At 38.9% G+C, this 72,089-nt stretch overlaps 2 protein-coding genes across 2 annotated transcripts; one reads left to right on the forward strand and one right to left on the reverse strand.

The window, feature by feature from the left end:
• Positions 1-2,929: 2,929 nt before the first annotated feature.
• LOC137938602 (cell division control protein 48 homolog D) lies at positions 2,930-10,791 on the reverse strand. Its single transcript, XM_068783562.1, has 9 exons — positions 10,550-10,791; positions 10,268-10,433; positions 9,535-9,763; positions 7,851-8,617; positions 7,542-7,763; positions 7,381-7,452; positions 7,011-7,292; positions 6,381-6,740; positions 2,930-3,395 (listed from the first exon to the last, which is right to left on the reverse strand). Exons 1-9 carry the CDS (start codon positions 10,576-10,578, stop codon positions 3,087-3,089), a joined length of 2,436 nt encoding a protein of 811 aa, XP_068639663.1. The 5' UTR covers positions 10,579-10,791; the 3' UTR covers positions 2,930-3,086.
• A 10,631-nt stretch (positions 10,792-21,422) lies between these two features.
• On the forward strand, positions 21,423-58,733 carry LOC137939115 (putative ribosomal large subunit pseudouridine synthase SVR1, chloroplastic). Its single transcript, XM_068784306.1, has 10 exons — positions 21,423-21,937; positions 22,333-22,412; positions 23,233-23,333; positions 23,615-23,687; positions 24,196-24,289; positions 24,387-24,435; positions 24,734-24,884; positions 25,017-25,073; positions 53,471-53,526; positions 58,322-58,733. Exons 1-10 carry the CDS (start codon positions 21,463-21,465, stop codon positions 58,389-58,391), a joined length of 1,206 nt encoding a protein of 401 aa, XP_068640407.1. The 5' UTR covers positions 21,423-21,462; the 3' UTR covers positions 58,392-58,733.
• Positions 58,734-72,089: the final 13,356 nt, after the last annotated feature.

Below are 72,089 nucleotides of genomic sequence, written 5' to 3' on the forward strand. Positions count from 1 at the left end.
CCTGCTTTGATAATAGAAGTAGTTGCTACCTTCTCTTCTCTCCTGAATTCCAACACATGTTGTTGCAAGTTCTTTTACACTAGGTGCTGCTCATGTGATTTATTTTATTTAGCTGGTAAATTAACATGTGTTTAAATTCCGACATGATGAAAATTCATCTACGTGCCTCTGCTATTTTGTTGCCTGGTTTTTATTTTTTTGAATTCCAGCATAAAGTAGTTTCAATTTTTGTTTCTATCAAGCTGGTGAATTAGCATAATTTTGGGTTTATTGATTCTCTAGTCATGTTTCTGTTGCTAGTTAATGTCCATTTTGATAAGCTATTGAATTGGCTTGTTCTGGTTGGAGATGGCAGATACCCATGGTGTTTCTAACAACAGCTACAAACACATCTACAATTAGTTTATCACTGTGCTTGTTTATGAAGTGAACAAGTAGAATGATGTCGATGCTACTATAATAGTTTTGTCTTCTTCGAGCATTGTCTTTGCCGCCAAGAATTGAAGATCACAAAATTGGATTCCCACTAAAGAATCCAGGTTTATATCCTCATGTCACTGGATCAGCATCCGGTGTCGCCTGAGAGTTTCATTGCTCAGTATCAAGACTTGTTTTAGTTCTGGAATTATATCATAGTTTATTATTCAGATACTAGCTTATTACTTGGTGCACAACTTCCTTACTCAATGCTGGACTCGCTATAGATTATCTCCTGTATCCTTATTGCTACGAAGGATTTTCACTATTTACTGGTTATCCGCTATTATATAATCGCATATTTGGTATGTGTTATTTGGGCATTGGCTCATTTCGACAACTGTTATTTTGTCTCTTTGATTGAGATTATTATTAAAGAAGAAATCTTCAGTTGTTTGCTTTGGGTTCATTATTTGTTGACTATTGTTGGCATTGGTTATTCTGATGAGGATTTGCATTTCTTAGGAAAATAAAGCACACAATGACCCCAGTTTATTATCTTCTGGTGATTCCCCATTATCCTATTATTATTTGGCAGACTTTCTCCTACTGTCTTTTATTTGACTCTCACTTACCCCTTTGACCGACCCTTTTGGAGGTTGCTTTGGTTGGTCCTTTTATTTATATGGGTGTTTCAAGTCCTTTAAGACTTTTTATTAGTACCTTTGGGTCTTTTTGTCGTCTTGTGAATGACAACCATTACCCACTTTAGTAATTATTATCACTATATTTGGTCGAAATCATTTGAGGTTAGTTTCGATTTATATTTTATCACCCATTTCTACCCTTTGAGTGTTTGTGCCCGGTGTTGGGACATCAATGTGAATGAGCTTATTACTACAACTATTTTATTTGGTTCAAACTGGGATCATTACGAATACCTCCCAACTTGAGGGGGAGTGTTGAAAGATATGATGTAATTAGGGTGGCATTAAGGTAATTAGTTTACATTTTCTGTCTCTTATTCACTCTTACTAGGGTGAAGGGTATTCTTATAATATTAGTATTTTTTATATCTATAAATACAACTCAAGGGGTAGAGTTTCCTAGATCGATGTAAGACCCGGAGGAACATCTTTTGAAGAATAAAAATATGTGTCCTTAAAAAAGGTAATATCCCTAGAGACAAGTACCTTTCGAAGAAAAGAATTATAGCAGACATAACATTTTTTGGGTACGAGAGTAACCCAGGAAATACACTTAAGAGACTTAGGGTCAACTTACTCTTTTGGGGAGATGTGACAAGAACAAAACATGTGCATCCAAAGACCTTCAAGGGAAGGGAGACATGCTCTTCATCAAGAAATAACAATGAATATGGAAATTTATGATTAAGCACAGTAGAGGGCAGCCAATTAATAAGAAAGCAGGTGATAAATATGGTGTGGGGCCACTAAAAATAGGGCATATGCATAGAATAAAGCAGGCCACGGGCTACCTCTAGGAGATGTATGTTTTTCCTTTCGGCTACACCATTTTGTTGTGGGGTGTAAGCACATGATGTGTGATGGATAATGCCATGATCTTGACATTTATAAATAAAGTTCAAGGGGAAGGTTAAGTATTCCACTACAACCATTATTCTCCCTTCTCTTCTTTACGTATCTCTCTCTCTCTCTTTGTCATTCTCGTTCTTACCTCTTTCTTCATTCACCCCACTTCACTTCTCCTCTTCTCCTCATTTTGTCTCTCTTATACTCTAAGTTGTTGATCTCACTATTATGGAATCCTGAAATCAAAATAAATGGATTAGATTATGTCTGGATATTGAAAATGTTCACATATATCTAGATATCCAAAATTCAAATACCCGAAACTATCTGAATCCAAAAAATCATAACAAAATGAAAACAACTTTGGGGAGAAAGGTCTAGATCATCCCTGGCCTATAGGATTGATGGAGAAGAGAGAGAAGAGAAAAAAAATATATGTAAAAGAGTACCAAGAGATTGGTCACTCAAATTATCTAACTTAAATCCCAAAAATAATTTAAAAAAAAAAGTTACATGAAGAAAGTAGAAGATAAAAAAAAATAAAAAACAAAAAAAACAAAAAAAAAATCCATTAACGAAGACAAAGAGTGTCATATTGAATGTTGTTTGAGAGACAGCGGGAGAACAAGAGAGCGATGAGTGATGTTTGAGAGAGTGGTGGATGAAGAGAGGAACTTCGTTATTGCTCAGAGATTTTGAGGATGGAAAAAGCCCTTCTACTAATTATTTTGATTGGACTCTTAACGTATGAAAGTAGGGAAAAGAAAAACCCTTTGTTTCTCCAAGGTAAGATGATGATGCAACCTTTAGTTGAAACCTGTCTTTAAAAAGCGTTTCAGATGAAAGCGCGAAACACCTGTGAGATTCTTTCGGCATATGTTTTTATGGGTTCTGTCATGTGAAAGCTTGTGTCTCGAATGGCGAGATTCATCATCTTTCAGCTTTACCCACCACAAAAGTTCAAGCCACCAGCACTAAGTTCACATGAGGAATAAATAAGGGTGAATAACGTATATTCTGGCGATCCTATCAAGCCTTTTTGCACATAGATACGCTTTTTTGTTGCACATTGTTGATACTAAAGCGCAATAGAATGTCTACTGAAGTGACTACTCTTTAACTGTACAAATCATCGTCTTCAGCTCCACCAGCTGTGGATGCAAATGGATCAGCAGCAGCAGCAGCAGCAGAACCTCCTGGAGTCTCGGACCTTTCAGAAAACCGAAACTCAGAGCCAAATCCTCTCGACTGCTGCAAGGTCTGTGCAAATGCCTGATATTTGCGAATGTCAGCATCGCTGACACTCCGCCGTGCATACTTCATGGACTCTTCAAAGTGACCGGGTTTTATCTCTGCAACTTCCTCGGCATCATCTTCCTCCATAGCCTCAGGGTTCTCGTTCCTTCTCCTTTCCCTCTCAATATCCTGTAAGATAGAAGAAACAAACCTAGAGTTTCAGAGGATGCATTGCATCTTATGGCATTGAATGACCAATGACATTAGCACGAAATGGGCAACATTGGTATTTTTCAGATGACAGTTTGCCACCAAGAGAAAATAACTAGGCATGAAAAACAATAAAATAAAGCACTAATCAGTGTGTCAAAAAAAGTATGATTCAATGCAGTGGGAGCAATACTGAATACGATGTAAACAACTATAAACCATAGGTACCAAGAAAACTTTCCTTCATGGACATACGTGCTACTCACAAATAGAGGCATTGGCTCTAAAGCGGTGCTGTTTTAAGGTGCCCACGTTTGGCACTTGATCTTTGTTGATGAGCAATTATGGAAGAGTATAACTCTCATATAAATAAATCTCAAATAAGGAAAATTAATATGGTGACGTCTAACAAGAATCTCATAGGAAAAAACCTAACAAGAGTGTCTCAACTCAAAGGTGTTTTAGATACTTTAATTCTCTATAATTAGGAATACAATTCTAAAATGTAATTGGGACTTGGGTAATTTAATTTCATTATGATCCCATGTATTTCCACCATGATAAATAGAAGCTCAATGTACTCAAATTACACAAGCCAATAAATTATTTCTCTTTTCCAAAAATTCTACATGAGTTGACTTAGTCAATGCATAAGATAATGCAATCCTTTTTTTTTATCTATAATCTAAAGGTTTAAATTTATATTCTATTTTTTCTGAGCAATGTTTTTCATATCCCAATACCTGTTTTCCTTGGAGTTCACACCTTTATAAGACACTTTTCATATCACAAATTATATATTGATTGAAAAGTTCTATTTTCAAATGCAAAAAGAATTTAGGCAATTGAAATTTTCTACAAAGAGAAATTGATATTTGAAGCAATAAAGGTCAAGTAACAGAAAAGGTTCGAGCGACAAAAAAAAATTATTGTAAGACACTTTATGCCATCAAGAACGAGACTTCATACAGAAAATTATATGTCAAAAAAACTGTTGTATGACTCTAGTTTCTGACCCAACAAACTGTTTCTCAATCTAATGTTTCTAGAGAGAGAGATACCAAATATTCAAAGGTCATGCTGAAAATATGTTGCTTGTGGAAATCCGAATTTTAAATCTCTTCCTCAAAGATAAGTTTATGTGTTTCAAATCTAGTTGAATTTCCTTCGAGTACATAAATTCTAAGCTTGAAAGTTCATTTTTCTTAATTGCATGCCTCATCAATTTACAAGCATGCACATCGTAGTCCTTCTCTAACAAAATCTTGTATTGCATATACCATATAGCAGCCATGCAAACCAATGTTTTTATGACTCTCCAACCATTACATTCAATTAGTATGTTAGAAATTCACTCCTATATGGATGAAAATTCTTTTAAAATTCCTTCCTCAATAAACCTTTTTTGCTAGACAAAATTAACTTGTCTCTCACATGAAACCCTAAATTAGGGTTTGAGGTTGTTTTCAAAAGAGAAACAAGAGAGAAGAAGGGTCTATTTCTCTTTTTTTTATTGGAGTTCCTATTTTATTTTATTGACTTGTTGTCATTGACTCTTAGCCTAAGTTCTCTTACACAACTCTCTTTATTGCCCTTAAGTGTCCTTGAGCTTCCCTTAGAACTTTCTATTTTTTGGTCGATTATGGTAAACGTTTTGCTCTCACTTAATATTACTTCATCCTTTTAAGAAAATTCCAAAAGGTAAGATAGAAATTTGATCTTCAAACTTATTTGATCCCTTTTTTTGTGTCAAGATTAGTCACACTCATTCATCATTAAATTGATGAGCACCTCCTTTTTTCTAAGTATGAGTGATACATTGTTGCCTCCTTCCATTTGAAGAATAAATTCTATTATCTTTATGTTCCTCTAATATTTCTTCAATTTATTTCATATTATCATCACTTCGAAACAATGCCTATAGACCTACTACCTATAAAGTATAGAATTGCACCCAATATCCAACACAAGTCAAAAAGTCTTTTTATTCACCCAACAGGTGATTTTGTTTTTTGAGCTACCTAAAAAGTTGGGCCTTTTTCATCTTTGAAATTGAACAAAGTTTTTTTTAGAGTTTCGACCATTTTTATGTGACCAAAATATTCAAATAAGGAGGAGAACAAAAGAGTCTCTTTTTGCATCCATGAAAAGTTTTTCAGCTAAAGAAAATTGAAGACCCGAAATCTTTTTTCTTGTAAACTAAAGTTACAAGCTCCAGCTTGAGGGAGGTGTTTTAAAAAACATTATGGAAGAGTCTCACGTGACTCTCATATGAAGAAGTCCCAAAGAAAGAGAATTAATATTGTAACATCTAACAGGAATCTCATAGGAAAAGTCTCACCGGAGTGTCTCAGTTCAAAGATGTTTCAGTTATTTTAGTTCTCTTTAATTGTTGTTTAGTTTAATTATAATTAAGAGTACTATTTTGAGTGTAAGTGGGACTTGGGTGATTTAATTTCATTATGTTCCTATGTATTTCTTCCATTATAACTAGAGGCCCAATTTAATTTCATTATGATATCCCCTGTGTTTCCTCTATTATAAATAGAGGCCTAATATACTTAAATTACACTAGTCAATAAATTATTAATTTTTTTAGAAATTCTACAATCCTATTTTTTTTTTTTAAACTTCACCTTTAATCAAGGTTTTCAAACCCCCACCCAACCCTTAACCAAAGTGCCTAGAGTCTAAGCTGGTTAATTTCATTGAATAACGGACCCATATAATAGTTTTAAAAAAATATATCTTCAGCATTATTACCCTAAAAGAGCGTTCACATAGAAGGAAACAGACAATTTCAAGGATTCTCTGAAAAACAAATTTCTAGATTCAATGATCCAGCAAGGCTACTGGTTCCCAGCGATCCAGATCAACTGGCTAGTCCAGTTCACAAATTGTGCACATTACCTCTAGTCACAGAAAACTGAAAAATGAAAGTAGAAAAGGAATTGCAAAATTTACCTTTTCGATATTCTCTCTTATGGCATACTTGCAAGCACGTTGGCAGATTTCTGTGATATCTGCACCACTAAAGCCTTGAGTATACTTGGCCAGAGCTCTCAAATCAACATCTTTTGAAACAGGAGACTTCCTCACGCATGCTTTGAAGATCTGATAACGGGAGTTCTCATCAGGCAGAGGAATGTAGATCAACTGATCTAAACGTCCTGGCCTTAGCAAAGCTGGGTCAAGTATATCCGGCCTGTTAGTGGCCCCAATAATGAAAACTGTCTTTTTGGCTGACATTCCATCCATCTCAGTAAGAAGCTGATTCAAAACCCGGTCAGCAGCACCACCAGCATCTCCCACACTGCTCCCTCTCTGCAGAGACAGAAATCTAGGATAAGAAGAAAGCATTGAAAGAAAGGAACTATTTTTTCAAGATACATGACAAGACAGTTCTTCCACAAAGTTACTGAAGATTGACCCATAATGAAAATATGACTGGGGAAAGAACATAAACAACTGAACTTTAGGAACCAATTTACAGGTGCCACTCAATTATTATCATACCCTCTTTTTGGTTACCAATACAACCAGAACCGATGAACAAAAGGCGAATTACTTTTGAGAAACTTAAGAGAAGAATACCTGGGTTGCAATAGAGTCTAGCTCATCAAAGAAAAGAACACATGGTGCAGATTGGCGAGCCTTGTCAAAGATTTCTCGCACATTGGCTTCACTTTCTCCAAACCACATAGTGAGAAGCTCAGGACCCTTGACACTGATGAAGTTGGCCTGGCACTCATTTGCAATTGCTTTCGCCAGTAGGGTTTTCCCACATCCTGGTGGGCCATAGAACAATACTCCTTTAGAGGGTGACATACCAAACTTCTCAAACTTTTCTGGATGCTCCACAGGATATTGCACAGTCTACAGAAAATAAAAAGAAGATAATTGTCAGATAGTGCATTCAGAAATGGAGAGTTAGAGAATAGCATAAAAGGGAGAAAAATCCAACCTCTTGAAGCTCTCTCTTGACATTTTCAAGTCCACCAACGTCATCCCAACTGACATTGGGTACTTCAACTACCTGCACATCAAACAAGCAAGCAGTGAGACTGTTAACTGATGAAATCCTCATAAAAGTTCTACCACATTCTGCATATCAAAAGGACTTACAGTTTCGCGAAGGGCAGATGGATTGCTGGTGCCAAGTGCGGTCTTAAAGTGCTCATCAGTTACAGCCATAGAATTAAGTATCTCAACATCAATAGTTTCATCTTCTAAGTCAATCACATCCATTTTTTCTCTGATGCACTGGAGGGCAGCCTCAGTACAAAGAGCTGCAAGATCAGCTCCCACATACCCATGAGTGTCCTTTGCAATTCTCTCAAGATCAACCTGCCCAAGTAAATATTTTTTGAACATAAGAAAAATAAAATATAATAAAATCATTCCACTAGTACCATTTCATATCCATCTACTCACATCTTCATAGAGTTTCATGTTTTTGGTGTGAATGCGGAGCACCTCAAGACGACCAACCTCATCTGGCACCCCTATATCAATCTCCCTGTCAAACCTTCCAAACCTTCTAAGAGCTGGATCAATGCTGTTTGGCCTGTTCGTGGCCCCAATAACAATAACATGGGCCCGTGACTTTAATCCGTCCATTAGTGTCAAGAGCTGAGAAACAATGCGTCTCTCCACTTCTCCATGGGTTTTCTCTCTCTTTGGAGCTATGGAATCAATCTCATCAATAAATATAATCGAAGGAGCATTCTTCTCTGCTTCTTCAAAAGCCTTCCTAAGATTGCTTTCACTTTCTCCTGCCAATTTGCTCATAATCTCAGGGCCATTTATACAGAAGAAAAATGCTCCTGTTTCATTCGCTACAGCCCGAGCAATAAGTGTCTTGCCAGACCCAGGGGGACCATAGAGAAGAATTCCCTTTGGAGGTTTGACACCAATAGATTTAAAAAGTTGGGGATGCCTAAGGGGAAGCTCAACTAGTTCTCGGATCTGGGCCATCTGCTTCCTGACTCCACCAACATCGTCATAGCCCACATCATCCAACCGATCCTCATCCTCCCTTTTTACAGGCTCCCCCTCACAGAAGATCTCAGTGTCAGGAGAGACCACACAATACTCTGGAGGATCTGTCTCAATGATTTTGAACTCGACACTTCTCATTCCGCCTCGAACAAGGAAGAGATCATCTTTCCTCACAGGTCGGTAGGCCTCAAGAAAATATGCTGCATGCATTGTCCAAGACAAAGCATCAAAATATTACAAACAAAAATACTCATTTACTCGTTTCAAAAAAAAAAAAAAAAACTCATTTACTGAGAGTAATACAGAGATATTTGACACAACAGATACCACTATAAAAGAAAGTGTTCTATAACTGACTCATATTCAGAATTCAACTCAGTCATTCAAATGCCAAATGAGATAAATACATACTAACATGCAACAGTTCTAAAAAGTTCTCTCTATGGAAAAAGGAGTAAAATGAAATAAGAAACTTTTACATATCAACTGAACCACTATAAGTTATAGTAGGCATGGAAAACAAAAACAGAGAAAACCTTTATTGATTGAACCAAAATATCAGAGATTACTAGCTATGGTTATACTAGTATCCTAGCCCACATTATCACAACTTCTAGACCATGATATAACCCCAGCTAGTATAAAAACTTTTAGCCCACAAAACTTACACTTCTCTTATGCCACAAATTGGTTTACCTCCTAAATGATTTTATAAAAAATTTAAAAAAAAATGCCTACACTCAAGATGTAGAAATATTAAATTGCTCAAGGAGCCCTGCAGCGTTCACTGAGATTTGCATAATCCTATCACCTCTCATAAGGTTTCATGTCAGTTATATGGGCTATAGAACTCAGTCTACTACGAATATAATAATATAGATCTAAATAGAGAAAAAAATCGCAAGAAGTACTTGATTGATACTCCACAGGTCCAAAAGTGGGTGAGGATTTACTACAAATGATAGCAAAGATGTATTTCAAAATCCAGCAAAAGAAGCAAATAAATTGCCAACACCAAAAGGCACAAATTATCCTAACATTTCCCAGAGATAAGCAAAAGCAAAGCATGTAAGTAGCAACCCAGCTTAATCATAGTGCAGAGATGGAAAAAACTTACGTTTTAAAAATGCATCAAACAAGTTCCCAGTAACTCCTTCAATGGTGTCATCCACTGGGAGTATGTGCACCCGCTTCCCATACTTCACATCTGGGCATTGATGCACAGAGACTACATCGCCAAGCCTGACCCGAAGATTTGATCTTACCACTTTATTCATTCTGATTTTTGGTTCATCACAAGTATCATCAGCAAGAGCAATACATATTGTGTCCCGTCTTTTCTTGCCCTGAGCACGCAACAAAATCAACGTATTCAACATAGAATTCGTTAGCATTTCTCGTCAATGACCTCAAACATGGCAGACTTCAAATAATGGTAGAAGATTACCATTCTCTATACCAGTAGTAACCGACACAAAACCAGGAGCAAAATCTAACAAAGACTCTTCAATATATAAACCACATGAAGAGGAAGAGAAAAGGTTAAATTTTCACAACATAAAAAATTTGAGAGCGAAAAAGATACAGGAGCACATAAACTGACCCATAGTTGAGAATAGTCTACAAGTCTTTCTCATTGAATACCCATTATAAAAGATATATCAGAAGAAACCCTAAAACTGCAAAACGCGAGCACATAATGGACCCATAAAAAACATCCGGTTCCCAAAACAAACGCTCTGAGCTCCCAAATCATGCCCGAGCCAGATCAAGATATCAACAAAGCCCCAAAATCCCATTTCTGTAAGCTGATTTCATTAAAACAAACAAGTGTATAAACTTTGAGTCACCTTTATGAGAATTGTGTCTCCCCGGAAAAGCTGTAACTTCTCCATGGTCTCGGGGTTCAAGGCAACCACAGAATTGTCGTCATTGACCGCCTCGTCGACGACCAATCGATTTGCCGCTTTCTTCCTCTCAAGAATTGCGGTACTGAAGTCCCGCTTCGTCCCTTTCCTGATATTCACAGAACCCATCAAAATCGACGATTTCTATCAACTTCCAAAACAAATTGTAAAGCTTTCTCTTATCGATCTAAAAAAATCGAAAAAGAAAAGATAAAATTCACTTACGAATCGGAGGACTCAGCTTTGTTGGTCATGAAGATCTAATGAGTTAGACACTATTGCAGAAAGTATGAGATGAGAATCACAAGATTGCAGAACCAAGAACAAAGGAGATCCGAAAGGTAGATGGGTATTCGCAGCAGTGGCAGAGAGATATATACTTTTCCAGGAAATATGAGTTTCTTGTTGGAGAAGAAAAAGACTTTCCGTTGTTTTCACTGTAGTAGCTGCAATCGAACATGGGAGGTATTTGTAACAGTTTAACAAGGAAAGTAAATTCTGACAGAGAAAAGAGAGCTAAGCAGAAAATTGAGACCCTCAGAATATTCTAGAACCTCCGTCCATTGATTTATGCACTCCGGGGTGGGTACAGATGGGTTGGATTTCTTGAAACTCAAGTCTGAACCTGCACCTTGACCTTAAAATCCGAATTTAAAAAAATTAGATATAGTTAAAAAACAAAACCTCATCTCCACGCCGTTATCGTCTTCTTCAACCCCGTCCATGTCTCCGTTCTCATCCCGGTCCCCCTATCCCCATCTCTCTTCCCCGACCGATCCTCAACCTATTACATAACAGGTAAAAATTAAAACAACCTATTCATCATACACCATATATACCTAAAATAAAAAATAACTTGTTTAAATTAAATTTAGAAAGCCTTCCATGATACATTAAAAAATCAATAACTTATAAGAATTATAAAAAATTCTTAAAAATACAAAAATGAGAACTACATTGATAAAATTAAAATTAAATAATCTTAATATACACCTATTGATACACCATATATACCTGTATAGAATAAAAATAACATGTTCAAATTAAAATAATTACATTCCATGATCCATTAACAAATTTATAAACCAGTAAAAATTATAAAAAAAATATTTAAAAAAACTACCAATTATCATGAAAAAATCAAAATTAATATAATCTTAATATATACCATACGCATGGATTGAATTACTACTAGCATGTCCAAATCGAACTTATATGCATAAAAATATAAGTCGTTAGTTGAAATAATTAAAAATCCATCACATTTGTGGCAATTTACCAAGACTAGAACATCAAGTAACATAATCATCTTATAACATCAAATAAAAGCCTCATTGTCCCCACTGAAATCCCACAATATTAAACTGTTTACAAATTACAGCATACATTAGCTTAATAGTCATATCGTCACAATTCATAATAATAGTGGAACTTATAATAAAATGTTACGATTCACGATCATTCTCCAATTAGATCTACTAAGACAAGAAACATAAGCTTTTGCAAAAAAAAAAAAAAAAGTTAATCAATATTTAAAAATAATTATTAAATTTTAAAATATAAATATGAAGTTACCATCAAAATCAAATCATTTTTTATCATCATCACCCTGTAGATCAACCAAGACAAATGTAGGAACACAAGTTTTTAAAAAAATAAATAAATAAGTTTAATTAATATTTTAAAAGAAACAAATAACTATTAAGTAAAATCATAAATACATGATTCAACTTACCATTGAATTCAGCTCCAACCCAATCTTGCATACACATCAAAGCCTCTATAGTAACTAGACATAGAGTAATACAATAAGCACTAATCACACTATCACTTGTGTCAAAAGTTGTGAAGTGTGTCAACTGAGCAAACACTAGAGGACCCCATACTCTCCTTGGCTTGAACTTAAAGTGTTGGTCCCTTTTCTTTGATTCACACAAACGTATGGGGACCTTTGAGTGTCTTGAATATTTCTCGATTTAAGTACTTTATTACCTTTATTAATGATTTTACTCGTGCCATATGGATATTTCTTTTTAAATGGACAACTGAAATTTCATCAATCTTTAAATCCTTTCATACTATGGTGGTCACTCAATTTGGTCAAAAAATTAAAGTATGTCATTCTGATAATGCCAAAGAATATCTCTCAAGTGACCTTGACTGCTTTTGTCAAGAAAATGACATTATATAGTAGACGTCTTGTACCTACACTTATCAACAGAATGGTGTCGCGAAATGGAAGAACCGTCAACTACTAGAGGTAGCTCGTGACCTATTATATATACCTATTATACTAGAGGTAGCTCGCGTATTATATTCTACTGGCCACATGCCACATTTACATCATGTTTTCTTATAAATAGGCTACCCTCTTTCATTCTCGATCATAAATCCCCATACTCATTACTGTTTCTACATGATGATCTTTTTTCACTTCCATTAAAAGTCTTCAGGTATACATGTTTTGTTCAAGTTACCTCACCAAAGCGAAGTAAACTTGATCTGAACTCTGTCAAGTGTATCTTCTTAGGATACACTCACAGGTAGAAGGGTTATGTTTGCTACAATCTCACTTTCCAAAGGTTACTTGTGACTAGAGATGTGACTTTTTTTGAAGACTCTTCATACTACTCCGAAAATATCCCTCCCAGTCTCTCCTTTGTACAAGCATCTCCCCTACTGGTTGTGGCTTGTGTTGCGGAAATTATTCAACCCCCTGAAGCATTGGTCGATACCATACCTATGGAATTTATAGATCCCATCGAGGTAAGTCCATCTCCTCCTGTTACATTTGAACCTCAATATGATACTTGACCTATTGCCTTAAGGAAATAACCCAAAACTTACACTAGGCCTTCTACTTCTCATCCTATATCTAACTTTGTGTCTCACCATCATTTATCTTCTTCATGTTGTCATTTTTTTGCATCTATCTCCTCCATTTCTATCCCGCAATTCTATCTGGAGGCTTTGAGATATCCAGGGTGGAAGCAACAATGGAAGAAGAAATGTAGGCACTATATGAAAATCAGATATGTGCTCTAGTTCCTCATCCTTCAGGCAAGAAACCCATCAATTATAAGTGAGTATATATGATTAAACATAATTTGGATGGGTCCGTTGCTTGCCTTAAAGCTCGCCTCTTTGACAAAGGCTATACTCAATGCTATTGGATCGCTTATGAAGAAATATTTTCTCCAGTGGCCAAATTGAACTCGGTATGTATCTTATTATCCCTTGTTGCTAATTCTTCCTGGACAGTTTATGAGCTTGATGTGAAGAATGCTTTCCTCAATGGGGATATTAAAGAAGAAATCTATATGTAGCAATCACCTAGATTTGTGGTTGATGGGGAGTCGATATGTCGATTGAAGAAATCCCTCTATGGTTCAAAACAGTCTCCTCACACATGGTTTGATAAATTTAGCCAAGCATTGATATGGGTTGGATTTCACCAATGTTCCGTAGATCACTCTGTATTTCATAAAGACACTCTTAAAGGGAAAGTACTTCTGACATTATATGTTGATGATATTGTTCTAACCAACAATGATTTTGAGGCCATTCAAAAAACCAAAAAAAAAAAAGTGAAGAGTTCCAAACAAAAGATCTTGGACTACTTAAATACTTTATGGGTATTAAGGTGTTACAGTCTATTAGAAGATAAACTCAAGCCCACACGACCAAGGAAGGCCCACATATCTAAGATTATTATAAGATGGGCCACACAACCAAAGAAGGTCTACAAGATGGGATCAAACCCATAAGAAGTAGGACCCACAATGATTACCATGAGCTGGCATCCTTATCACATCAGTTGGAAGATCAAGAAGGACACACAAAAGTATCTTTATCTTAGGGTCATGACCAAGAAGAGTTTTAGTTTGATTTATGTTTGTCTTTTATCTATATTGAGTTATTTAATTATGTTAGGACTTATCTTTAAGTATTAGAGTTTGGGTGTAATTGGGACAAGGGTAATTTTATTGTAATTGGACTCTACTACCTTTCTCTATTATAAATAGAGGTTCATGTACTCTGATTTCAACAAGTTATTGATGTCAATGAAGTATTTCACTTTTCCATAAATTCAACATGGTATCAGAGCAGGTTCTGTGAGTTGACTTGGTCAACTCATGGAGGTAATGTGATCATTTTCTTTAAACCCTAAACCCTAAGTCTAGGTTCGTAGTTATTTTTTTCAGTCCCTACGCCTATAGGTTTCTTTGAGTTTTTTTACCTCTATACCGAGTTTTTCATATTGAAAATTATATATAGAGGGAAATATATTTGAGTCTACTTTCCAAAGAAAAATTATTTTTTTCAATCAGAGTTATAAACTAAGAGATATCGATATTTGAATGTGTGAAGGTCAGATTGCAAAAAGGTTTGAGCAGCAGCAGAAATCTTCAAATTCCAACGTATTTTTTTGCTACCAAGAAATAAACTTTATATGGAGAAATATATATCAAAATAAATATATGTAAGTATATTCTTTTACCTATTCAACCAATTTTTTATCTGAGTTATCTACAAAGAGAAATCGATATTTGAAGTAGCAAAGGTCAGATTCAAAAAAAGGTTCGAGCGGCAGCAGAAAGCCTCAACTTTCAAGGTATTTTATGCTATCAAGAAAGAGACTTTATATGGAGAATTATATATAAAAAGAAAGATACATAAGTGTATTTTCTTACCTATTCAACCAATTCTCGGTATGAGTTTTTTATAAGGAGATATTGATCATGAAAGAGTCAATGGTCATTCTGGAAAAATAGGAGAAACAATACATAGTTCGACCAGATTACAAAGACTGAAACCTATCAGATTATTTATCTTTTGATAATTATATTTTATGAAGAGATGTTATACTTGGATGAAAGGTATTTAAGTCTAGTTTCAGACGAAGAAAATTTAATGTCAATCTGATCTATATTTAAAGATATTTTTGCCTTGGAAGAATAAAAGGTCATGCTGAAAATCTGAATTTAAACAGATTGTTTTGTGTCACTGTTTGAGTTGATATATCAGAAAAATATATCAATTCTCCCTGATTTGAGGGCTTATTTATACATCTCTTTTATTTGGGATTATTGCTATATCTATGATATTTGGTTCAAGCTGGGATCACTGCCACTACCTCCCAGCTTGAGGGAGAGAAGTAGAAGAAGTACAAGAAAGAAGTATTTTATTTCATAGGTTGTGGATAAGTTTATGTGACCAAAATATTCAAGAAAAGGGGAGCACAAAAGATGAAGCTTGTGCATCTAAGAAAAAATATTTATATCAGGTTATGATTATCTCATGGGTCCTTCTACAAGGTTTATTATTTTGGTTCATGTTATATGTGTTGGAAGATGATCATATTATATTCAGCTGCAACTATTATGTCTCTTTGTGGGACATTATTATTGAAGAAGAGGCGACCTCATGTCATCATTTATTTTACCCCGTCAAAAAGATCAAAATTATTTGTGGTTGGGAGTCCATGATGGAGGAACTTCATCCCCGTCAAAAAGATCAAAATTATTTGTGGTTGGAAGTCCATGACGGAGGAACTTCATCCCTGTCAAAAAGATCAAAATTATTTGTGGTTGGAAGTCCATGACAGAGGAACTTATTATTACATCTATGTTACCCCCCCCTGTAATGGCTTTTATGTCTGCTACCACTTGAGAGTCGTTGTCCTGTGGAGGGACATGGTGGTGGACACTTCAGAGCAATGCCGATAGACACACTACCGATAGAAGACGAAGTGTGCCCTACATCCAGCATTAGGACTGGAGTATGAAGCAATGACTTACCGACTAGGAGTGATTTTTACTCTCACTTATATAATGTTGTAGGGCCTCAATGAAGGATGCAACAACTTGAGGGGGAGTGTTGGAAGATAAGTTCAATCCCACACGACCAAGGAAGGTCCACATATCTAAGATTATTATAAGATGGGCCACACGACCAAGGAAGGTTTACAAGATGGGCCCAAACCCATTAGAAGTAGGACCCACAATGATTACCATGAGCTGGCATCCTTATCACATCAGCTGGAAGATCAAGGACTCACAAAAGTATCTTTATCTTAGGGTCACGACCAAGAAGAGTTTTAGTTTGAGTTATGTTTGTCTTTTATCTATATTAAGTTATTTAATTATGTTAGGACTTATCTTTAATTGTTATAGTTTGGGTGTAATTGGGACAATGGTAGTTTTATTGTCATTGGACTCTACTACCTTTCTCTATTATAAATAGAGGTCCATGTACTTTGATTACAACAAGATATTGATGTCAATGAAGTATTTCACTTTTCCATAAATTCAATACAGTCTAAGCATGAGATTATACTATCTTAAAGGAAATATATCTTTGATCTACTAAAGGAGACAAGAATGATGGGGTGTAGATCAGTAGAAACCCCCATGAATTCAAATACAAAATTATTTGTAGGCACAGGAGAATATGTGGATATCGGGAAATACCAAAGACTTTTGGGAAAACTTATTTATCTTTGTGTAACACGGCCGCATATATAGTATGCAATAAGTGTGATAAGTCAATACATGCATAAACCGCAACTTATTCATTGGCAAGCATTGGAAAGAATATTACAATACTTGAAAGGAACTCCTGGAAGAGGGTTTCTTATAAGAACCACAATAACTTCAAAATAGAAAGGTTCTCAGATGCAGACTGGGTCGGATCCCCATATGACAAAAAATGTACTTCGGGGTATTGTACAATGGTTGGAGGAAACTTGGTTACATGGGGAAGCAAGAAGTAGAATATAGTTGCAAGGTCCAGTGCAAAAGCATAATACAGGGCCATGACACACAGTCAGTGAGTTTCTATGGATCAAGTCCCTTCTCACTGAACTGGGATTCTATAAAGGAGTTTTTATTATAATAATCAAGCGGTAATTCATATCACCTCAAATTTGGTCTTCCATGAAAGGACAAGACACATTGAGGTGAACTGCCACTTTATATGAGAAAAAAATCTAAGCCTACATATTATCCCTTAGACATATCTCTTCACAAGGACAAGTTGCCAACATCCACATGAAGCTAGCCACTCACAAAATTTTGTCCCTCCTCCCCCAACCTGAGGGAGTGTTAGAAGATGGGTTCAAGTCCACACCATGTCCGAAAGGGGTGGCATGATTGTAAATAAGGTGTCATCTCATAAGGATGACACAAGGGTGTAATTAGTCAAGGTAAACATGTCTACTTATATATTTTCTCATGTAAAGCTTGTAGCACTAAGGGCATTGTAGGTATTTAAATTCCTTTAAAAAACTATGAATAGAAGCCCTTGGCTAAAGGTAGAGCATCAAACTCTCTCATCTTCTCATAATTCGTGAAAGACTCTCTCCCTTAGCCTAAAGGCTTTCTTTCTCTCTTTTTTCCCTTCTCTCTTCTCTACCCAAGGTCTCTCTTTACTCTTCTCTTTTCATCTCTTCTTTTTTCCTTCTCTTCTCCCTCCCTTTGTTTGCTCAAGGTTCCAAGCATGGGGTCCTAGATTGAAGGGTAGGGGGTGGTATGCTGCTTACAAATGCTTACAAAAATCTTTTTGTATGGTCTGAAGCAATCTTTTGCAGGCTTGGTTTGACAAGTTTAGTGAAGCTATGCTTCGATTTGGGTTCACAATGTGCTTTGTGGATGATTATGTATTTGTCGACCATACTAATAAAGGTGTGGTGCTACTTACTATTTATGTGAATGATATTATTTTGATAGGTAGTGATACCGATAGCATTAGTCAAGTCAACCACAAGATATGCAATGAATTCAAGACAAAGGATTTGGGACTCCTGAGTACTTCCTTGGTATTGAAGTTCTACAGTTCAGACATGACATTATTTTATCACAAAGGAAATATAAGTTTGACTTGCACAAAGAGATGCCCCTATGGAGACAAATACAAAATTATGTCTTTGTTCTGGAGAAGATGTTGATGTGAGCAAGTACTAGAAACAAGTTGGGAAACTGATTTATCTCACCATGACTAAACCAAATATTTCTTTTACAATTAGTGTGGTCAATCAATATATGCATAAACCTTAGATTTCTCATTGGCAGGCATAGAAAAGAATTCTTAGGTACTTGAAAAAAGCACTAGGACAAGGGCTTCTATATAAGTGCCATGGTCATTTCAATATTGAAAGTTTTATCGATTTAGATTGTGCTAGATCTCCAGATGATAGAAAATCCACTTCAGGGTGTTGTACTCTAGTTGGAGGCAAGCTTGTTACTTGGAAGAGTAAAAAATAAAATGTAATTGCAAGATCCAATGCAAAATCAGAATATAGAGTCATGACATATGCGATAAGTGAGCTCTTATAGATTAAATCCCTTATGGCAGAGTTGGGATTCAACAAAGAAGGTCCAACAAAACTGTACTGTGACAATCAAGTTGCAATTCACATTGCCTCCAATTTGGTCTTTCATGAGAGAACTAAGCATATCAAAGTGGATTGTTACTTTGTGAGAAAAAAAGTTACAAGCAGGTATTATACGTCTTAAACATGTCTCATCTCACAGATAACTTGTTGATATCCTAACAAAATTAGTTAGCTCAAAATTTATCTCCACTACATGCACCAAGCTGGGGATATATGATGTCTTCTCACCACTAACTTGAGGGAGAGTGTTAGAAGATATAAACAACCTTGGGTGTCATTAATGTAATTATTTTATGATCTTTTGCCTTTTATTCACTCCTACTAAGGTGAAGTGTATACTTATAATTATATTATTATTGGCATCTGTAAATAAATCTTGAGGGGAAGGATTAGGATCCCAAGTTCACAACCCTAATCCTCCTCTCTTTCTCTCCAAAGTTCTCTCTCTCTTTCTCTCTTCCTCCTTAGTCGTCACCTTCTTCTCTTCTCTCTTCTCCTCCTCTCCTCCTCTCCTCCTCTCTGTCTTCCTTCTCTCTTTCATTATCTTACAGTTGAAAACCTTAGTGTTATGGAATCCTAAAAATCAACAAGTAGGAGCATAGAAAATTTATCAAGTTTGGGAATTAGCTCCCCCTTAATCCATGCACGTTAGGTTTTCAAGTTTATTTTAGTTTTGTGATTGATTAGGTCTTTTTTCCCCCTTGTTGTCATAGGGAAAAAGATAAGTGTGTAGAGAAAAGAGATTGGCTTTGAAAATTTCATAAAATTTTGTTGTATTACAAAACATGAATTAGAGAAAGTGGTCTGACTACAACATATACAATGTATGTGCAAAATGAGTCAACTCAGTCAACTAGCTTAATCCTAGTTCTCAGGTGGTGGCAGTGAAGCGAAGCGGCTCAGGATGGTCAGACCAAGGAGTGTAGTTGAAGTTGGCCTTCCCATTGCTCATGTTAACTGACCTTTAATTCTACTTGTGTAGCCATTAGCTTGTCCAGAGCCACCTTCAGATCTTCCATGGCTTCCTTTACCTGGTGGAAATATCGTTCGGATAAGGAAGAGGCATTGTCAGTACACTACCTCTTAACGAACTTGTATTATTGGGCTTGCAACTGTTTCAGACTGAGCTTGTCACCAGATCCCATTTCTTGAGTAGGTACCTTCCATTGACTTCTGCACTTAGCGAAACCAAAATTTTCAACCTTGATTTCACCAATTAATATCTTCTTCATCAGGTTGACACACTCATCCTCAGAAAGTTCCACTTTGAAGTAATAGAGGATGGTGGTGATCTATGTTGCAAAATGAATTTGAAATTAAGGACTTGGAAATGATTGTTGAATAATAATGAATGATTGGAAAATCAAGTGGTACAAGTTTAACACAAAATCAAGTACAATCAAAGATTTAAGAACAAAAAGATTGTACTTAGCTCTTATAAATGCAACACAATCAAGTGATGAATTTGAAAATTAAAGCACAAAATTCTTGCTAGGATAGGAAATATGACCTAACAATCAAAGATAATCAATTCTAGCACGGATAAAATCTAAGACAAGTAGAAATTTAAAAATAAAGTTATAGCATACTCAGCTTTTCTAGGAAACATGATAGATTTAGCTTAAGATTGTTAATCAGTCCTTTTTAAATCTTCCTTGTTCTTTTAGTTTGAAATTTTGTGAAAAAAATTCTTATAAAAGAGATCCAATGTTCCATTGGGTCTAGAAAAGGACTTTTTTATTATTTTTGTAAAATCCATTAAATGTTTAACCAACAATTGTAAACAAATACTTAAATTTTTTGGCTTGAGCTACTGAAGACAATGATAGACCACTAACTTGACTTAGACAAAACAAAACTCAAAATCAAGTCTTGTAGCTTTTTGGACCATCAACATTCAAGTACTCTTGGCACTATTTGAATACTGGGGAGGCTATTCAAACAAAATGGCTTTGTACCTTTCTCTTGAGGCACTACTCTTATGGACTAAGGACTATTCAAATAGTATGACTTATGTTTCTCTCTACTAATGTATTATTTAAACACTTGAACTACCACGCATTCCAAAAGCTATACAATTTGAATGCTCGATATACTGGTTGAATAGTCAGTGTTGCAAAAACATGAACTAGATTTAAAAATCTGTCCAAAACTTACTCAAGGCGTGTAGTTAGATCCAATTGTTTGTTATGATCAAAATCAAGTAGAATAAAGTTCTTGAAACCGACATGATGTCTTTGTAGCTTGGTAGACATTTTGATCACAATATATTATAGTAGTTCATGAACAATTTAGATGGAATTAGGGGATTGTAATCCCATCATCCAAGTCTATGTATTGGTGGTGGTTGCTGCCAGGACTCGAATAATTCAATAATGAACGAACGATGTAGAAAAAGAAAAAACCATTTTTGGCCACCAACAAAAACTGATTAATTTTTTTTTTTTTTTTTAGTCATTACTCTCCAAGAATGAAATGAACCCTTTTGTTGATTGTAACTCGTTCGGCTAGTTGGTCCAGTCAGTTTTTTTTTTAAACTGAAAATAATTTAGTTTTTACTTTAGAAAAAATATATTTGTTTACATTTTGTTTTTAGAAAAATCTAAATCTGTGTTAAAACGTCAGCAGTAAGATTCCTATCGCCGTGGCGCCTGCTGTTCAATACTTCCCGTTCTGTTTAAAACTTTAAAACAACAGAAAAATCTACCGGGAGCCGGTTCTCACCCACCAATCTCCACTGCAAATGGCCGCTGCAGCTGCCACCGTGGCGGCAACCTCTCTCTCGCTTTCGTCTCTGCACATCTCATCCACTCTGAAATCCTCTCGCAGCCTCCAGCGAGTCTCCCTTGTTCGTGCCTCAGCTTCTCCTCCTCTCACTTCTTCTCCGCATCGAGAATTCAACATCTCCTTCGGCGCCGGAACGAATAAACAGAACCTAAACTCCTCATCCGACAATGCAAGATTTCCGGGACGTCTTCTCATTCCATGGATCGTCCGCGACGAGGATGGTAATTTCAAGCTTTCATCAACGCCTCCCGCGCGGTTCATCCACGAAATGGCCATTACGAAGCCCGCTAAAACTTCCGCGAAGAAGAATAAGGAGTCCAAGGGGGTACACAGTTCTTCTGAGCCTAAGCACTCAAAGGCTGCACGAAGATTTTATAACGAAAATTTCAGGGAGCCGCAGCGGCTCAGTAAGGTTCTCGCCGCTGCAGGAGGTGAGAGGAAATATACTTTTTGAAAAAAAATGTTGGTTGTTTTGTTCACATGTCAAATTGAGGATGAGGAGAATGTAAAAGTCCATTCCTGGGTGATCTGTAGAATGTGCTTTTTATTTATATTTTAATTTCAAATCTGAAAAGTTATATCATGCCAGTTCATTCTACTTAAATTTTCTCCATAGAAAAGTGAAGTAACACTTTTAGGGGCTTTATTCACTTCCTTTCCTGGCTAAAACGAGAGAGTGAATTCCCTTGCTGAAGTGAATTTCTTCCTCTCTTTTCCTGTGCTCTTACTATTTTCGAGAAATTCTCTAGAGAGTGGATTCTTTATCCTACATATTTATAGAGAAGGTTTATGAGGTTACTTGTGTATTGCTTTTCAAAAATTTCAGTGGCATCAAGAAGGAGTAGCGAGGAGCTTATATTCGATGGTCAGGTGACTGTTAATGGGTCCATATGTAAGGCTCCTCAGGTAATGGGTAAATCCTCTTGTGTCTATTAATCAGATTCAATTTGATTCTTTTGTTTTCAATATTAAGGTATCCTGTTTCTTTGTCATATTTGCGTTTGTCATTTTTTCTTTGCCTTTCATATATTTTTATTCACTTTGTTTTCTGAATGCCTGGTCTCCATCTGCACTAAGGGGAATCTAGTGATTTTAAGAGCATAATTTCTATGACCCCAAACACCTGATCTATGCATTTTGCCAGCATATGAACAATACAAGTATGGCCTAGTGATAGTCCCACAATTGGTGGCATGGTCTAAAAGCTCTCTGACCATGTCATACCAAAACCTAGCTGGTAGAAAACAATCTTTTTCATCAAATGTTTAGATTTATCTCATTGGTTCAATTTGTGGGGTATCCTGTCTATCATAGCAACCCTTCAGCTGGATTTCTCTATGACTCTGGCACCCTTCAGTGTCTACCACCCTGTGTCTAATCATTCATGTACACAAGGAATGGATCATGAGTAACTCTTTACCTTTTTCTGCACTCAGAGTGAACTTCATATTATTTAAAAATAGACAAGACTATCTTAATATGCATAGCTTTAAAGTGTAAGCTATAGCTTTGTTCCATGTTTTGTTTGGTTTAACATTTGGTATTATTCTAAATGCCGAACCAGATACTCCAATGCCTCTGTGAGATGTCTGCAATGAATGTTTATTATTTGAATATAATCACCTCTGGTCTACATTATGTTTTATCATTTAGAGTATAAGAAGAAGATTCCATGTACTGGGGAATATTTTTATAAAACTACAGTTCTACCAATGATGATATGCAGACTCGAGTTGATCTTTGCAAGGATATAATATACGTTAAAGGGAGTCGCCTACCTAAGAAGCTGCCTCCAAAGCTGTATTTTGCCCTGAATAAGCCGAAAGGGTTGGCTCCAGTCTCCTATCCTTGACTCTTTAGCTTCACATTTCAGCATTTCCTTGAACACAGTTTTGATTTACACCCACACCCACACCCACACCCACATACACCCACACTCTCTGTCTTCCTCACACACACACATACACATACATACACACACAAACATCTTTACTTCTTTGTATTCTTCCACCTCTACTTTGCCTTCCATCTTTTGTTTGCCAGCCTTTCTTTTACGTTATCTTTGTCTGTTTTCTTTAATGGAGCTCTTGATCTTATTGAAACCTTAGGTACATCTGTTCAAGTGGGGAGAAAGAGTCTAAGTGTGTAACTTCCTTATTTGATGACTATTGGAAGACTTGGGTATGAGTGCTTTTGAATCTCTGTCGTTTTAGATTTTTCATTTTTTTCCACAAGAATAGTCTTGGTAGGGATTTCTAGAAAATTTATTATTTATTACATTTATTTAAGAGGTTTGTGGAGACAGCACTGACATATAGAACTTCCAATGCTTCTTTCTCGTGAAGTGTATCACATAAACATGTGTTTATTGGTGCACCCCTGACACTATAACACTCTTATTCTCTGAAATGACAAAAAAAGCAGATGAACCTGATGCAAAATTCAAGTAGAATTTTTTTGGGTGATTTCATACTAAGTGCTTATTGTACTTATTTATGGTCAATTATGAGGTAGTCAGAACTGTGGATTCAACTTGTCATACTTCAGATCAATCACTTTACCTTTGATAAATACAAAGAAAGAATACAGATGACAGACCAAAGGGAGGAGCAGATTTGATTTTTTTGATTATTTTGAGTACTTGCATTCAATATACCTTGCTGGTAACATTATAAGGTTTTCTTTTCAGAATAAAACAAATCGAGGTTTGCCAAAGCCTCGGTTGTTCACTGTTGGTCGGCTTGACGTTGCCACAACCGGCTTGATCATAGTTACAAATGATGGTATCATTTGTTTACGCATTGATTTCCCTTTTTGTTCTGAAGAGTCTGGTTTGAGGGAAAATTTGTGTTATTCATTTTCTAAGCTTATTCATGGCAGGGGATTTTGCTCAAAGAGTTGCACATCCTTCCTCTGGACTGTCGAAGGAGTAATTCCCTGCCTTTTGTGCTTTATTCATACAATGTTAGGTTACTGGAAGTATACTAAATTTGAAAAGTTCATTAGGTTTCCAAATAAAGTTTCCTACTACTCATTGACTAGTCAAAGATTAAATGTGATACAAAACTGTTGGCTAACAATATTTTTGTTTTTTTTCTTTCTGTGGATGTAAATTCTTGACAACTGTAAAGTTTATTCAAGGCCAGTGGTTGTGTTACAACTCTGGTGTTTTATTTTTTCACAAATATGTGTATTTACTCTGGAGTTACTCAAATTTAAATTTTCAGATACATTGCAGCCATTGAAGGTAGTGTCAGCAAACGGCAGTTGACTGCTGTTAGTGAGGGTGTTGAAATTGATGGGGTCCACTGCATGCCAGAAACTGTGGAACTGCTGCCAGCACAACCAGATATATCAAGGCCTCGACTTCGTATCGTGGTATTCCACTTTGTCCTTAATTCTAACAAAAATACCAGGAATTTATTTTTTTCATTTTTTGTATGGATGAATAGAACTTGGATATTCTATTGTTTGCTTAAGTGAAACTATGGTTACATTTATTTGGTTCAGGTTCAAGAAGGGAGAAATCATGAAGTACGTGAACTAGTAAAAAATGCAGGACTTCAGGTTTGCTGTGCTTGCCTTGTAGGCTTGACTTGTTTTAATATTCCACTGGTTGTGTGTATTGACTTGTTTTAAAAGGAGTCTACTTCGGAAGAAATTAAGAAGTTTTTCCTTGGCACCATAACTTGTGAGATTGAATTCTCTACACTTATCTAACTTGTGTATTTGTTAGCCTTCTCGTCTAACTACAAGCTTGAGGAATTGGAAAATAATGAAGCTATCAACCCATGAAAGTTGATAGTGAGCTAATGATGCGATCGGAAGAGAGGGACCTGCGCATAAGATTGAGCTTCCTCTTCCCACGAGGGGCACGGGGCATTCTTCTGACTGCAAAACCTCCCTCCTCCTCGTCCATCTCTTCAGGAGGGACACGACCTAGATCACGGAAGAGATCACTCAGCCTCAGAGAAACAACAGTAGAAGCAAAAGCAGGCTCAGCAAGCAGCGGATGAAGAAGACCTGGGTTGGCAAACCGTCATCAGCCGAATGTCCCGACGAAGAATACGGCTAAACGATGATCCTAATTTCGAATTTAAAAATGGGAACGCTTCGATTTCCCTCAGGCGAATGAGAGAGAAGATTGGCGAAATCATTCGCATTCTCACCAGATCTGGCCCGAAAAAATCCTTTATTTCCATCCCAATCCAAGCAGCGAATGCCTTTGTCGCCACCTTTGACAAGATTCAGGCTGACAAAATTGGCAGAGGATTCAGGCGATCCCTTCTCACGGGAGACCTGGAATTTCAAGTCCACACCCAATATCACAGAGGACAGATCGAATGTGTCATCACTCAGCATCAAGGAGCTCTGGTCATGGGTATGCTTTTCCTCCTACAAAACTCCGGTTATGGACTTGGCCGAGAAACCTTGCATAAACCAAAACTCCCCCCTCCACCTGACTACACTCCAGAAAATACTCAAAACCACCCACTTACATTCCCTCCCCCCCCAAGCCAAGCCATGCCTGAAGGAGTGCATCGGATGTCCCAAGCGACAATCATCTCTGTCCACACAAACCGCAACTCTGGCCAGCATCCCAGTGGAGTTATGATGCAAGCACACCATCGAGTGCCTCACGAGCATTTTCGGTGAGCTCCTCTGGGCAGAAGAACAACTCACGACTCTTGAGTTGGAGAAACTCTTCCTCCGGCCAAACACCCCGGTAAGTGGTACTCAATATGTGAATCTCATCTCCGGCAACACCTCCCTGCCATGATCCCTAACTTGATAGGTTCCAAACTAAGTCCAACTCAGTCCGGGTTAACTCAACCAAACTCTGAGTTAACTCTGATCTGAACCGAACCTGAGTCACACAAGGACCAAGCAACCAGGGTGACTCCGGAATCTGCAGGGACAACTGTCCCAAACCAAAATTCGAAATTCAAAAATTCGCATATCTTGAAACTCCCTGCTGCAGTACTCTCAGACCTGAACCTACCTACCACAACACCCATCTGGCCGCTGTCAAATCACACCTCGAAATTACTTCACACCTCGGGCAGATCGCCCATCATCCTTCCTTTAGCCTCGGCCAAACAACCTGCCCCGAAGCAATCAACTTTCGTTCAATCTTCCACTTTACCTCCAATTGTCAGACCAGCCTCCATCTTGTCGCCCACTTTGGTCAGATCACCTGACATATCCCCCCCGGAAAGTGCACCCATACCAACTGTCTTCACATCGCCCCCCTTCAGTTCGTCACCCGTCAGGCCCCCCTTTAGTTCGCCGACTGTCAGTCGACCTAACAGCGTACACTCCCCAAAAAATCAAACCTGCAATCTCAAATCCCGTACCACACCTCTGACACCATACTTACACGTCCACCCAAACACGTCTCCCCCTCGAAAAGCGCACTCATACCAACTGTCTTCACATCACCCCCCTTCAGTTTGCTGCCTGTCAGTCGATCTGACAGCGCACACTCCCCAGAAAATCAAACCTACACTCTCAAATCCCGTACCGCATCTACTCTGACACCATACTCACACGACCACCCAAACATGTTACCTCTTCTCCCGTCTTCACCTATCGAGTCTCCCCACGTAAGCCCATCGCCTGTCAGAAGCACTGCCCAAATTCAAGAAAGCCTTTTTACCACATCTCCCTCAAAATCCTCCCCAAATTGTTGCTCTCAATCCCGAGACATTTCTCGGGCCCCGCCAACCATTGCCACTCCTATGCATATTCCTTCAGCCACCACACCAGCCCCGATGCGTACCTTGAACCCCATTCCTTCTTCTTCCTCGACTTTTGCGTTACCCTCCCTGATTCCAAGAAATTTCCTTTCCTAGACAAATCACGCCCCCCATGCTCTATTCAGATCCTTACCTCTTCCATCTTATTTCTTGTCACGTGCCCCCCGAAAAGCCAAATCTCCATTTCTCCTCCCCTACCATCATCTCACTCTCACCCTAGTCTTGTCAATGGATGGGAGCTATCACTCGCTGCCCCTGCCACCTCGAACCACTGAAGCACCAACTCCCCAAAAAATCATCTCAATGCGTCCTATAGGAACCCCACCCACCCCTCTGTCTCCTATTAAAATAAACGAATGGTCCATGTTTGGATCATTCTACGAAGCTGATCAATGGGGCTCAAACCCCTAAGACTCTCCCAACCTCATTGAATGGCACGGTTTTCTCACCCCGCCAATCAAAGCTTTGCCAAATTGTATAAATAGCCTCCCTCCCCTCATTCTTTGTCCTACCCCCTCAGCAACTATCAGACCAAAGTCCCACGACCCAATGGAATCTTCAAGTTCCAAAGGAAAAGCTCCCGTCTCCTCCCTAAGCCCCAATGGCAAAGCCCCCACCTCGCCCTCAAGCTTTAAAGGCAAAAACTCCACCCCCCCTTCAACTGTCCCATCCTCCCACAAAAAAAAATCTAAGAAACCTCCTATCACTCTGTTTGCTCACACTTACTCCAGAAGGAGGAAGACGAACAAAGGAAAAAAAAAGAGCCCGCCACCCCCCACCTAACTGGCCAACTTCGCTCAAATTGCTCAGACTGATGCCCAAATGGACTTCATCCGATTCGTCAAAGAGCAAGAGCAAGAGTTTCCTTCGCAGGAGTTCGAGGAAATTACCAAATTAGCGTGGGAATTCTGCAAATATTTCCACGACAATCTCTTATGCCCGGAGGAGGATATCTCCCCACCCGCCCCAAAATGATTGTTCTTTCTTGGAACGTCAGAGGAATCGGATTGCGCTCGAAACGTGCTATCATCAAAGCATCCCTTTTTGAATATAAGCCTAGCATTGTAATTTTGGTTGAAACCAAACTACAGTCTTTTGATAATTTTATTGCCCAAGAATTATGGTATGATCCTACCCTGAATGGGCAAAAGTTGATGCTGTTGGGCATTCTGGAGGTATTTTTGTCCTCTGGAACCCGAACTCTGTTGAAGCCGTTATTTCTCATCCTAGTCTTTTTTCCATTGGAATTCAATTCTGAGACCTTTCACTGGGGATTTCTTGGGCTCTGGCTGGTATCTATGGGCCAACCCGCTTCTGCTATTGTGCATCGTTTTGGGAAGAAATCCTCCTTGCCCAACTCTGGGATCTGCCCTGGCTCCTGGCTGGGGGTTTCAACGCCATCCTCCAATGCTCCGAAAAAATCCCTCCTGCCATTCGAACCACCTCCAATATGCGAGCCTTCTTGGACCTCGTGAGCAGTCTGGAACTTTCCGAAATACCTCTCTCAGGAAAAAAATTCACGTGGTCAAATGGCCAGAACCCCCCTGTCTTCTCCAAATTAGATCGTTTTCTTGCCAATAATGAATGGCTCCAAAATTTTCCTTACTCTACTGGCCAAGTTCTTAATAAAATTGGGTTTGATCACTGGCCAATCCAAATCAATACCCATCCTCTTGCTTGGGGTAGATCTCTGTTTTGATTCGAGAATTCGTGGATCCTCTCCGATTGTTTCACCTCCAATGTTGCTGGATGGTGGCAAGAGCTCTGTCAACACCCTAACCCGGGCTGGACGCTCCCTTTGAAACTCAAAGCTCTGAACTCAAAAATCCGCCAATGGTCCCTCATCCAGCGCGCTGCTGCTGTTTCTCAGAAAAATTTGATCTGCCGCCGTTTATCTGAGTTGGATCTCCTCGAAGAGCAAAGGTCCCTTTCTTCCCTTGATGTGTCTCTTAGAAATAATTTAAATCTTGAACTGTAAAATATTTTGCGAAATGATACCATGTACTGGAAGCAGCAAACTAGATTTCGTTGGCTGACCGAGGGGGATGGAAATACTAAATTTTTCCATGCTGTAGCCTCGGCCAGAAGGAGGGTTAACCATATCACCTCTCTCCGTCAGGGGGACCAGGTGACCACGGATAGCCCTGCTATGGCTAACATTCTTGTGAAGTTCTTCACAGATCTTTACTCTGAGGAGTGCTTCAACCATCCTACCCTTTACCAACTTGATTATAAGCACATTTCTTGTTTGGATGCGGACTTTTTGGAACGGCCGTTCAGTATTGAGGAAATTGAAGTTGCTTCTCTTGGCCTACCGAAAGATAAAGCTCTTGGTCCAGACGACTTCAACGGTGAGTTCTATCAAAAATTCTGGGAGGTCATAAAAAATGATGTTTTTGCTTTTGTTTGAAATTTTCATCAAGTTGGCATCACTCACAAGGCTGTGGGTGCTTCTTTCATAGCCCTTATTCCAAAAAAAGCTAACTCTCCCTTGCCTCAAGATTTTCGGCCCATTAGTCTCACCACAAGTTTTTACAAAATCGTTGGACGAATTCTTGCCAATCGTCTGAGGTTCCTCCTTCCCAAAATCTTCAGCCCTAGTCAAAGTGCCTTTATACGTGGCCGAATTATCCTTGATTTTGCCATGGCAGCACATGAACTACTGGATTCCTTCAAAAATTCGAAAAAGCCCAGATTTGTCTTGAAACTCGATTTTGAAAAAGCATTTGATCGTGTGAACTGGAAACTTGTTGACCAGCTTTTTGATAAGATGGGATTTGGGACACGTTGGAAATTTTGGATGAGGAGCTGCATTTCGAATGTATCATATTCTGTGTTAGTTAATGGTAAACCTTGTGGGTATTTTAATGCCACAAGAGGTATTCGGCAAGGGGACCCTTTGTCTCCGTTCATCTTCACTCTCATTGCTGAACATCTTGCTTCTATGGTCCGTCTTGCAAAAAATTCTGAGCGGCTGAAATCCATCTCGGATGATCCAACTCAAGATATCTCCCTGCTTCAATTTGCCGATGATACTATTCTCTTTGGGGAAGGTACTTTAGTAGAAATTTCTCATATTAAAGCCTTGTTAAATTTATTTGAACTCTCCTCTGGTCAGAAAGTTAGCTAGTTAAAATCTTCACTCACTGGCTTTAATATTGATCCTACTGTGTTAAATTCCATGGCTCATTACTTGGGATGTAAAATTGCTACGCCTCCCTGTTCATATCTGGGGTTGCCTTTATCATCTACGTTGCCCTCCAAAAGCTCTTGGCATCCGGTTATTGACCGTTTGGAAGGACGTCTGGTGACTTGGAGAGGAAGATTTTTATCCAAGGCTGGTAAACTTGTTCTCATTAAGTCCTGTATGCATGGAATTCCTTCCTATTTCCTTTCCCTTTATCGATGCCTTGCCTCTGTTTGCCAAAGAATTGAATTGCTCAAAAGAAAATTCCTGTGGGGAGGACCAAATGGGGAAAGGAAATACTCTCTGGTGAAATGGGCTGAGGTATGTAAAACAAAATCTCTTGGTGGGCTTGGTGTTCGGGATACTATCATTACAAATTCAGCATTGATACTTGAATGGATTTGGAAGTTTAACTTATTTCCTGAATTAATTTGGAGGAAATTGGTTGCGGCAAAAGCAAATAAACTGTTAGGTTGGTGGACTGAGGGTGGGCGATGTAATAGGTTGTCTCCTGTATGGAAAAAAATTGTAAAGTTATTACCTGCTTTCAAATCTGCTGTAAAATGTTACTTTGGCACGGGATTTGTGACAAGATTTTGGACCGATTGGTGGACCGGCGCACACAGTTTCAGCAACAGCCACACCTTGATTTCAAATCTGGCAAGAAATATTGAAGCTTCTATTTCGGACCTGTGAACTGATTCAGGAGGGTGGAACCTAAATCTCCGAAGATCACTTTCTGATACTGAGGCCTTGGTAGATTCTGACCTCATTACCATGCTCTCTTCGGTAAGTCTAAAAAATTCGCCAGATACTCTTATTTGGATGCCCAACACGAAAGGTAATTTTTCAACTTCCACTGCTTATTACTTCCTAAGCTGTCCCAACCATCCACAAATCAACCATCCAGTTGCCATTGCATGGACTCTGCATGCTCCCCCACGTGTTAAATTTTTTATTTGGACTGCATGTTGGAACAAAGTCCTTACTTCGGACACCCTAATTCGAAGAGGTGCCCATGTCCCAGACCCTCTTTGCCTCTTTTGCCAAACTTCTTCGGAGACAACCACCCGCATCCTTTTACATTACGAGTATGCCTATTTTTTGTGGACCAGCCTGCTAAACAAAATCAGTTTCCAATTCTGTTCCTCTCAAAATCTCCCCTCAACCATCCTCTCAATTACAAATACTAGCCTTCCAAAACTCGGGAAATTATTAATATCTTGTTGTGTGGGGCATCTTATTTGGGCATTATGGAAAGAAAGGAATAATCGAAAATTCAATCTAAAGTCTATTTCTAGAGAAACAATGGTTGAAAAAATTACTTGTCAAGTTACTACGTGGATCTTATTGCTTAAGAAATTCCGTGATTTTCGAGGATCGAACTTTCGGGAGAATTGGCGAATAATTGCTGGAATGTCCTATCCTGCTCACCCCCCTAATATGGCGATTTGGTCCCCTCCCCCTATTGGCCATTTTAAATTGAACTTTGATGGCAGCGCGTATGGATGTTCGGGCCCTGCAGGTTTCGGTGGTGTTGTTCATGATGAAAATGGAGTTCTTCTCTTTTCCTATGGTGGGCCAATTGGAAATTCGGACTCTACAACTGCTGAATTATTCGGATTATTTAATGGACTTCGTATTTTCAAAAGTCGTCTTTCTGGGCCCCTTTGTATTGAAGGTGACTCCAAAATTGTTATCAATTGGTGCGCAAAGAATGAGCGTCCTCTTGGGCGGCATTGGACATGTTTTACGATATATATAATTTAACTTCTACTTTAAATTGTAAATGGAATTATATTCCTAGATCTGCTAATCATTTAGCTGATGCTCAGGCTAAATTAGACGTCTCTCTCCAATACCTTGTTGTGGAAGGAGGCCTTGTTTAGCAAGGTATTGTAATCTTCATCTTTCTTAATACACCTTACACATCTTATTTCAAAAAAAAAAAAAAACTACAAGCTTGAGGATTCCTGTTGTTCATTTTAACCCATGGGAAAGTGAAATATCAAGTTCATCAAATGAAGTGATACTGTGGTTCTCTGGAGGCCATTTTTGTAACCTTCTGAAGCTTCTCCACGTTTTGCCTTTAGATAGCCCTTTGAATTCTGGGATGAGAATTTGGAAGGTGGTTCTCACATGAAAGTAGTAATGCATTGTCTGAGGAGCATTTCTTTGTGCCTCATAGGATTTAGTCCACTCTTCTGATCTTTTCTAGTAATCTAGAACTTTCATGACCAGTAGTGTTGGTCAAACTTTATTGTGAACATTATTCTGAAGGTGATTATAAAGGTTGGCTGGATGAGTATTGCAGAAGAATAATGATTTGTGTCTTGTGAAAGTGTACCTCGATTTTTGAACATTTAGATGTGGAGGTTGATCTAGGTATCAATTTCAAAGTTGGTTAAAAATGACAAGATCAATTTCCAGCTCTGATTGAAAAGTTTGTATGTACATCTCAAGGTACATATGTCATTGCTTTTTCAGAAAACAAGTTTCTTACATGATGATACCCTCAGTGTTAACATAGCTCTTCATATCTTGGGCCTTTAGTTCACCATTCAAGCTTCTCATTGTGTCAAGAGCTGCTACTTCATGACATGTCCAAAAGAGCATCCTGTCTACCTCTTTTTTCTTTTTCTTTTTAAATGTTTTTAAAAGCTAGTAATTGAGTTAAAGAAGAGAAGAAATAAAGAGAGGAAATAATGAGAAGAACTGCCGTAAGATGAAGCAGGCTTCATTAGCTATTCAGCATGACCCCTATTCAGGTTTTATTAACACTCGAGTGAATAAAACAGAAAAAACAAAAAAGGCCCTCATTACATGCGTCAGTTAAAGGCTCCTTCCTATGACCATATAACTCTTTAAAATAGACTAGCACCTACTAATGATGAAGTAACTACCCTTGAGAAAGCCTTTTATTGTGTGATTTTGGGTGGAAAACATAGTAGTGAATAAAAGTGAGAAAGAAACGACACCTACTAAAGCATCAACACTTAATATCCATTCTACTCCTACCAGATCTAACACCCCAAGAGGTTGTAGAGGGGGTGGACTAGGTCGTGGTTGTGGCTGTGGTGATGGGGGTGATTTGGGAGAAGTAATCATTTTTCAGACAAATGTTGTGATAAATTTGGAAAACCAGCATGGGCAAACTCTAGTTCTGCTACAAATGAGAAAGTTTCAAACAACGAAACTCAAGGAGAAATTCAATAGTTACTTCAGTGCTTAAGTCAATTGACATCCACACATCATCCTTCACGAATCAGGACACTGGATCTTCGTCCAAAGCAAGTGCCACGATGGTAAATTCAGGTATGATTGCATTACATCCGTCCTCTACTCCATCCCGGATCATTGGTTCTGGAGCGTCCACACATATGTTAGGTAGGCCTACTTTGTTTTCATTAGTTCTTCCTTCACAAACTTACCGCATTGTCACCTTGGTGGATGGGTCCTATTCCAAGTCCTTAGTGAGGGAGTAGTCCGAACCACTCTACATATATCCTTGTCAAATGTCTTATTTGTTCATAAATTTCTGGTTAACCTTGTCTATTAGTAGCATTACTAAATCTTTGAACTATTCTATAACCTTTTACGCTACTTCGTGTGTTTTTCAAGATTTGCGAACAAAGAAAACGATTGGTTCCAAGCATAAGAAAGGTGGGATCTATTTGCTGGAGGACGTGAAGGTTCCAAAAGCTCTGGCTTTATCAACACATACTTTACCGTATTTGTAGCATTTGTGCTTGGGGCATTCATCTACAGCTACGCTTTGCCACTTTCTTCTTTCTATGTTGTCGGATTTGTCTTTCGAATGTGAATCATGTCAGATTGGAAAGCATCATAGCATTTTCTAGTTAGTTCGAGTTACAGTATTAGTCCTTTTGAATTGGTTCATTCAAATGTATAGGGCTCATGTAGAGTCCCATGTATTTTTTATTTTAAATATTGTGTCCTTTATGGATGACTTTAGTAGAGTGACCTGGGAGTAATTCCTTCAGGAGAAATCTCAAGTTTTTTTATGTATTTACCAAGTTTTTCAATGAAATAAAAACCCAATTTGGAACATCTATCCGCATCTTTCGTACTAATAATGGTTTAAAACTTAATGGAAAATTCAAATCATTTTGTGAATTGCCTTGTATTATACATCAAATTGTATATGCCTACACCTCTCAACAAAATGGGGTGGCTGAATGCAAAAATAAGCATCTATTCCAGGTCACGTGTACTTTGTTATTTCAGACGAATGTTCCATGTTGTTTTGGGGTGATGCGGTTCCTACCTCTTCTTAATTAATCGTTTGTTATCCTTTGTTCTATAGGGAGAGTCCCTATTGTGGTCCCTGTAGAACTTAGGATGCCATGAGAAGAACTTTAGATCAACGAGGAAGAAGAAGAAGAAGAGAGGAGAGGAGAAGAAGAAGAAGAATGTAGGAGAGAGTTTGGATTAAGGGAAGAAGGGTTTGTGTCAAATAAGAAAGAGGAAGGCTGGATGAATTTGTGGAAGAAGAGGAAAGGGCTTCAATGCTCTACCTTTTAGCCAATGCCTTTATTTATAGTTTTACAATGCCCTTAGGGCTACAACTTGATAAAACAAAAGACATAAAAGGAACACATATTTACACCTCTATGCCATCTTTATGGAAAGTACCATATTTTACACATATGCCACTCCTTTGATGTGTGGGCTTGAGCCCATCTTCCAACACTCCCCCTCAAGCTGAAAGAGAAAAGACATCATAAATACCCATCTTGCCACATATAAAAGATAGGATTTTAGATGTAACGGGTTTAGTGAGAATATCAACTACTTGCTCTTGAGATGAAATATGTTTGAGGGAGATTATTCTTGCTTGAAACTTCTCTCGTATAAAGTGACAATCCACCTCAATATGTTTAGTTCTTTCATGGAAGATTGGATTTGAAGTATTATGAATGGCTGCTTGGTTATCACAATGTAGACCCATGGAACCTCTTTTATAAAATCCTAATTCGGTAAGAAGGGTCCTAATCCATAAGAGTTCATATCTCTGTATTTTGCTTCGACGCTAGATCTTGCAACCACATTTTGCTTCTTACTTTTCCATGTAACCAAGTTCCCTCCAACAAGAGTTCAATATCCCGATGTAGATTTCCTATCATTAGGTGATCCAACCCAATTTGCATCTGAGAAACCTTCTATGTTTAAGTGCCCATGTTTTTTATACAACAATCCTCTTCCTGGAACTCCTTTTAGGCATCTTAATATTCTCTCTAAGGCCTGCTTGTGGGTAATTTGCAGTTTGTGCTTGAATTGACTCACCATACTTACAATATATGATATGTTCAGCCTAGTTACCATGAGATAGATCAATTTTGCCTCGAGTCTTTGATATTTGTCAATATCAATATCTTCTCCAGTCGTGGAACACAATTTTACATTTGTATCCATAGGTGTGTCAACTGGTTGACAACCCTTCATTCATGTTTCTTCAAGGAGATCCAAAAGATATTTCCGCTGAGACAATATTATCCCATGCTTGGATTGAAGAACTTCTATGCCCAAAAAATATTTAAGCATACCAAGATCTTTAGTTTTGAATTCCTGACTTATCATATTCTTCACTTCTTGTATGCTCTGAGCATCATCACTGGTTAATATAATATCATCAACCATTTAATAAAAAAAAGATAATATCATCAACATATACAACCAATAATACTTTCCCTTTGACAATATCTTTAAAATATACTGAATGATTGACCGAGCACCGATGAAAACCAAACCGTAGAAGAGCTTGACTAAATTTATCAAACCAAGCCCGCAGGGAGTGTTTAAGCCCATATAAAGTTTTTTTAACCGGCATACTGACTCCCCCTCAACCACATAACCAGGTGGTTGAACCATATAAATTTTCTCACGTATATCACCATTTAAAAAGACGTTTTTGACATCCCATTGATATACAAACCATGATGAGTTAGCAGCAATAGTTAAGATGATACGTACCGAATTCAATTTGGCATTAGGAGAGAAGGGCTCCTCATAATCTATCCCATAACACTGAGTATAACCTTTTGTAACGAGTTGAGCTTTAAGACGAGCAACCGATCCATCCGGGTTATGTTTCACCAAAAACACCCATCTACAACCGACCAGTCTTTTATCTTTCAGAAGTGATGCTAAGGACCAGGTTTGATTTTCATATAAGGTGTGCATTCATAGCCGCCTTCCATCCTGGATGCTTTAGGGCCTCCTGGTACGACTATAGAATGGAAGTAGAAGAAAGAGAAGCAAGGAACTGAAAGCATTCGGAAGACAAGTGAAATATCCAAAGTAGTACAGGATCGGCGTTCATTTCTTAAAGCAATAGGTCTAGTATCAAATTCAGGCCCAAACATAGGAGGAGAAGGACTTACATCTAGTGGATCCGACAACTCCACAAGTGAAGGTACGGCCGGTGTGTTAGGGGGTGGATTAATATCAACATTGAAAGGCACAAGCGGACACGGAGTGGTAGAAGGAAATGTCCATCCTGAAGGAGCATCATGGAAGGAGTAGGAGGTGTTCTCAAAGAACGTCACATCCCGAGAAACGAGCATCCTCCGAAGGGTAGGATTGTAACAGACATAACCTTTTTGGGTGTGAGAGTACCCAAAAAAATACACCTCATAGACCGAGGATCAAGTTTATTTTTTTGTGGGGAAGTAACATGAACAAAACATGTACATCCAAACACTTTAAGAGGAAGAGAAAATGGATCTTCACCATGAAATAAAACAGAGTAAGGAGTTTTATTATGAAGAACCGATGAAGGTAATCTAATAATAAGAAAACATGCCGTAAGTATAAATGAGGCCAATAAAAATGGGTACCTTTATGGAGTAGAGGAGGCCCCGAACAACTTCTAGAAGGCGACGATTCTTCCTTTCAACAACACCATTTTGTTGAGGGGTATAGACACATGATGTTTGATGGATAAGCCCATTATGCTCACAAAATGATTTGAATTCATTAGACAAACATTCCTTAATCTGACCTAAGGATTTGAATTTTCTTCCCAAATTGTGTTAATACCATAGCATGAAAATTTTTAAACAGATGAAGAATTTCTGAATGTTCTTTAAATAAATATAAACAAGTCACTCGGGTAAAATAATCAACAAAAGTGACAAAATATTTAACTTGAGACACATAAAGGTCGCCATACATCAGAATGTATTAACTCAAAAGGAGCAACACTTGTAGTTGTAAGACAAAGAGAATATGTACTCCTAATGTGTTTACTTAATTGACAAACTTCACAACTGAAAGTAGAAAGTACTTTTAAAGATGAAAGCAAAGAACAAAGTGAAGAGGTAGATAGATGAACAAGCTGGTTGTGCCAAAGTAGGGCCTCGGATGTAGTGGATGATAGGGCAGCTAATTGTGGAAGAGTGAAGTAGTACAAGCCTCCCTTTTCATTGTTGCCACCAATCACCCGCTTCATAGTGAGATCTTGAAATATACAAGAAGACGGTGAGAAGGTGACAGAGCAATTCAAATGTTTTTTTTAATTGACTAACAAAAAGCAAATTTAAAGGAAATTGAGGGACAAACAAAGCATCTTGAAGAGGAATAGACGAGATAAGAGAGGAGGAACCTTTGCCAAGGACCTTGGTTTGGGTACCATTAGCAATAGTAACGAATTTCTGAGGAAGACAAGGAGATAATGACTAAAAAAAGTGTTTGTTACCTGACAGATGTTCGGAGGCCCCGGAGTCGATGATCCAAGAGGAAGAGGAAGAAAGCATACCTGAGGCAATAGTGGTAGCAACAATAGATAATGGAGGAATGGAGGATTCCATTAAGGACTTCATCTTCTGAAATGCAACATAGTCTTCAGCAGTGAGAGTCACATTTCCGGAGTGGGAGTCAGCCTTTTCTTCACGTTTCTCAACATTAACAAAGATTGGGTTAGCCGTGGCCCAATCAGGCTTGCCATGAAGTTTCCAGCATGTTTTCACAAGGTGGTTCTGACCACCATAGTAAGTGCAAAGTCAAGGCTCAGTACGGGAATTATTCGGACCTGTTCGACCACCTCTATTTTCTGCCCCCTCTAATATTTCTGCACCGTCCTCGGTATGAGGATGATGTGCCCCGATTGCCGGAGAACGTAGCCGATGGAGCATCAATAGGAGGGGAGGGATTAGGGATCCGTAGTAACGTAGCACTAATGTCATCGAAGGATGGAAGAGCGGAGGAACTTAGAAGCTGGGTCTTTGCAACCTCTAGGTAAGGCTTAATATTTGACAAGCAAATAGCTGCTGCCAAGGCCTCTTGTTGTTGTTCTTGAACAACAATGTCATTGGAGTATGACTGAGCTATTTTCCATTCTTGGAGAAGGCCCCGAAATCGGGCCAAAAACTCATGAATGTTTTCTCCGTTTTTAGTATGCAACATACTTTGTAAGACATCATATACTCTTTGTAAGGAGGCAGTACTCGAGTAGAGCTTAGCACAAGTGTCCCAAATGTCCTTGGCTGTTTCCAAGTGGACCACATTGTTAGCTACATGCTCTTCCATGCTATTGATGAGTCAACTGATAACTATGTTATCATTTTTAACCCACTTGTGGTAGACTTCATTTTCTTCATCAATCGGAGGAGGGATTTTGATAACATCACTTAGAAGGTCACGAGTAATGAGAACCCTCCGTACTGATTGTGATCAACTAAGGTAATTGGAGAGACCTCTTAGTGGAATCGTAGTAATGCGGAGTATATCACTCTTATTACTGGTGGGTCCACTCTCCATGATGAGGGCATGGGCCTTCTTCAAATAACAATTACTCAATGTAATTTGAAGAAAATGTGGACCAAATAAGTCACCAACAATAGAGGGAAAAGGAGAAAATAATTTCTTCATGAGAGTAAGCACCAAATTATCAATAAATTTGTGCTTTTGGCAAGTAAGAATAAGATCTAGCCATCACTCAATTCCTCTTATATTCTTAAAGGAAAAACAAAGAGGAGAAGGTAGATGCAACTGCTTAGGCCTTAATCCAAACTCTAACACAAACTGAGAGCAAAAAATATTTAGAGAAAATTTAGAGGCAAATCAAGACACTCAGAAACAAATTTATCTTTAGCTCATGGGAATACGTCAACGTAAAAAAAAAAAAAATGCAATAGTTGAAGTTCAAGAACAACAAAAATAATAGGGATAAGTGAGTGCTGGAATTTCATCAAATATATAACGGTCATCCAACAACATAACTCAATTCCATGAGCAACATCAAGTGGGAGAATTTATAGCAACATGTGTTGAAATTCCACCTCAAATAAAATTGATCCAAATTATATAAAGGTAACTGAATCTCAAAACATCAATCTTGATAAAACACAAGTAGTAACTGATCTTGATCAAACTTGTAATTGATCTACAAGCAGATCTAGATTATAACATCATTAGTCATAAAAATAAAATTTTACAACATATGAAGATTATCTTGACTTGATGTGATTCAAAGTTCAAGAAGAAGAAAAAAAAAAGTAAAGGAGTATGTAAATAAGAAGAAGAAAAAACGTAAAGAAGAAGAGAATTAACTTATCTCTTCATGGTTGAACTCCTTTTTTTACGAACTTCTTGGACAAATTTCATAACTACTTCATCAAGTGGGATCCTAAACTCCTTGCTCTGATACCATGTAGAATTTAGGGTTCCATGAGTAGAACTTTAGATAAACGAGGAAAAAGAAGAAGAAGAGAGAAATGAGAGGAGAAGAAGAAGAATGTAGAAGGAGAGAGTTTGGATTAAGGGAAGAAGGGTTTGCGTCAAATAAGAAAGAGGAAGGTTGGATGAATTTGTGGAAGAAGAGGAGAGGGCTTCAATGCTCTACCTCTTAGCCAATGCCTTTATTTATAGTTTCACAATGCCCTTAGGGCTACAACTTGATAAAACAAAAGACATAAAAGGAACACATATTTACACCTCTATGCCATCTTTATGGAAAGTACCATATTTTACCCATATGCTACTCCTTTGACGTGTGGGCTTCTTGACTTGAGCTTGTGGGCTTGAGCCCATCTTCCAACAGTCCCAAAATCTCAAAACAAGGTATTTGATGTCTGTTCATGAGTTATCAAGTCCACTTGTTTTGTTAAATGTCTTGGTACTAATAATCATAAATTGTCCCTAAGGTCCATTAAATGTGTTTTTTGGGTTATTCTCATTGTCAAAAGGGATATACGTGCTATAATCTTCTTACAAGAATAATCTAGTCGGCCAATAACATAGGATGGCTCCTCCACACGACTAATTGCATATCTTTTGATATTCCAATTCTCTAGTTTGCGGATGATACTATTTGCTTCGGGGTTGGTACTATGGATCAGATCAGAAAATTGCGTGCCGTGTTGGGATTATTTGAATTGGCTTCTGATCAGAACATAAACTGTGGAAAAACCACTCTCCTTGGCTATCACATTGATCCAGTTGGGCTTCGGGATATGGCAGACTATCTGGGATGCTCTGTGGGAAATATGCCAGCTACATATCTTGGGCTCCCACTTTTTGATTCTCGGCTTTTGGTGTCACTATGGTCCCCCCTCATTGAGAAATTTGAAAAGAGGTTAGCCACTTGGAGGGGAAAAATTTTATCAACAGCGGGGCGTCTCACTCTCCTCAAGTCTTGTCTGGTGGGGCTGCCAAATTATCTGTTATCATTCATGCACTATCTGGCCTCCGTTTGCTCCAAAATTGATGCCATCCGTTGACGATTTCTATGGAGAGGTTCAGAAGATAACTTCAGATACCATCTGGTAAGTTGGAAGGATATTTGCATACCTCATAATAGGGGAGGATTGTGCATTCGGCCTACAAGAGAAATGAACAAAGGTCTTATGCTCAAATGAATTTGGAATTTCAACAACAAGCAAAACAATTTATGGAAGAATATGGTGAAATTCTACTTCAGTTTTTGGGTGCATGGTGGAGAGAGGGTGGCGCTGCTCGCCTTCTATCCCTGATATGGAAATTAGTTTCCAAGCTCCTTCCAGTATCCAGAGATGCTACCTCGTTTCACACGGGCAATGGAAGGACCCTTCTCTTCTGGTCGGACGAATGGTGTGGCCCCCGATTTCTCTCGGAGGACTTCCCGGGGCTGCTGTATAGGGTGGCAAGTGACTCTCTTGCTCTGTGGCTGATTCATGGAGTGATCACTAGTGGAGTATCCCATTCCGTCAGGGATTAAATGATGAGGAGTCGTTGGCTTTTTGTTCTCTCCTTACTAAACTCAGCAGTACTATTATCCGGGAGCACTCAGTTGATAAGCTGATTTGGAAGCCCAGTAATAATGGCCGATTCACTGTCACTTCGTCTTACTCTCATATCAGAAAGCAAGACTACAATACTCATGAGCACAAGGCGAATCTGGCTTGGAAACTGTCTGCGCCAAACAAAATCAAATTCTTCGTGTGGTCAGCCATCAGAGAACAAATTCTTACTTCAGACAACCTTCATAGAAGAGGCTTCACTGCACCCAATCTTTCTTGTCCCCTTTGCGGTGAGTGCGAAGAGACAGTCCAGCATGTCCTCTTACACTGTGGATTTTCGTGGCAAGTTTGAATGAAGATCTTTCAGAAAATCGGGCTCCAACTGGGGCTACATCAGGACCTGTTTGGCACCTTTGAGATGGTTCGAGGGATTCTCCTTCCTCGGCTAGGCAAGTTAATTCTTTTGGCCTATCTTGCGCATGTTCCATGGTGCATTTGGCTCGAGCGGAACGACTGGAGATTCAACTCCAAAGCTAGCACCCTAGACAACACGACTTCTCATACCGTTGGCCTCATCTCGAGCTGGCTTCATACAAAGAAGGATTTTGCCACTCTATTGGGGGTTTCCCTTCGGGAAAATTGGAATTTGATCGCTCACTTGTTTGGCCCCAGTAGAGTTCCAAGAATGGCTATCTGGGATCCTCCCCCTTGCGATTGTATAAAACTGAATTTTGATGGTAGTGCTATTGGATGTCCCGGTCCAGCAGGAGCAAGTGGTGTGTTTAGAGGTCACAATGGAGACCATATTCTTTCTTATGCTGGTTCGATGGGCATTGCTGATTCTAATACTGCTGAAGTTAATGCTCTGCTGTTCGGCCTCCAAATCTTCAGGGATCGTCTCTATGGCAAGTTAATCATTGAAGGCGACTCGAAGACGGTTATTAGTTGGTGTTCCAAGGACAACCTCCCCCCTTGGCGCCACTAGCCCATCGCTGATAGTATTGCTGACATTGTATCTTCTACGCATTGTAATTGGAATCTCATTCTTAGATCAGCCAACTCTTTGGCTGATAAATTGGCAAAATTCGGAACTTCCCAACAATCTCTCATTGTTTGGGAAGGCTTCCCTCCCTTGTAATATGCTCTATTGAGCTTTTGCCTTAATTAAAATCAGCATCATTTCAAAAAAAAAAAAAAAAAAAACTTATATTTTTGCGGATGTCACTTTTTTTGAAAATATTGTTGGCCCAGGTAGATTCTCAAGATGTGGAGGTGAATTGAGTTTTTGCAATTTTAAAATAAGTGTGCCAATTTGAAATTTAAAGCAAATGCAATATATAATGTGTCCACACCACAAATAACACAAAGATGTTTTGTTTTTGATGTTTCCCTAGTGGTATTCACCGCCCAATAACCCTTGAAAAATTTCACTAATTTGATCTATTATCTGGAATTTACACAAAAGAGATTCCAACTCTCTTTTAAGCCAAATGTCTACTCAAATACACGATTACAATAACCTAGCTACCAGTTGCCAGTTTCCTTTAAGATTGGAGTTGCTGAAACTTCTGAACTCTTTTTGGGTCAATAGCCAAATTTTTACGTGGCCCGTAATGCTGTCAATCAATATTTCAGAAGGGGAAGATTTAAAATTGAATTTTCTTCTGTTTCTTTCCTTCCATAATCCCCATAGGATTTGCCCTATGCAATATGAGAGAAGCATCTTTCCAAGCTTTGGGAGACTAACACTGGTGATTGAGAGGATAGTGGATGACAGATTTTGTGAGGCGCAGTACTGAAACCCAATTTTATTTAAGAGGGTGGTCAGATAGTATGGGCATAATGGCAAGATAACAGTATATGATTGGCAGTTTCTGGAGCATTTTGGCAAAAAGTTACGGGGGTTCCATGCCGAATGAAAGAATCTGAGGTGAGGATTTATTTCTACAAGTGCTCTAGATAATTTTTTTTGCACGTGGCAGGGCAAGTAGGTTCCAGGCGGAGGCCGCAGATGATTTTACATCTTGATGGAATGTGATACAAGGAGAAATTGGAGAGAAATGGGATTTTTGCAAAGTCTCTAGCTCCTTTTCTCTCAAAAATTGACTTTGGAATGGATTTCAAGTATTGAAAGCTTTGAATATGGTAGGTTTGAAAATAAATGCTCAATAACTGTGCTAAGGCATGTTTGAGGGGGTATTTATAGCTTCTCCAAACCAAACTAGCAGTAAATGTTCGTTTGCAAAAAAATGATGACTTAATGATCGATCAATGGAAAGTAATGATCGATCAATCGTGTAACAATTATATTTTTGTCAGACTTTAGGTTGATTAATCGGCTAATGCTTGTGTGTCAGATAAGAAATTTTAAGCTGATTGATCAATCCACCTTGACTATCGATCATGCATTGGTCCTCCTAGCCATGCAAAACTATGTATGATTGATCAATGACTTGTGTTTGATCAATCATGCATTGTGTCCCTCATTGGCATACTTTCGTATGATCAATCAATGTTGTAGGTATGATTGATCATGCTTTATAATTTTTTTTTTTTTGGTACACCGCTCAAACACAGTGACTTTTTTTTGTTTTTTTTGAAATAGTGTTGAATTATATTAAAGGCTCAAAAGAGCAAACTTATAACTGGGAAGGGGGGGGGGGGGGGGGGGGGGGGGGGAGGGGGCGTCTCAAAGAATGAGAGATTGCTGGGATGTTCCAAATTTAGATAGCCTATTAGCCAAGAAATTGGCTGACCTAGGAATGTGATTCCACGTACAAGAAATATAATATACAATGTTTGCTATGGAAGAAACGATGTGCCAATGTCGCCACAGGGGGGAGGCCGTGCAATAGCACCAACTAATGACAACTTTAGAATCCCCTTCAATCACCTAAGGCCGTGTGGTTTGATGGTATTCTCTTTACAACCAGGAGCGTCATGTCGCGACTTCGAATCACGCCACGCCCTCTCAAAAAAAAACAAAAGAATCCCCTTCAATCATCAGCTTTCAGTGAAGACGGTCCTTGAAAATTTCCAGCCCATGGAGAAGGGCAGTCACTTCCGCGGTGTTGGATTCGGCAATACAAACTGGCCTCGCATATGAAAGAATAGTTTCTCCTCTGTGATTTCTGAAGACTCCACCCCCACCGGCTGGTCCTGGGCACCCCAAAACACTTCCATCAAAATTTAACTTACGCAATCACTAGTGGGAGGCTCCCATTCGGCCATGGCCGACACCTTTTGAGGACCCGCCATATGAGCCAAAAGATTCCAATTCTAGTGAAGGGATATTCCCGCTTCAGGGGCAAATTCCTTCCTGGTATGCAACCGACTGGAGATCATTCCCACTACGCAAGAGAGTGCTTCAGCCAAAGACACCACAGAATATGGGCAAGGCATACAGAGAGAAGCAGTTTGCCAATTCTTCGCAAATGTGTCCTCAATACCATCTGGAAGGTGCCGAAAAGGTCTTGATGAAGGCCCACCTGAATACCAATTTTTTGGAAAATCGCCATCATACTTGCCATGAGTACCTGCAGTGGTGGAGAATATGCTGAACAAACTCCTCGCAAACACCATAGAGAGGGCAAGTGTTTTCAGGAACGGTAAAGCCCCTCTTTTGAAGGTTATTTGTTGTGAGGATTTGTTCCTTAATGGCTGTCCATATGAAAAAAATTATCTTGTTAGGGCACTGACAGCTTCCATGCAATATTTGCATTGTGCTCAGGTCTGTTGGGGTCGTCTTCTCTGATATGGGAATAAGCTGAGGCCACTGAGAAGATACCATTAATGCTAGGCTTCCAGATTAATTTATCGTGCACCCGATCCTGAATGACTGTGTTGTTGAGGCTGGAAAGAAGCGATCGGAATGCACTGGCTTCATCATCATTCAAACCATGGCGAAAGAGGAGGCTCCAAGACTAATTACTCCATGAGTCGGTCACCGAGTAAGATAGATCCATAGTGATCCTTGCTAGCCCCGGATAATCCTCAAACAATGGTGGGGGACCGCACCACTCGTCTGTCCAGAAGCGAAGGGTCCTGTTACCAGGATAGAAGGAGGTCACTGCCTTGAATGTGGGAAGTAATTTGTAAACACATTTCCAAATCGGGGATAAGCGGCGGGAGGCACCCCCCTCTCTCCACCAGTGGCCTGGGAATTGAAGGTAAAATCTCACCATGTTCCTCCACAAACTATTGTGTTTGGAATTGAGGTTCCAAATCCACTTAAAAAGGAAAAAACTATTCATGTCCTTCGTAGGTCACCTCTGATCTGGGGTTGACAAATCTCTTTCCAACTGACCAAATGGTACTTGAAGGTGTCTTTAGTACCTCTCTAGAGAAAGCGTCGACGAATAGCATCAATCTTTGAGCACAACGAAGCCGGGCGATGAGTGAAGGATAGGAGGTAATTGGGCAGTCCCGCCAAGCATGATTTTAGCAGGGTAAGTCCTCCTATTGTGGATAGTAGCTTGCCCTGCCAAGTGGCAAGTCTTCACTCGAATTTCTCTGTGAGGGGGGACCAAAGTGCAGCTGTGGGGCGTGTGTCAAATAGTGGTAGGCCCATGCGCAACCCAAGAATTCTGCCATATCTCGAAGCACTGGGCCGTCAATATAGTATCCAAGAATAATTGTTTTCTTCCAGTTGATGCTCTGACCCGAAGTCAACTCAAATAAGCCAAAAACTGCCCTTAGCTTCTTGATTTGGTCCATGGTGCCCACACCAAAGTAGATGGTGTCATCCATAAACTGAAGAATCGGAATATCAAAAGCCTCTGAGTCAGCTGTGGGGAGAAGCCACCCAAATCCTTTGGTTGAGTAAATCAAGGAGGAAAGGTACTTGACTACCAAATTGAAGAGCAAGGGGGAGAAGGGGTCTCCCTGACGGATGCCACGAGTTTCCTTAAAGTAGCCACAAACTGTCCCATTAAGAAGTACTGAATAGCTGGTTGAGGAGATGCAACTTTGAATCCAACTCTGGCTTGAGGATAAATCTGGGTTGCTTCAAAGTCTTGAAGTGATGAAGGAGCTCATGGCAAGCCATTGCCGAGTCCAGAATATTCCTCCCTTTGATGAAGGCACTCTACCCCTGATGAATGACAAACGGAAGAACCGCCTAGAGATGGTTGGCAAGGAGACGAGCAATCACCTTATAGGTGCTGGTGGTGAGGCTAATAGGCCGGAAATCCGAAGGAAGTTCTGCCCCATCTTTCTTGGGTATGAGGGCAATGAAGGAAGCCCCTATACTCTTAAACACAAAGCCACGATGGTAGAACGAGTGGGCTATGTGGGCGATGTCTTCGCCAATGAAGGGCCAACAATGTTGATAAAATTCTCCATTGAAACCATTCGGCCCCAGAGCTTTGTCCAAAGGAAGGCTCATAGCAGCTTTCTCAATTTCTCACCCAGAGAAGGGAAGTTCAATAAGATTGTTGGTCGCTGTAGGAATAGCCAAGATGTTGACGCTCTGGAAGAAAGGTCGAAGTGGCTGACATTCAGTATAAAAACCTGCAAAAAAGCTCACCAAAGCCTTAGAAATAAGGGATCAGTCCGAGGTAACCTCGCCATTGATGTTGAGCGAGGTTATTCGGTTGGATCTTCTCCTGGTTGTAGCGACGACTTGAAGAAATTTAGTATTAGCATCCCCCTCTAAGAGCCATCTAAACCGAGTGCGTTGTTTCCAGTGCACGAGTTCGCAGTGAGCGAACAATTGCAATTGCCTCTGAAGGGCTTAGCGCTGAACCATTTCAGCAGTGGTCGAGCTTTTGGACTCTTCTTCTGAGTCAAGAGCATCCACCTGAGCAAGGTCGTCGGCTTTTTCAGCCGAACGGAAGGACTGGCGCTCCAATGCCCAAGCACGCAAAAGGGGCTTTAGCACCTTGAGCTTCATCGGGAGGGACCACCCACTCGGGCCAACCACAACAATTTCTTTCCAAAATGACTGGACAGAAGTATCAAAAGTGGGTCTTTAATCCACGCATTGTTAAATCTGAAGGGAGAGGGGCCCCCAATTGCCGAAATGAGTATTCACCATGATCGGCCAATGATCCAAGACTGCGCGGCCGAGAACTTTTCCGGTTGTATTGCTGTATTACTGAATCCAATCCTCGTTGGCAAGAAATCCTTCGAGCTTTAGACATAACCGGGGGTTGCCTTTCATTGGACAAAGTAAAGCTCTTTCCAGATAATGCGATCTCGTCACGGTCCTAGCTTCCTATGAAATCGGCAAAAAGTCTCATGGAGGTAAAAATCCTTCGAGACAGTGGAGATTTCTCATGAAAAAACCGCGTCACATTGAAGTCTCCAACAAGCAGCAAAGGAATAGGCCATCTCTGACAAACCGTTAGGAGGTCATCCCAAAATAGGTGTATCTCATTGTGTGTAGTAGGTTCGTAGACACCCACCAGACACCAAATATTACCCGAGCTCTTATCCCGCAGCTTGACACTGAGAGAGTAGTTTCCCCAAAAGCTGTCAATCATCTCAATAGTACTAGTGTCCCAAATAAGGAGAATATCACCTGCCGAGCCGACGGTGTCCACAGTAATACAGCCGGGCTCCTTTAGGGGCTAAATATCCTGAACAAAATTGAGAGGGAGCGAAGCAACCTTGGTCTCTAGGAGCACCACAATGCTCGATTTTGTAGAGGCGAGGAGGCTTCGAACAGACGCTCGGCGACGTGTCAAACCAATTCCACAAACATTCCAAGAAAGCACAATCATTTATCATTCTTTTTTTTCTTTGACTTTTCAGAGGGGTGGTTATCCCTCGGTAGAGGCCCCGAGATAACAGTACCCATCACTTTGGCTAGTGCTGTTCGGATTGCGATGCCTCCACAAAGCGTTGGGATCTTTCACCCGGCTCCAGAAATATGTATAGACCAATTTCTGGATCGCGAGGGAATTGGCTTTGGGCATTGGGCTCTCCCTGAATCAATGGCCTAGGCTGGCCTCTGTTCTAATGCTGGTATGTGGCTAGGGGGGCTGGGGAGCGGTTTCGAGGGTGGCTTTGGGCTAGCTCGCTAGTCCCTGAGACAGATTCGGCGTCAGAGTGAAGAATAAAAGACTTGACTCAAGCTAGATGTTGGGTACACTCCTATACTTTTTAGGTAGTGGGTCTAGGCATTGCTTTGAAGTGATGAAAACACAAGAAGATAGACTGAAGAAATGCTAGAGGAAACAACTTTAACTAGAAGGAGGTAACTATGCTAAACTTATACTTCCAAAGTGACTTTTTTTTTTGAAAACTAGGGGAGGTTATAATGGTGGAATTTAATAAATTTGACCAAGTATAACTTTTTGGGTTGACCACAATTTTTCAGAGTTAACTATGCGGAAGATACACAACCAAGTAACAAAAACGCAAAACTTGAAAGCAACATCGAAGCAAGATATTGCATACCTTGAATGAGCACATTATGAAGTGATTATGTCTAACCAAAACTCTCTGATTAGAAGAGAATTTTGGCTAAAAAAATCGATTTTAGGAGAAAAAGAAAGTCAATTCATGTCCATGCATCGAGAGATAATAGGAGAGAAAAAAAAAGAGATTTTCCCCAGAAACTGACCTTTGGTACTTCTGATATCGATATCTCCAAAAATAAAGCTCAGAATCACAAATAGTTTGTTGCTCAAGAAACTACACTCAAAGAGCTTTAAATTGATACCTAATTTGACATAAAAAGTTTTGTTATTGAATCTTTTATAACATCTTGATTTTTTCATTTTGTAGCTTGACCCTTGCTGACTCCAATTTGAATGACTCCTTAAATATAGATCAAATTGACATGGGATTTTTTCCTTCTGAAATTAGACTTCGATACCTTTCATCCTAACTTTTATTCTTAAAATATACTTCTTTTAGAGAAAGAATCTAATAGATTTTGGACTTTGTAATCTGGCCGAACTGAGTACTTTTTCTTCTTTGGCTAGCATGACCATTAACCCTTGCAAAATTGATATATCCCTCTAGAAAACTCAGATTGAGAATTGGTTTGATAAGGTAAAAAATAGACTTACAAATCTTTCTTTAGACATATAAATCTCGATATAAAGTCTCATGTTTGATGGGTTAGACAACTCGAAAAGTGAAGGTTTCTACTGTTGTTCAAACTTCTCTTGCAATCTGACCTTTGTTGCTTTAAATATCGATTTCTCTTTGTAGAAAATTCCAATTGCCAAACTTCTTTTTGTGATGGAAAGTAGATTCGAAGATATTTTCATCAATATATAAATTTGTAGTATGAAAAGTTCAGTATGGAGTGCAAATGCCAAGAAAATAACGGGTACTAGGACAAGAAAAAAAGAAAAAAGATAGAATAGGAACCTAAACTGCTAGAGATGATAGATCAGAAAATGATCACATTATTTATGTGGGTTGACCGAGTCAACTCATAGAACCCGCTTTGATACCATGTTGAATTTCTGTAAAAAAAAAAAAAACTTCACTAACTTGATATAATTTGAGTACATGAGACTCTATTTATAATAGAGGAAACATGTAGAATCTTATTACAATTAAACTACCCTTAACCTAGTTATACCCAAAGTTAAATACTAAAAGATAAGTCCAAAAACAATTGAACAATTGAATATAAATAGAAGGCTAACATAATTAAAACACCTTTAACTGAGACTTTTTTGTGAGACCTCCCCCTGTGAGACTCTTGTAAGACTCCACCATAATAATTTTGGTTTTGTGAGCCTTCTTGTTGTGAGAATCATGTAAGATTTTTTCATACTTGGTCTTTAACACCGTGAACACATGGTCGGACCATAACTCCATTTGTGAGTCTAGTGATTTTCCTCCAGCGTCCAAATAGCCATTTAGGATAGAATTCATCTAGTCTGTAATGGCATTACAAGGAATTTGTGAGTTAGAGCTCCAAGATGAGTGTAGGAGCTTGCAATCATCTGAAAAAGCGAATTAATCATCTACCTTCTTCAAGGAAAGATATTTTAAGCATGTCATGCAACTTCGAGAAGGAAGAGATCCAATCTCCAAGCTTTGAAATCTTACTTAGACTCCAGTTTAATGTTGCAACAACGTTGTTCAAAAGTTCCTAAGCCCATCCGATAGAAGCTTAGGAGGGAGATGAATAGAAGATACCGAAGAAGATTTCTTCCAGGCATCAAGATTCCCACCCAGGCTTACTGGTGAAATGGTCCAACGATTATAGGAGCAACTGCCTCAATGTTGACAACTTCTATCGGGAGAAAAATCTTTAAGGATTCAAGAAACTGGATCCACTCAAATCCATTAGATGTTTGTTTAGGAGTGAATAGCCATGCCAGGATTTTCCTATCTCTCAAGTGAACAATTTGACACTCCTTTCTTCTGTAATGAAATGCCAAGATCATGAATTGGGAAGTATGCAACCAAATCTTCTTGCTGAAAACATTTATCATCCTGACTATTGAAAACAGCTTGCAACTAGGCCAAGGATGTGCTTCCAATTTGCTTCGGCACCCTAAAAATATTGTTTCTCCCCTTTTGAAATCGTGATCTTGATATGACCTCTGTCGACTTCACCAACTTCGTCAATCTTCATAATTGATTCCTCATATCGAAGGATTTTGGATCTTGATGTTGTTAAAGTCTCTTTTTGCTGTTTCCTGCAAGCAACAACCATCCAACCTTTCTCCGGTTTGCGCTCCACCACCATATCAAATTATCGCTCCACTGCATCATCTTGCCCCTTAACCTCAATGCTACTTTCTGTTAGGAATTAGATGCCCTAATTCCAAACTTGCGAGATCAATAATAATAATCGTGGAAGAAGGAAAAACAACAAGCATGAGAACAAACAAGATTTATACAAGTTCGCCTCAAGGTGAAATTACGTCTTGTCTTCCGCTGCTACAGTAATCCACTATGAAGATGAAATAGTTTACTTGAGAGATCACACACACTTACAAGTGTTGTTTTTCTCTAACCTCTCTTGGCCGCCATTGATGCTCCTCCGGTGATCAATGATAAAACCCTAATAGTGGCACCCCCTCATTTATAAAGAGAAAACTAGGGCAACCGCTTTGCAAGAGTAAAATTCCCAAACTGTCCTTAATGAAACAACAATTAATATATCGTGGATTGGACAGGGGCTTTGCCCCCACACCCCCGTGAGGGGAGCTTCCTGCCCCCCTTTCAACCCCCACATTGTACCGATTCAGCGTAGGGCGTTGATTAGGTTCTACAACTTAACACTCTCTTTCTCTTTTTCCTCATTTGCTCCATCCTGATCATCAGGCAGTTGAGGCTATGATAATTGACCAATAATTACAAGTATTATTATGTAGTTATATATTTGGGCTTTTCTGTTGTCTTTTTAGCAAATTAAAAGTATTATTATGTAGTTATATATTTGGGTTTTTCTTTTGTCTTTTTAGCAAATTAATGACTGCATAAAAAAGCTGCCAACTTGACAACCTATTATAGATTAGCAATATATCACTATTTCTTATTACATTGTGTTTTTATTTTTCGGATTGTCTGATACATGCATTACTGATCATGATGGATGATTGTGTTTTCTGGAACTATTATGCTCAAGTGATCTTCGTTCTGATAAGCCTCTTTGTATGACTTTTCCAACTAGTTCAGTCCTATGCTCATGACATTTGTGCACCTACTTTTTTTAAAGACATGGTGTGCACCTGGGATAATCACAGCCCCGACATTGGACATAGTGTAAAGTTGGATTAATCCATCCTTTGGACTGTGAGGGTTTGATGGGAACTACTAGTCCCACAGTTAAGTAGGTTATCGTTGTCTCTGTTATGACTCTAGTTCAGTTTGAGGAGAATTTAGGGTTATTTATGCCAACAGGAATAGATTTTCTGGAAAAGGGAATAATAGTGGATTGGTTTTGCTTTTAGGGTAAGTTACTCCAATGGGAATAGATTTGGTGGAAAATGAAAAAATAGTGGATTCATTTGTGAAGAGAGCAATGTCCTAGTCTCAATTCTTGGTTGCTGACCTCCCTAGGGACAAATTTGGTTCAATCCTAGCAATCTTCACTTGGTCACCTTTCATTGATATCTATAGGGATATCACAATAAAGAGAAACGATTTTTGCCAATCATTTTACCCCTACACAATTCTATTGCATAACTAACAGATAAAGAAGGAAAAATCACACTTTTGGGTACTAATATTATCATTCTATTTGATTTTGTCATAAAATTTTAAGACAATGAGAAGATTGACCATTAAGTGATCACCCAAGGGGTGAAAAAACTAATAGGAGGGAGTAACTAGGTAGCATGGATGTGAAAAAGATCAACAACAAAAAAAAAAAGAAAAAATTTAAAACAGAAAAGGGTAAGGAAGAGCTGACATCAAGATGTTGCCGGTAGTTCGTTCCCTTGTTAAGGAATTGTCAATTTTGCCAAAAATTATTTCTAGCATTCATTGACTGCCAATTTAGCTGTCAGATTTGCTTCTAAAGTATATGTTGATGTTTCTAATTGATGATAGCTAATTGTTCAGGGTTGTGGGTTTAGGATTTATGGTTTAGAGTTATAGCAAACAACTGGTACTCAGCTGCTGTAGATCCAATCTGGCCTCTACATTTGCTCTGGAAGTATGTGAGAAAGTGCCCATAAATTGAGTATAGACTATTTGTTTGGTATTCTATAGTTCTTTAGAGGTGGCTCATAAAGTTCTTATTTGGATTGCCTAAAGTGAATTTTTTAGTCTGTTTATAGCCTACATGCTTTTGCATTGGAGTTTGCTAGTGTTTCTTCTGGTTTGGCTTATATTTGTAATTGTTGGCAGCTTCATTCTCTAAAGCGTGTCCGAATTGGTGGTTTTAGGCTTCCATCAGATCTTGGGTGAGGACTCTTTAACTCTTTTTTTTTTTTTTCTTTTTTCTTTTTGTCTCATAATGGTTATAGAGGGTTTGATGTATAGAAGTGTTTTTTCATAAAGGTTTGATCTGATCTGATCTGGATCTTGGGCTTATACTTGGATTTGATTTTAGGTATCTACATCCCAAAATATTTGGAGGTTTGAAGTATTTGTGACAAATCAAAACAATTCTTAGGCTAGAAACTGAAACCAGATTTTCAGTGAAAAGATTTGCAAGACATTGTTTTATTAAGTTGTACGCAAAGGACCTAGGTCAGTTGCTTTCACCTTCTTAACCCCTAATTATTACTCTCATCTCCTGGATTTCAAATTTCACTAGACAAATCCATTGACCACTCTTTTCCTTTAAAAAGATTGAATTTTATATAATAGAAGTGTGGGAGGGAATTAGGGTTTACAGACCTCTCTCCCCTATTTATGAATTTGTCAATAGTAAAAATTATAATAACATCCCTATGTAGTGACTCTATATAGGATTTTTTGTTATTGGCTGATTAGAATCCTTGAGGGATTAGGAAAGTCTAGATTATTCCCTCAGAGATTAGAGAGTAGAAGTAACTCTAATCGTCCATCTTTAAATTTAAACTCCGAGAGCCATTTGAATCTTTCAATGAAATACTTTTCCTCTTGTTGATTTCTGGGCTTCTAATCATGTTTACAAAGGGTTAGGAGAAGAAGGAAGAGAAGAAGAGAAGAGAGAAAAGATGAGAAGGGAGTCGTGGGAGAGAGGAAGAGAAGGAAAGAAGCAGATAAGAGGCAAATTGAAATAAGAGAGGCCAGAGCTTTGTAAAGTTGGGTCCAAGGCCCATCCCAAAATGACTAACCAACTTATCTTTTGTGGCTCTACAAGTGGATACTTTAGGTGTAGGCTCTCTTTTTTGTGGCTCTACAAGTGGATAGGTCGATCTGCGACCAACTCAGCATAGGGCGTTAATTAGGCTCCACAACTTAAACAATCTGGTCAGGGTAGCCTAGCTAAGCACTTCTCCCCCTTTTCTCTCTCTTTCTATTGCCTACTAAGGAGGAGTTGCTCGTGGTTATTTTTGCACCCACCAGGTGCTCAACATATTCTATGTGGGAAGAAGACTTAGCTGAGCATGGCCACAACATGTTTTTGAATCACATGTGAGACTTTGGTTCACATTGTTGGAAGTTCTGAAATGAAATGAAATCATCATGGAACTAGTAAAAGAGTTCCAATCTGGCATCAACCAATGGATGATGAGAAGTTTCCAATCGATTATGGAAGGCCTTCGATTGGTATTTTCAACTGTAGGTCTACTCTTCTCCCAACACCTATCGGTCAAAGACATTTAGTGAATACAGAAACGGATACAGAAGATTAAGATTGTGCTTGAAGTACAAAACAACACCCAAGAGACTCTGAGACTGAGGACATGCTGGTCAACATCAATTAAGGTCCAAAGCTTGAAGTGGAAGGAAATGTGCAGCCAAGGTTGGTAAGGAGTGATTTTTCAGAAGTTTGAAAACGATGAGGATTCACCAGATTTTTCCTATAACACATCGGATCAAATAAATCTTTCTCTACCACTAGTAGCACAAGGAGTGAATAGTTTGAACCCATATTCATTGCATGCTTCTGTAGAATTATGGGACCATGGGACAACCAATGATGTTGTTACTATTCCACTTGCATGCAAAGGTTCCAGAGTCCAAGGAAAAAGTCGTAGGAACCTAATGGACGTTTTGCATGTGGGTTTTGGGAAGGTTTTTACATGAAACATTGGGGGAGAAGGGAGACACTGCCATAGGCTGAAATTAGGGTTTCTTGGTGTTTAGGCTTAGGGAATGAGATAAGAAGATGGGATTATGGATTTCTAAGGTTTGGTTAGGTAACTTAGGGTCTTAGGGAGAGGGTAGATTGGGTAATTTATAGAATTGAGATATGGAGATAGGATTTTAGAGACTGTTGGGATTGAAAGTGGGAAAAGGGACTTGCTAGGGTGAACTATTCGGGTTTGGGTTTATGGGACTCAAGAGGGAGTGAGACTTGATATTTATATACTAGAGAGGACTAAATATGTGATAGAATAGTTCTAGAGAGGTTAAGGAATTCTCTGAAGAGGAAAGGGTGGAGTTGAATAGGATGGGAAGGCTACGGTTTGGTGCAAGTGAGGGGGCCAAATTTAGCAAGTTCTTGCTTGTGTGGGAAGGAATAGATAAGGAAGGGAATTAGCACTCTCGTTTAGGAAGGTGGGGATGTGGTTATACTCTAGGGAAAGTGGGAGACTTATGGAAGTATAGTCTAGATAGGAAAGTGATTTAAGAGAGGAGGTTGCCAATCTCCTAACTTAACTTCCTAATCTAGACTAAACTTGTGGAGGAGTTCTAGAGTGACGAACACTTGACTAGGTCTAGTGGGGGACTCTTGGGACCTGACTTGAGTATGGTGGACTTGTATGGAAGGGTAGAGGACAGTGGGATGATAACTAAGGACTTAGGGTATAGTCTGAATATTGTTCAGACTGTAGAATAGGGGATGGGCGGCTAGGGTAATGATTGGAATGACTGATGACTACAATGAAAGGAGTGAAAGATAGAACTAAGAACTCTTTCCTTTGTTAAGGGTTGTTCTCCTCAGTGGAGAAGATGAGTTGATTGGATTTCTTACACCGGATAGATACCCTATTAGCTGGGTTTAGCTGCCTCTTGACCTTTATATCAGTTGTTAGACGCTTTGGGTTATCTAAAACTTAAAAAAAGACAAGTTGTATTTGATTGATTGATTCCAAGGATTCATAAAACTTACATTATATAGACTGATTGACTGAGCAACAACTGTTGTGTACTTTATGTGAACTAATGGTGTGGACGCCCACTGACTTTTGCACTAAGCTACCTCCTAAATACGTTGAATCTAAGATCATCTTCTCTTCACTCCAGTGTGGATTTACTGGAGGAAAAGTATCCTCCTTGAGCCTTACAACTTATTTCTCCTACTTGTAATTAAAACACGTGCTAAAATAAAACTCCTACTTCTACTCTAGACTTGATGTTACTGGATTTACGCAGGGGCAAACATGCCTTATTCATCTAGAGCTCTCGAGCTTTCAAGGGCTGAGAATTGGATATCGTAACGGATGTCTGCAGCAGAAGTTGTAGTGAAACCAGAGGACATTCCGTATCCAACTTTGCCTGCCAGAGGACATTCTCTCGATTGAGTGTTTGCTTCTTGGGATCCCCCTCCCTAAATTGGGGAGGCTGATCATCTCTACCTGCGTTGCTTTCATCCCTTGGGGCATCTGGATTGAACGCAACAACAGGCTCTTTAATGCCAAGCATCTCCCTCGTGACCGGGTCATCTCCTCTATTACAGACCACATCTCTGCTTGGTTGCACTCCGAGGAGTTCTCTGCTCTCTTTGGGTTCTCGCTCAGGGAAAATTGGAGCACCATTACCCAGTTGGGAGCCCCGTCGAAGCCTCCAGCGATGCAGGAATCGTGACCCCTGATCCGGATTACATCAAGATGAATTTTGATGGCACCTCCCTCGACGACCCTGGTTTGGCTGGTTATGGTGGGGCCTTCCATGACTCGTATAGTGCCCAACTTTTGTCCTATTCCGGTCCTATGGGCATCGCGGACTCCACTGCAGCTAAGCTTCAGGCCCTCCTCAGAGGACTCATCATCTTTCGTGAGCGTTTCTTTGGGCTTCTCCACATTGAGGGAGACTCTGCGGTGATCATCGGATGATTCTCCTCTCCCTCTCCCTTGCCATGGCGTCACTGGGATGTTTATTACTACATTTTGGACATTCTTCCCCATATTACTTGTATTTGGTCCTATGTTCCATGATCTGCAAATTCTGTTGCAGACTATTGTACTAAGTAGGGGACCTCCTTTTATGCTCCTCTTGTAAGGGGGAGACCTACCTAATCTTGTTTGTTGTTTCTGGTTTAATGAATTCATCTCTTTCATAAAAAAAAAGTTGTAGTGAAACCTTGAAGATGAGGTTCTTCCAAGGGGAAGAATATTGGGTTTTCTTATAATAATTAGGTGATTAGAGGTTTTTCTTATGATAATTGGATGATTAAAGATAGTTTTGGTATTAACTCTAGGGTATAGAGGCAGGCATGAAAATAGAAAGTTTGGTTGACAAGTATTTGGGAAAGGGGCATTGAGGCAAGTTTGGAACGTTACCTTTGGGAATATTTTATCGCAGTAGCTTGCAATATTAAATACTCTCTTTCTAATATTTTTGCTCAAAGATTAGATTTATTTGCCTGCCTTTATCCCTTATTTTTTTCCTCCCTCTTCTAAACAAGAATATCACCTGCACACAATTACAATGCTTAGAATGCCCAGTTATTGTGCTGATAAAAGTGAAGCAATTTGTCTTTAAATTTTTTGGTTTTTTGTTTTTAGTTTAGGTAAAGGTGAAGAAGCATCTTAAGATGCAGATCTGAGAGAATGTCCATATCCAATTGGTGCTTGTAGTCACTTGGCATAACACTTGTTATCAATTAGTCTACCAATACATAGGGAAAAACCTGATTTTTCCTAGTAGTTTCTGAGAGTATGAATTTAGTTGCAACTGGTACTCATAAAGACTAACTATAATGACAAGCAATGTTTATCTAAGATAAGAGCTTGTAAATAGCCTACTGGTATAAAATACATACTTATGTAGGTTACCCGAAATTTGAGTTGATTGTTATCTGGGTTCCGTTTGGGCTTTGTTCTAGTTGACTTTCATTTACAGCCAGTTCCACTTAGTCTTTGGTTTTTCTTCTTTCAGCCTGGGGCAGTACTTGGAACTAAGACCTGCTGACATCAAGTCATTTGGAGGAAAAGTTCAGAGTGTATAGTCAGAGATTATATGTATTGTTGATTTCTATTGCTTATTTGAATGATTAAGTTGATCAAGTGTTTGTTCTATACAAATCTCTTATTCTGCAGCATATGACCACTTCTGACAAGGTAAGTCATTTCTTGTACCGCTATCCACGGCGAACCGAACCGTGTACCATTGACATCTCTGGCATGGATCCAGACTGGGAATATCATTGTATTCCTAATGAAGCTGCTGCAATTCATTTATTTGAGAACACAAATAGCGAGATTTTCTGATTCTTCTGCTTGGGGAGGTTCAAATTTTTATCCAAGTTATTTCTCTTTTTGTCCAAGTCACTTAAATCTTTTTCTTTGTGAGTATTGGGAAAACCCCCATTTAAGTGTATAACTGAAAAGTCCGAATCATCAACTCTGCAATCATTTGTTAGAATTAATAGGTGTTCATATCATTCATTTGAATAAATTGAATGTTGGACGATCATGATACTCCCCAAAATTGAAATTCTTGATCAAGAGAGGAATACTATCACCCTTTTTATTCAATAAGATACCAAAGTGGATGGTTGATTCATTCTATACTAGAAAGGTGTTAGGGATTCGTTTGAGAAAAAAATGAATTTAGGGTGTAGCCCAGAAAAGGATTCATTGGAGTTAAACGTTACCAAATTTTCAGGAGTATATCAATTTATGCTCACACAGTGTTCTTCAAACCACAATTCTAAACAAACCAGAGCCAATCCCAATTGATTCTGTAGCAGAATGAATTACGGTTATTTTTCAAGGTGATACAGTCGGGTGCCTACTCTGAATCTCATTTCAATCTAATGATCCGTGACTTCAATATCTCTCTCTTGGTTTTTGCTTGAATGCACTAGGAAGAAGAAAGGAGGGGAGATAATGGTAGAAAAAGAAGAATTTAGACAGGAGAAACATGGAATCCTACATGTTTTTTAAATTTACAGTTTTAAACTTTTCACTATTAGATATAAATTTTCAGAATAACTTAATCAGGTCAAACAACGGTTGTAAGTGCAAAAATTGGATAGAACATTGGAGTAGACTCTTCTTCCAAGCACACGAGAAGGATGAATCAAACCTGTTTCCCATGCACCAACAAAATTGGCTAAAACATATGAGTTGAGTTATGCTAGTCTATATGGATCAACAAAATTTCCCACAAATCTTCTTGATAAGAACCAGCCCAAAGGGTCTTTGAGGTATTTTTTTGGGTGTAAGGGAAAAAGGAACTTTTGGCTAGTAATTAGTCACCAGAGAAGGAGAAAGTTGGTATGAGGGTAGTTTCCTTGAAGGACAATTGTATCTCTGTAGGGTAGTTTGCTAAAAAGAGAGTTGGTTTTCTCTTCGGTTAGTTTCCTATAAGGAGAGTTGTTTATCTTTAATGACAATTTTCTTAATTAGAACATTTAGGTGATTTCTTAGATTAGTTGTTTCTTCAAGTTGTATTAGGATCCTTAAGTGTAATATTATTAAAAGAATGATGCAAGAGTACGAGGTCATAATTCTCTCTCTCTTGAAATTTCTGTTAGTTACTCAAGATATTTATTTTTTGCAGTAACTATAGAGAAAACTGGATAACAATTTGGTTCCACTTAAATCCTCTAGCTATGTTTCTATGATAGGAATTGATGAACACAAATCTAGTATTTGTTTTCGCCATTTTCTGTTGTTGATTGTACCTTAGGAATACAACTATAAGGGTATGTAGGGGTGGCATCAAGCCGAGCCGAGCCCGAACCTGCCTATGTTCGAGCCGAGCCTCGAGTCGAGCCCTGTCTCGAGCCTAAAATTGTTATCGAGCTAGAGCCCAAAAATTTTAACCGAGTTTGACCTGAGTTCGAGCTTTAACATACATTTAAAACTCTTCAAAAAATATATATCAAATAAATTGTATATAAAATTATGCATACATTTTACATAAAATTGGGCATAACCTATATATATAATACATGTATAAGATTGGGCATGACCTCCACTTAAAATTGAGCATAATCTATGTATATAATACCTGTATAAAATTTAGCATGACCTCTACTTAAAATTGGGTATAATCTATATACATAATATCTGCATAAACATTCCATAAACACTCCATGAAATTGTTTATACACTCCATACACTGCATAACATTATGAATAAACTCCATACAATAATCAAACACAACAAAATTAAATGAAATATCACTTTCAAATTACAATCACCCAAATAAAAACTATAAATCTATTATAAATTTAAAAATTATAAAATTGTAATCGAGCTCGAGCCTAATAATTTTAACCGAGTTCGAATTTGAGCTCGAGCTCTAGCCGAGTTCGAGGTTAACCTACATTTAATACTCTACATAAAATATATGTCAAATAAATTTTGGCATCAAAATCCCGGTTCCGTCAGCTTCTGTCTCCCAACCTCATGTTCAAGATCTCTTTCGGTGAGAAGTAGACCTTGCAAGCAATTTGTCAATGCAATTCTAGCTCTCGTCAAAAGGGTGGAAAAAATCCTCCCTAGCATCTCATTAAGATAATTTTAATGGTAAAATATCCACAATAATTTATAGTGGTTCACGATCATCTCCCTAGATTGCTATCTACTCCCAATGTATTTTGTATCTTGGAGTTAATTCACTATGTTAGGGTCGCCAAACAACACTTACATCATATTAACTTTAAGGCCAATTATAATACTACTCAAGTAGGACCTTAGGCCACTTAATACACCATAATAACCAATTTAGAATTCAAATGTTTAGATAGGTTTAGAGTAGGAAATTAGACATACAACCTAGACCCACAAGGGATTTTCTAGAAACTAACAAGACTTTAGAAGTCTAGAACCCCATAAGGATTTAAGTATCTCACTAGGCACACCACTATAGACCCACAAGGGAATTTTTAGCATCGTCTGACTACACAAAGTATTATGGCTCCACAATAGCAAATGCAACTTTTTAGCCTTTACTCAACCACATAGGCTTTTGGTCAAATTGAGATGAAGATGGTCCTACAGACACAAGGCTTGGCCAAAGATTGGAAGGGTTACTTGTTTGAAATATAACCTTTTATAATACCCTCTAAATTAGGCAAATTTCACAATTCTAGTACAAATTATAAACACAACTATTGCTATGTGCCTGCTTATGTATTAGCAATTGAAATAGTCATTAATGACTTGAGTTCAAAGTATGAGCTCAAGGTAAATCTCGGATTGGTTTTTCAAATAATAGTAAAACAACAAAGCCACTCAATCGAACTAAATGATTTCAAAGTATAGGCCACGGGTAATAATCTGAACTTTAATGAAGGATTTTAAAGTGCAATAACACTAGTTTAGTATACTCGACCAAGTATAATCAATAGGTTTTAGAGTAAATGTATATAGATATATGGACTTTTAAAATTCTATCCTCAAATTTTAATACTATGCAAAAGCCTCTTCAAATTCAAATGTTGGAGTGAATATAATGATATCAAAGTATGAGATTAATGTTTCTAACTAAAGACTTTAAAGTAGAAGTTCATAAATACTTAGATCAATGGAGAAAACTACCGAATTTGACTTCCTTTTGAGCTTTGGAGGAGGAAGAAATTCTCAAAATCGTGTGTGAGGACGTGAGAGGCTTGGAATTCACTATCTCAAAACTTCTTGAATGTTTGGAGTTAAAATAGCTTGCTGCATTATGGCTGAAAAATAACATTTTGTCATTAAGCAAAAATAGGTAAAATTTAAGTCTACAAATTAAAATTAATTAAGCCCTATTTTGTTGTTCAACACAATTGTAGGTTACTTACATTGTTTAGATAACTGAAACTCCTAGATCAATGCTTAGAAGACTAGCAAATTTGAATTGTTATAGAATGTAGTTGAATGCATAAACAATGGTCGACTGTTTTTTTTTGTTGAATTTCTAAAAAAGAGAAATACCTAACTTATATTTGAATACATGAACCCTTATTTATATTAGAGAAAAGTAATAGAGTCCACTTATAATTAAATTACCGTTGTCCTAATTACACCCAAAGTCTAATAGTTAAAGATAAGTTCTAGCATAATTAAACAACTGAACATAAATATAAGACTAACATAACTAAAACACCTTTTAACTGAAACTCTTTTGTGAGACCTCCTTCCATAATAATTCTGGCTCTGTAAGACTTCTTATTGTGAGAGTCATGTAAGACTTCCATATCTGCTCTTCAACCCCTCTCAAGATGAATTTTATAACTTCAACTTGCAATGAAAAAGATTCTTGGTCTTCAATTTTCTTTTATTGAAAAAAATTCTTCACAAATGCAATTCTTCATAGATGCAAAAACTTCATTTTCTATGCTCCCCCTTTCTTGAATATTTTGGGCACATAAAAATTACCACAACATGAGGAATAAAATACCTCTTTCTTGTACTTTTTCTACTTCTCCCCCTCAACCTAGAAGGTATCGGTGCAATCCCATCTTGAAATGAAAACATAATTGTATTTATTGTCTTCTCCATCAAGGTGTCTATAGGATAGGAACTCAACCTGACACACTCTCAAAAAATAAGATGGGTGATGTATGTATAAAAAGTTTGAAACCAACCACATATGATCTCAAACAAAGGTAATGATAATAATCACTAAAAAGGATAACACCTGTCACTCAATGGACAATGATAAAAACCCAATTAAGGGTACTCATAAAAAAAGTCTCAATGGATTTAAAACACCCATATGTATATAAAAAGAGAAACCAACTAAACCAATGCACAAGAGGTTGGCCCAAAGGGGTAAGCAGAGTAAAAAAAGGATGGTAGGAGAAAGGTAATGTATAAAAAGGGGGTATGTGGGGAATGTTACGAAGGAAAAATAAGCACCTCGATAATAAGAAGGAGACTATAAGGATAGAAAAATAACTCAACAAATTTGACCATGTATGACCTCAAGATAATTTCATGAGAGTGAGCAAAATTTTTTCAGAGTTGACGCTGCAAAAGATATACAACCAAGTAACAAAAACACAAAACTTAAAAACAACATTGACTATGGAAACTCTAATAATTGCATAACTCATAGGTTTCTGTTTCCAAATTCATCAATCCATATGAAAAAAAGTTTCTAATCAAATAGTCAACGAATTCCTATCTGGAATACTTTCCAGATTCTACATAATTAAAACAAAATTTTTCAAATGATAGACTTTCTTGAATTAGCGGCACTTTCCTAAATTAGACTTTCCAAAGATAAGAGATTTATGGGATTGAAGAGGCTTAAAAAAAGAAGATAGTGTTGAAGTGTTGAAGTCAGACCAAAAATATTTGATTAGAAGAAAAATTTAGCTAAGAAACTCAGATTTTAGGAGAAAAGGAAACTCAATTCACATTTATGCCTGGAGAGATAATATGAAAGAAAGAGATATTTTCGGCAAAACTGACCTTTGGTACTTCTGGTATAAATATTTCCCAAAATATAGATCAAAATCACAAACGGTTTGTTGCTCCTAGACTCAATTTTGTTTTTAATTTTATACCTAATTTGACACTAAAAGATTCATTCTTGAATGTTTTATGACCTCTTGAATCTCTTTGTTATGTAGGTTGACCCTTACTGACTCCAATGCGAATATCTCCTTAAATATAGATCAAAGTGACATGAATTTTCACCTTATGAAACTAGAATTCAATAAATTTCATACAAGTATAACTTCTCTTAAAAAATTAGTTTTTTTAGATAAAGAATCTAATAGATTTTTGACTTTGTAATTTGGCCGAATTGATTACTCTTTCTTCTTTGGCCAGCATGACCATTGACTCTTCCAAGATCAATATCTCTTTCTATAAAACTCAGATTGAGAATTGGTTGAATAGGTAAGAAAAGAAACTTACAGATATTTCTCTTTATATATATTTCTTCATATAAAGTTGTTAGGAATTAAACGCCCTAATTTCAAACTAACGAGAACAATAATAATAATCGTGGAAGAAAGGAAAAAGCAAGCATGAAAACAAACAACAAGATTTATACAGGTACGCATCAAGGTGAGACTACGTCTTGTCTTCCGCCACTGCAGTAATCCACTATAAAAATGAAATAGTTTACAAGAGAAATCACACACTTACATGTGTTTCTCTCTAATCTCTTGAGCTACAACTCGAGATGTTCCTCAGATTAAGATGATAAAACCCTAATAGCGGTGCCCCTCAATTATAAAGAGAAGTAAAATTCCCAAACTACCCTTAATGAAACAATAGTTAATATATTGTCGATTCGCAACCAACTCAGCGTAAGGTGTTAATTAGGCTCCACAACTTAACAAAATTCTCATTCTTGATTGCATAAAATGGCTCAAAATTTGAAGTTTTTTTGTTGTTGCTTGAACCTCTCTTGCTTTCTAACCTTTGATGATTCAAATATTGATTTCTCTTTGTCAAAAAAATTCAATTGCCAAAATTATTTTTATGTTGAAAAGTAGACTAAGATATTTCTGTCAATATATAATTTAAACTATGAAAAACTCAGTATTGAGGCGAGAACTATTGAGGTGGGGCTGGAAAGAGAATAAAAAGATAGAATATGAACCTAAATTACTGGAGTTGATAGATTAGAAAATGATCACATTATCTCTATGGGTTGACCAAGTCAACTCACAAAACTTGCTATGATACCATGTTGAATTTTTGGAAAAGAGAAAAATTTCACTAACTTATAGGAATTTGAGTACAATGAGCCTCTATTTAAGATAGAGGAAGCAAGTAGAATCCAATTACAATTAAACTTCTCTTGTCCCAATTACACCCAAAGTCTAACACTTAAAGATAAGTCATAGCATAATTAAACAAGTGAACATAAATAATAGACTAACATAACTAAAATACCTTTTAATAGAAACTCTCCCGTGAGACCTTCCATAATAATTATGGCTCCTTAAGACTTCTTATTGTGAGAGTCATATAAGACTCTTCCATATCTACTCTTCAACACTTTTCTATTGCTTGGTTCCTTATGTAGTATATATTTAGTTGAGTCCTTAAGTGGTGGACTCCTTTTCATTTTTTGTAAAGCTCTATGAGTGAATGTGGTTGACTACAAAACATGTCGTTGATTCCTCTCCAATTCTAAAACTCATATGTTCTTGCATGTAGTTGATTGCTTTCCATTTTGCATTAGGGTGGTTGACTTCTTTGCATGTAGTCAATTCCTTTAGTTCTCTATTTCCTATAGTTGACTTTGGCTTCAATTCTACATTCCTCCTACTGAAGTGTTGAATCATTTCCATGTATTGACTACTTTTGCATATTTTGCCTCTTCCAGGTTAGCTATGCTGATGCCTGGGTAAATGGTCTTCAACAAAGATGGTGTGCTTTTTTGGCATGAGTTGCTGGCTTTACTTTTTGTACGAGCCATTCCAAAGGTCCTTGGCTAGTCAAATAGATATGCTGCTAAGAGTTTCTTTTGGGACATTCTGAGCTGTAAGGTATACATAATGCATATCATGAGTTACTTAAGTGTTTGTTATCACCAAAATGATCTCAATAAGGATCTTGAGACCAACACGCCTAGGAGAGATAAAAGGCATTGTGACAAAACATTCAACTAGCTACCCAAATGGACTAAAGAAAAGAGAAGTGGCATTTAAGAAAGACCATTCAAATGGACATCTAGTGTCCAAGCGACATGCTCTAGGGAAGCCTGTTGTGGACTCAATAGCACACCGAGTCACACAACGAAGAAGACAACAACAACTCACTCAATAGGATTTAATTCTTATATTTCTTTGAGTAGGACTTATTTCTAATATTGTTTTAAGTAGGATTTATTTCTTATATTGTTTTAAGTAGGAGTTATTTCTAATTACTTTTTATGTAAGGGCATTATGGGGAATTATTGTAACCGTAACCCTAAAACTCCCTATTTAAGGGATAGGTATGAATGAAATAGGTAAGCTTTGAGATTTTAGAATAACCTAGTCTAAATAGGTTGGGATCACCTCTTGATCCCGAGTTTAGGGTTTACTCCAAAAATCCAACCTATCATTCACCCTCCATTGCCATCCATCTTCACCCAAATTCATCCACCATCATCCCTACTAAGAAAAGGAGCTTCCTGTCCCTTTTTCGAGCCCAAAGAGGAGGTCTATCCTCCTTCTCGGCAGCAGCAGCAAGAGAGGCCCAATTCCTCCCTTACCAAGCAGCAAAGTGAGGATTTTTATCCTCAAATCTTGAGCAATTCCTGGTGCAACATGGGAGCTGATCATAGCATCAAAGAAGAGGTATTAATCTATCCCAAACTCGTGTTTCAAGTTATTTAAGAGAGAAGGATTGCATTCTTAGCTAGAGCAGTAACAAAGAGGGCCAAACCCTCTTTGCCGTGACCAAGAAAAGAGAGCACCTTGCTCTAGCAAGGTCAGCATTGCTGTGGGGTCTTCTACCTAGCACAACAACTCGGTATGACCCTCAAAAGAGGATCTTTCCTCTTGGCCAAGCATTGGTTAAGGAGAAATACTCATACACAGACCCTTGACGTGAAGTGAGTAAATTCTGAGAGCTGGATTCACAAATCCCACGCCGTGTTACTCGATCCATAACAACTTGGTATCAGAGCAGGATAACATGGGGGATAATATCAGCAATGAAGAAATCCAAATCAGGATACAAAAGATAGAAGATAGCCTTGAAACAGCACAACCAGTGTTGGGAAAGGTTTGTGGTTTGGAAGAAGAGATGAGCCGAATCATTAGCATGCTACAGGAGTTGAGGACAGAGAGACATCAGAGTCCAGAGGTGAGAGAGGTTGCTCAACCATATCACAGAAGAGGGGAGCAGTGGCCTAGGCGCACTGCTGTCCAAGCACCTCAGTATGGAGGCACAATCCCAAGGTACACCAAGTTAGAGTTTCCCTCTTTCAATGGTTCTGTGGATCCCGTAATTTGGTTGCATAGATGTGAATTTTTTTTTTTGAACCAAGGGACTACTGAATGGGATAAGGTGCAACTAGCCTCTTTCCATATGACAGATGAAGCCATGTTATGGGTGACTCAAGTAGAGAAAGAGAGACCGGGAATGACTTGGGGAGAATTTAAAAATCTATGCACAGTTAGATTTGGGCCTCTCGCCAACAGCAACCCCTTGGGAGAGTTAGTCCTATTGAGACAAACGGGTTCGGTGGAACACTATCAAAAACTCTTCCAGGAAAAGTTGGCTCGTGCTGGAGAGAGGGTATTGGTTGACCAGCAGGTCTCCTTATTCACAACAGGTCTCAATGAGTATTTACGGCTAGAGGTAGAACTCCTTATGCCCACGGATCTAGCTCATGCCATGAATATGGCCCGAGCAATGGAACAACGACAACAGTTGCAGCAACGTAAGCCGGGTTGGTCGAGTGAGAGGAACACTTCCTCCACGTGGCAAGGGCACCGCTATAATTCATCTCAGGGATCATCTACAACAGCACCATCCAGACACACTCCGACTACGACTCGGGTAGCCGATCCCCGCCTTGGTAATTCCCTACCGAGCTTTATAAAAAAATTGACGAGTGCGGAGATGGCAGAAAGGCGGTCCAAAAATTTCTGTTATAACTGCGATGAGCAGTATCGGGTCGGACACCAATGTAAACGATTATTTTGGCTCGAGATGGAGGATTCAGAGGATCCAGAGGAACCAGAGGATATTATCGAGGAGGAACCACCAGAGATATCCTTGCATGCTATTACGGGCAGAAATCGCCTACTACAATGCAAGTCCGAGCTCATGTCATCGACCGAGAACTGGTGGGACTAGTCGACTCGGGGAGTACACACAATTTTTTGAGTTTGACAGCCGCACAATATCTCCAGCTCCAGATACACACTCATCCAACAGCCACCGTCTCAGTGGCGAATGGCGAGAAGGTCCCTAGCTATGGGATTAGTAAGGCGGTAAATTTTTCCATTGGATTTACTTCATTTAATGCGGAATTTTTTGTTATTCCCCTAGCGGGATTTGATATGGTTTTAGGCATTAAATGGTTACAAACATTGGGGCCCATTCTGTGGGACTTTTCGGCTTTAACCATGAGCTTTGATTTGGCCGGAAGTCGGGTGCTCTTACAGGGCTGTCAGGTGGACAGGGCCCACCGCATACACACTTTGCAGACACAGGATCAGCCTGACAGTACTAGTGATGGTCTGGTTGAGGAGTTCTATGACCTCTTCCAGGGGCCTTCGGGGTTGCCTCCCATGAGGCACTGTGACCATAGGATCTGTCTGAAACCAGGTTCTGAGGTAGTGGTTGCGACCATACCGTTACCCTCACCTTTAGAAGGACGAGATAGAGCGTCAGTGCCATGAGATGTTGAAACAAGGTCTTATTCGTCCCAGCCGCTCCCCGTTCTCTTCACCCGTCTTACTTGTGAAGAAACATGATGGGACATGGAGGTTCTGCGTGGATTATCGGGAGTTGAACGTGCAGACAGTAAAAGACAAGTTCCCGATTCCGGTAGTGGATGAGCTTCTGGATGAGTTACATGGGTCGTGGTTATTCACTAAACTCGACCTCCGTTCGGGATACCATCAGTCCAGATGCACCCCTCTGATATCGAGAAGACGGCGTTCCGCACGCACCATGGCCACTTTGAGTTCGTCGTCATGCCGTTCGGGTTATCCAATGCACCCTCCACTTTTCAAGCTTTGATGAACGAGGTATTTAGCCCCTATCTTCGAAAATTTGTTCTTATATTTTTCGATGATATTTTGATATATAGCAAGTCGGTTGAGGAGCACTTGGCACACTTGAGGATTGTTTTCGACTTGTTAAGAGCACATCAGCTCTATTTGAAACACTCCAAGTGTTCTTTTGCGGCTTCACACGTGGGATATCTGGGACACATTATCTCACATGAGGGGGTTACGGTGGATCCCGAGAAGATCCGAGCTATTCACGAGTGGCCGCAACCACAGTTGTGTTCTGCATTACAAGGTTTTCTGGGTCTTGCGGGCTACTACCGTAAATTTATTAAGAACTATGGGCCAGTGGCAGCACCATTGACAAGTTTACTCAAGAAAAATTCCTTTATTTGGAATGAGGGGGCCACCACGTCGTTTGTGGCACTCAAAGCTGCCCTCGCATCCGCGCTAGTATTACAACTTCCCAACTTCGACAAATTATTCGTGGTAGAGTGCGACGCTTCGGGCGTGGGCATGGGGGCCGTTTTACAGCAGCTGGGCCATCCTATTGCTTATTTTAGCAGACAGTTGGCAGTCCGCCATCACAAACTGGCAGCCTATGAGCGCGAATTGATTAGGTTGGCCAAAGCGGTCCAACATTGGAGGCCTTATCTCTGGGGCCGGGCTTTTCTCATACGCACGGATCACTATAGCCTTAAATTCTTACTAGAACAACGCATACGACGTCGCCACAACAACACTGGATCAGTAAGTTGTTGGGGTTTAACTTCTTGGTGGAGTATCGTGCGGGGAGATTAAATAAGGCGGCAGATGCCTTGTCACGGTGTTTTGAAGATCAGCAGTCGGTCTATTCTATCAGCCAGCCGAGATTTCTCATTATGGACTTGGTGCGAGAAGCACATGCTACTAACCCTGCACTGCAGGAACTGCATCAGCAAATCTCAGAAGGGACAATGAATGTGAAGTGGTCCATCCAGGATTCACTTATTTATTATAAGCATCGGATTTTCCTTCCACCTGAGTCCGAGTTGATTCCAGCTATTCTCTCGGCCTACCACGACAATACACACGAGGGGATCCAGAAGACCTTGCACAGAATTCAAGCTGATTTTTACTGGCAAGCCATGAAAGCCTCTATTGTGACTTATGTTGGCGACTGTCAGGTATGCCAGCGCAACAAAGCCGAGCACTTGAGTCCAGCCAGTCTTCTCCAGCCTTTGGCCCTTCCAACGCAGGTTTGGGCCGACATTTCAATGGATTTTGTGGAAGGCCTACCCCTGTCAGCCGGCAAATCCGTACTTTTCGTAGTGGTTGATCGATTCTCCAAGTACATGCATTTTATACCGATGGCTCATCCGTATACAGCAACACGGGTTGCTCAGACTTTCTTGGAGCAAATAGTCCGCTTACATGGCATTCCTCCGCCTATCATCCACAGACAGACGGGCAGACTGAGGTGGTGAACCGCACCATCGAGATGTATCTACGGTGCTTGGTGGGGGATCGTTCGCGGCAATGGGTTCAATGGCTTCCGTGGGCCGAATATTGTTGCAACACTTCGTTCCACTCTGCATTACAATCCACTCCTTTTCAGGTTATATATGGCCGGGATCCACCTCGTCTCCTCTCGTACAACCCAGGGTCCACCCGCGTGGACACGATTGATCAGGCACTCATAGACAAGGATCTACTGCTATAGAATATCACAGAACGTCTACGACGTGCCCAAGCTCGGATGAAGGATGTATACGACAGAGGCCACCGTGAGGTCTCTTTTGAGGTTGGAAAGTATGTGTGGCTACGGCTCCAGCCCTACCGTCAGCAATCTCTAGCGGGACCTCCACGTCATAAGCTCTCACCCAGATTTTTTGGGCCGTTTCCCATTCTTCGACGCGTGGGACCAGTCGCCTATCAACTCAAATTACCGGACACAGCCAAAATTCACGATGTGTTTCATGTCTCTCTTTTGAAGCCGCATTCCGGAGCACAACCTACATCCACTCCATTCCTACCACCAGTTGATCATGGCGAGGTTATTCTTAACCCAGCTGCGATGTTACGTGCACGGCTGACCAATGATCATTGGGAGATTCTCGTTCAGTGGACGGACACTGACCCCGACGCTGCAACATAGGAACGTGTGGACATCTTCAAACAAGTCTACCCAGCTTTTGAGCTTGAGGACAAGCTCTTTCTCCATGGGGAGGCAGATGTTGTGGACTCAATAGCACACCGAGTCACACAACGAAGAAGACAACAACAACTCACACAATAGGATTTAATTCTTATATTTCTTTGAGTAGGATTTATTTCTAATATTGTTTTAAGTAGGATTTATTTCTTATATTGTTTTAAGTAGGAGTTATTTCTAATTACTTTTTATGTAAGGACATTATGGGGAATTATTGTAACCCTAACCCTAAAACTCCCTATTTAAGGGATAGGTATGAATGAAATAGGTAAGCTTTGAGATTTTAGAATAACCTAGTCTAAATAGGTTGGGATCACCTCTTGATCCCGAGTTTAGGGTTTACTCCAAAAATCCAACCTATCATTCACCCTCCATTGCCATCCATCTTCACCCAAATTCATCCACCATCATCCCTACTAAGAAAAGGAGCTTCCTGCCCTTTTTCCGAGCCCAAAGAGGAGGTCTATCCTCCTTCTTGACAGCAGCAACAAGAGAGGCCCAATTCCTCCCTTACCAAGCAGCAAAGTGAGGATTTTTATCCTCAAATCTTGAGCAATTCCTGGTGCAACGTGGGAGCTAATCTATCCCAAACTCATGTTTCAAGTTATTTAAGAAAGAAGGATTGCATTCTTAGCTAGAGTAGCAACAAAGAGGGCCAAACCCTCTTTGCCGTGACCAAGAAAAGAGAGCACCTTGCTCTAGCAAGGTCAGCATTGCTGTGGGGTCTTCTACCTAGCACAACAACTCGGTAGAACCCTCAAAAGAGGATCTTTCCTCCTGGCCAAGCATTGGTTAAGGAGAAATACTCATACACAGACCCTTGACGTGAAGTGAGTAAATTCTAAGTGCTGGATTCACAAATCCCACGCCGT

This window comes from Aristolochia californica, unplaced genomic scaffold (genome assembly GCF_029961685.1).
Source record: "Aristolochia californica isolate CCGP_79_NKW_82.1479 unplaced genomic scaffold, dmAriCali1.0.hap1 SCAF_8, whole genome shotgun sequence".
Taxonomy (NCBI): domain Eukaryota; kingdom Viridiplantae; phylum Streptophyta; class Magnoliopsida; order Piperales; family Aristolochiaceae; genus Aristolochia; species Aristolochia californica.

Coding starts and splice junctions, on each gene's coding strand:
- LOC137938602 (XM_068783562.1), bottom strand. CDS start 10,578: ATGACCAACAAAGCTGAGTCCTCCGATTC. Junction 10,434..10,549: donor AAAGCTGAGTCCTCCGATTC/GTAAGTGAATTT, acceptor TGTGAATATCAG/GAAAGGGACGAAGCGGGACT. Junction 7,453..7,541: donor CATCTGCCCTTCGCGAAACT/GTAAGTCCTTTT, acceptor TTTGATGTGCAG/GTAGTTGAAGTACCCAATGT.
- LOC137939115 (XM_068784306.1), top strand. CDS start 21,463: ATGGCCGCTGCAGCTGCCACCGTGGCGGCAACCTCTCTCTCGCTTTCG. Junction 24,885..25,016: donor GGCCTCGACTTCGTATCGTG/GTATTCCACTTT, acceptor TATTTGGTTCAG/GTTCAAGAAGGGAGAAATCA. Junction 25,074..53,470: donor TAAAAAATGCAGGACTTCAG/GTTTGCTGTGCT, acceptor AATTGTTGGCAG/CTTCATTCTCTAAAGCGTGT.